Raw genomic sequence first — 72,089 nt, 5'->3', positions numbered from 1 at the left:
TAGGAGGCTGGTTGCTTTAGTGCAATACAGTCCTACAGCCTAGCCATGGCTGTGTTCTGAAGAAACTGTTTCATTATTAATGCTGGAAAGACCGTCCAAACTTCCAACCAAATTTACATTGAACGCGACAGAAAAAGTTCCAAAATGTACAGTGTGTTTCATCAGTCACATAGACTTTTTAGTGTAGCCTGTGAAATTAATCTGGCAAGTTTGTTGGAAAGAGAACTGAAACAAGCTCCACAGCCAATTTATAATATCCTCAGATTGAATCAAACAAAAATAGGACAAGGTTTAACTCTGGATACATGTATTCAACATATGTTTACTTCTCTAATGGACTTTACCACACTTATATGGATCTAGCACAATGTCGTTTACTTGCAAAACATTCCTACTGTAAATGTGCTTCCTTTTATATCTCTCCAATGAAACAACAGTGGGTTATGGTTTTGATAAATAGTTGAGCCAGAAAGAAGTAGGCCTACTTAGGGGAAAAACTGGTTTGTGTTGGAGGCCAAGTGACGACATTGTGATGATCTGTGTTCGGCTCATATAAGAGTGGCCATCCTCCCGGAACGCTCTTCAGAGGAGGCCAGATGGTGGTGATGATAATACATGGGAATGAACACGGAGAAAAAGCACATCTTGACTGAGACCACAAAGCACTGGAGATAAGGTGAGTTAGCCTCAAGGGCAACTGGGATCTTCGTGGAATGAGAAAGGTAAAGGGGGGGGGGGGAATGTTTTGTTGTGATTAACGGCAGGGTTTTATGTTCTTCACGCTTATTGTATGAGGTGCATGCTACATTTGGGCAGGATGGATAAAGTTATTCTAAGGACGTGAAGAGATATAATTCAAAGTAGCTGAATTGGGACGGATCCAAGTAAAAAAGGTTGGATACACATCTCAACATATAATGTAAGGAGCATTTTTATGGTCAGGAAAAGGAATACTGTATAAACATTGTGCACAGATAGACAACACACGCAGAAGCTAAACAGAGGACAAACTGAGCTTTTATTTTTTTTTGACATAGTTTTGAAAATGTGCTATTGCTTCAGTTATGGAATGTACGAACACAAGTCAGGGCACTACTCTTTTTCAGAATGAATCAAGGTCTAGTAATGTTAGCAGACTACTCATATTGCTGAGCAGTAGTCTATTCCCTATTCCCATCAGTGGGATGGTATCTGTTTCTTGTTAGTCATGTACAGTATTTCACATTTTCCACTGTTAAAAGTACAGGTATGACTCAGTACGGGCAGGAAAAACCCATGAATCCTTATGTCACCCCTTATGTGGATTCTGAAATTGTGTCTCCTTTTCCTTAGGATGTTGAAGTTCAATGATTTCAAAAATGTTTGACACTGTGTGAACAAACGTGGAAAAAAGACTAATAGATAAATCGTTATTTTCTTCCAGTTTCCCAATGTTCAGGAACACAACCGAGAGGCTCCTCCCCACTGAGGACCCTCACTCAGAGCTGGATTGGACCGAGTTGGACCCCTATAACTGTACACTACTGTACAACTACACTGCAGCCTGGGACTGGCTCTCCACCTACCATCCAGCCTACCTGGTTCTGCTCAGTGTGGTGGGCGTGTTGGCCAACGGCCTGGTTCTCTATGTCTTTTGCCTGCAGAGAAAGCTATGCACCGTGGCCGATGTCTACCTGGGCAACCTGGCCGCTGCCGACCTGGTCATAGTGTCCTGTCTACCCTTCTGGGCCGCTACCATTGCTAACAGCTACCACTGGGCGTTCGGCGAGCCAATGTGCAAGCTGGTCAACGTGGCCATCTCCATGAACTACTACTGTAGTGTTTTCTTCCTGGTGCTGGTAAGTGTCGACCGCTACCTGGCTCTTGTCCGGCCCATGTGCCAAAGCCGACTGCGGAGGGCGTCCTGGGCCAAGCGCATCTGCCTGGGAATATGGATCATGGGGTTCCTGCTGAGTTTGCCCATCCTGTTCTTCCGTAAGGTGAAATACGTGGCCAAGGCGGGAGTGACAGCCTGCTACTTGGCTTACCCCCATCCGGACTGGGAGATTCAGCGCAATATCACCAATAACGTGGTTGGGTTCCTGCTTCCTGTGATAGTGGTGGCGTACTGCAGTCGCCACATTGTGATCGCTCTGAAAAATGGTCAGATCAGAAAAACTCCTGGTGTGAGGTCAGAGAGGAAGGCCACACAACTGGTCCTGACTGTCCTCACAGTCTTCCTCATCTGCTGGACACCCTACCAGGTGGTGCGCTTCCTGGACACGCTGGATTACTTCCAGGTCACTCCAGGTTGCCTCTGGGGTCACATTTTGGACATTAGCATACAGCTGTCCACATACCTGGCATACGCCAACAGCGCCATTAACCCTTTCCTGTATGTCATTGTGGGGAGACACTTCAGGAAGAGAGCAAAAGAAGTGTTCAGTACAATGTTAAACCGCAGATTGACAGAGAAATCGTTCCTAACGGTCAATTTCACCTCAAGTGGAAAACTGGACACTCAAAGGATACAATGTAAACAACTAGTGAAACAAACTGTGATGATACAATGTGAACAACTTGTGAAACAAACAGTGACGTGACGTCTGTCCGTCCGTCCATCTGAACTGATCCTGACTGAACATTTAATCTTCATCTTTTTTTACTTTTAAATTGTAAATATGTTCTTTCTTCTAATCGGATCGATATCCGTCAGTCGTTTGTGTGAGACCAAATGAGGTGAACAAGTGATCAGGGACTTCCAGATGATTTCTGTCTTTGTTAAACTTGTAATTACCGGAGGACATCTGTTCCGAATCATTAAGACCTTTATTAATACAAATAGTCCATTTATCTGTCTACAATATTCTACCTCGTAAGCAATCGAACTCCTGTTTTAGTTCCTTTGTTGATTTATGGAGAAATTCAGACTACAGACTCCATTCGGGTGCACGACACTGAAGATGTATGCTGTAATATAGGCACTAAATTACGACTGTCCAGTGTAGAAGATTAATCTAAATGTGATCTATGAAGCCTTTTATTGTCATTGAGACCCTTTTCATTTTGATGGAGTGTGCCACTATGAGAAATGATTCTCCCAGAGCAGGACTACGAATGGGACGTATTGCACTGTGAACTAATTTAAATGTAAAAGGTCATATTGTCCTTTAAAAAGCTCATATCATTTTTGCTTCTCGGCCACTAAATCAAAAGAGGGTCTGGTTGAAAGGTCTGTATTTCTTACCAATCCAGTGAAAAAAAAATATTTCGTTATTACATAAAAATAAGTCCACTACCGTGATGATGTAAATAAATCAACGTGGGGTTTGAGTACTAAACAGAGCTCTATTACCCAGTAATCTTTGTGCTCTTTTGACCCAGACTAATACTTGTGTTATGACAACTCCTAACACTGATATACTGTTTGGATCACTTTGCTTGTACCAACAATCAGCTTGTCTCAGACCACACTGTTCTCACAATTATTCTGGCTACTTACAGTAAGTACACCCTCTATGACATCCCTCTAATGATACATTCATCAAGTGTTAGACAACATATTTTATATTTTGTCCCCCTTCATAGTGGATGTTCAGCCAAAAATGAGAGTTTGTATGAGCATAAACTGAAAACATGTGGGACTCAATTTCAGATGCAATCCATGATGCATTCTCTAAACTTAAATGAACATTATTAAGAAACATCCCAATGTACCTGTAGTTGGCTGTAAGCTGTTTAAAGGAGGTCACAGAGTAATTACCAGAAAGGTCTTTCTCCTCTGTTGTCCTGCATGCAGGTTTACTACTGTTTGCCCTCGTTGGTTCCGAGACAGATTGAAATGTTCTGCACAGGCTCAGTAGGACCACTGTAAAATGGGCACACTGGCTCTGCCAATGGCAGCCATCAAATAGCTTTCAAGAGGTCTAATAGAGATTGGCATAGATTACGATGCATGTGTTTAATTCACCTCTAATCAGGGTGAAATACTGTTTAACTCAAACAAGTGTATTTACATTAAAGAAACACACCACCCCATAGACATAGCATGGCACTGCTCCATTGCTCATTGTATTGCATGAGAAAATATGAGCTATAATAATAGCCCATCAATCTGCCTATGATCAGGTTCTTACGATCTTCACATGCTAACCAGGAATAGACTAACCTCCTTCTATGCCCCCTTGGGGTGACATACTGGCCATTATGACATTTTAATGGACAGATAATGATGTTGGAAGAGTCTGCCATGATACTGCCATTAGAGATAATGCGCATCTGGAAATAACAACAACCGTAACATTGGGGCTCACTGTGCTTCACGGCTATTGGATTGATCATTTAGGCTGTTATGGATAGAATACATGAATAAAATGAGCTCCCTCAGGGCAGGTAGTTGTACTGGGTTATAAACTGGGTTTTGTTCAGTCGGGACTAAACGTTTTGAAATGGAGTGAAATGGGGTGGTACTACCTGAACATGTCCAATAAGAATACAGATCTTTGTCTTTCGTGGCTAAATGTTATGCTACAGTGTGCCCCACTGAGCATGACCCTGATGTTAACCCATAGTACATTGATGAGTGTAGATGGACTTGGATCTGACGACCGTTCAGAAGGCAGCCACAAGAGGTCAGTATGTTACCACAGATTGCAATTCATTGAAACGCACTCATAAATTATGTTAAAAAGAATAACAACTATGCTGTAAATGACTATGTTCAGACTACTTACATACATTGCACAAAGGAAAACAAGGTTATATTCCTTATATGCATTTGAAAGCAAGACACACACAGGCACTCGCTGCAGAAATGTACCAAAAATAACAACTCATATCACAAAAGAAATCATAACTACTGCAACTGTTTTTCATGACTTTGCTGTTCAGTCAGGACCCCATAATGGTATACTCATTGTGGTGGTATAATCAATGGTTTGATCATGATCAGGTATTTAAATTATGACTTTAAATATAGACTTCCACAGGGCCTCTCTGTGTTCCCTGGCATACTTAGCTCTGATGTCACATACCACCTAGTTCAGCCAATCGGGCTTTAGCACATCATAAGACATTTACTTCTGTATAATGATCGGCTATGAAAAGCCAACTGACATTTACTCCTGAGGTGCTGACTTGCTGCACCCTCGACAACTACTGTGATTATTATTATTTTACCATGCTGGTCATCTATGAACATTTTAACATATTGGCCATGTTCTGTTATAATCTCCACCCGGCACAGCCAGAAGAGGACTGGCCACCCCTCATAGCCTGGTTCCTCTCTAGGTTTTTTCCTAGGTTTTGGCTTTTTAAGGAGTTTTTCCTAGCCACTGTGCTTCTGCACCTGCATTGCTTGCTGTTTGGGGTTTTTAGGCTGTGTTTCTGTACAGCACTTTGAGACATTAGCTGGTGTATGAAGGGCTACATAAAAACATTTGATTTGATTCGATTTGTATAACCAGTTGCCCCACTGAAAAAAAATGGCCATTTAGACAGCATATGCTGCCCCCTAGTGCTTACAGAGATACCATAGTATTGGCTACATCAGGAAATAGCTTTCAAGTTTAAAGTGTTTGTATTAGTCCTATGTTACAGTATACGCATGGTATACATCATCAGACAAAATGCTGTCTTGCAGGTTCCTTATCAACAGTGCAACAGCAATAAGAACTAGTAAAAAAAATAAGAATATGAACATAAAGTAAATGGCAGCAGAATATATATATTTTTAAAATAAACATAATACACGTGTATTGGGGAAGGGGGAGCAAGTGTATAAATTGAGCGGTATAATACCAGTCTGGTAGCAGCAGTTGTGATGTGTGCTAAGGTGTGGAGAATCAGGGCAGGTGGTCAGATGAAACCACTTACAGTATGTGTGATAGTCATACATTTACTTACTCACTTAAACACTGAGTGTACAAAACATTAAGGACACCTGCCCTTTCCATGACATAGACTGATCAGGTGAATCCAGGTGAAAGTTGGGATCCCTTGTTAAATCCACTTCAATCAGTGTAGACGATGGGGAGGAGACAGGTTAAATGAAGGATTTGTAAGCCTTGAGACAATTGAGACATGGATTGTGTATGTGTGCCGTTCAGAGGGTAAATTGACAAAACAAAAGATTTAAGTGCCTTTGAATGGGGTATGGTAGGAGGTCCTGGGCGCACTGGTTTGAGTGTGTCAAGAACTGCAATGCTGCTGGGTTATTCACGCTCAACAGTTTCCCATGTGTATCAAGAATGGTCCATCACCCAGACGGCATCTAGCCAACTTAACACAACTGTGGGAAGCATTGGAGTCAACATGTGCCAGAATTCCTGTGGAACATTTAGAACACCTTGTAGAGTCCATGCCCCAACCAACTGAGGTTGTTCTGAGGTAAAAAAAAAAAGGGGGTGCAACTCAATATTAGGAAGGTGTTCATAATGTTTTGTTCAATCAGTGTATACTTTTCTTTTAGACATATAGACATGGCTGGACTCATAAGAGACCATTCATTTTATTCCTAAGTATTTCCAATGCAAATGATGCATCTAGTGGTCTAGAGCTCTTGAACTTCACATTATTTCAACAGGTTTGCTATGAAGCTTGTGTATCTAACCACCACCATTCTCTGGAGGCAGTAAGCTGTTGGACACAGATATCGCCACAAAAACACTATGAATGCCAGACGACCAGGCTTCAGTTGCCTTGGTAACAATACACAGACGTCTGGAGTATCATCTTAAACAGATTTCAGAGCTGTGAAAGTTGTCACTGCTCGTTGGCGAATGAACTCTCTGTCTCTACAGCCTTGAGAGTAATATACAGTTTAATCCTTTTCATATATGCTCCCTCTCTTTTCAGATCTTTACTTGCAGATATTCATTAATCTCTATGGACCTATGAATCAACCTATCCAATTTATAACCTATTTCATTGGTGGTTTTGTACTGTACAGTCAGTTTGCTGGAAATTCAGGGGAGTATTTCTTCATACTCTGTTGTGGCCTTTACTTTCTTTTTCGATTATTGACAAGGGACATGAGTCTCTTTACTGACATCAAACAAAAAGTATAGATCTGAAGAGAAATCCTGACTCATACTATAAAGCCCTGTTTAAATCCACTCCTCTGCTCCTCCAGTCCTCGGTGCTGGGGCTCCTGTCCCCTCTCCCTCATTATTACAGTGCAGAGAAAAAACGGGTCTGAATTGGATACGGTTATTAATATGGAAATAGCCACTGTTTCTAGTCTGTTTTTGTCAACAACCAAGAGAGTGAGTCATGATGGGTAATACATTCCGCCTAATCCCTGGCAGAAGAGCCTCAGCTGGAGACAGACAGAAGCAACAGAAGCCTGTGGGATGTGCTCCCCACACAGCCGCAGACCTGTGCTTTAAATAGCATTTGTTTTCTTTCAGCATTTGGTTGAGCCTGCTTGGAGAGCCAGGTGGACGAGGTTTGAGGTTTGCACTGGTTGCTAGTCCATTGGGTTCCACTGTGCCAGACGAGCTCAATCGAGCACAGCTAACGTATTTGGAAGAAAACTAAGCCTATTTGAACCCAGGTCTGTCTCACCGTAACCCAGACGAAGAGAATACTGTCACAAAGCCCACTGCCAGCAAAGCTTCTTAATCCTACTGTGACAAAGGACATGAGCATTGGACCAGGTAGACAATAACTGACCTACTAAAATAGACAGCACACCTTCCAAATCTACAATTGAGTACAAGTGTGACCTGAATTAGACATGACACCAGAGATGTGATTATTTGACCTGCTCAGTCCAGCCTGCTGCATATCTTAGCCAGTTGAATGCATATGACATGCAGGAAGTGGAGAATGACTGAATCAGAGCAAGAAAGGTATTCATGAAATAGAAACAGCATATTCCTCCACTAGCAGCAATGGAAAAGGTGTACGCAGGCAAACAGAGTTTGACTAAATCAAAAAACCAACCTAGCCTTACTCACATTCATCAGTCATCTAGACTAATGCAACATGGTGCATCAAGGATTCTCATTACCCAAACCTAATCCAAGTGATTTGTCCTCTTCACTTATTAGATTATTTATATGAAATATATAGCACAGGCCAGGCTGAGAAAGTCTCCAAAAGCACAGTGCTGGGATGTCTGGTGGGGTGATAATCTACCAGAATCCTCCAATATTGACATAGTCTTGTCTGATTGGCTAAGATCATGTCCATTTAAGTTGTTATTCCATTCCAGATTTGTCACTAATCTCTCGTTGCACTTATAACTGAAAAACAAATGAAAAGCCATGTAAAGTCACACAATTATGGTCCCAGTTCTGACAATGACCTAGGAGTTGGCAAGACAGCACAAACAGGTCTGGAACCAGGGGAGTGAAAGCATACCCAAATACATTTTGGATGCCCACATTCATTAGTTTAGCGCATAAACCATTTGTTAGGGTTTCAGATAATATCAGCTTGTGCTATCCTTCTTTTTGTGTATTCAAAGTTCCAATTTAGAAGTTTGTAGTCGAATGGCAAGAAGTTTGTAGCTGGACGCCATCTTTCATTAATTTGTTTTGCTAATGTTGTACTATCATACTTGTATTTGTGTATTAGCCTAATGTAACCACTACAGGTGCACATGTTTTGGGATTGAGATCGCTATTTCCATATTTACAAATTCTTGGAAACGTAGGCTACCTTTATTGCTCGTAATTTAAGAAGTGAATTGTTTGGTCCTTCCTGCCGTCCTCGGATGGCAAACAGAAGCTAAATCCCAAGTCAGTCCTTCGCCCCTACCAATTCGCTCAGAGGGCCCTCTGTCGTCACGTTGCTGACGAAACACAGGATGACTTCAAGAGTGTGGAGGGGATTATATAAACCAATCAACTTCGGGACACACTCATGACTTGAATGCTGCAATTCAAGTACCACATTTAAATAATCAAACAAGCATGAAATTCAAATGCAAAAATTCTCCCTGTAATTTTACAAGATATAAACCTCAGAAATGTATAAACATTTAATTTGGGAGGTATTTCATATGTTGCATGTGTGAAGCCTCGATATCAGAACAAATAATAATAGGCACGCCTCTCCATTCTTTAGTGTGAAATTGCATTATGGGATACCGCCTGTCTTTTGAAGCCGGCAGCGTAGCTGACTCGGTCAGAGTGGCTATCAGAAGGTCTAATTAGCCCCTACACCCTCCATGATTTGCACTGCCTCAGCTTTTGAATACTTTTGCTTATGGCAAAAGTATGAGTGAATGTGTAAATAGAGGAGCAAGGTGAAGGTGAAAGGGAAGGAGAAGTGGAGGATTTGGGATGCTAGCCAGAGCATAGAGAATGATAGAGGCCTCTAGTGGCCAAAAGTCAGTATTAGTATGGGCAGCGTCACTGAGGGCTTCCACCATGCTTATGCCATTTTAAAGTAGTCAAAGTAGTTAACTGGTTGGCGATTCCTGGGGTTGTAGCCTCAATAGCGCTGCCCATGCTGTCACAGACACTATAATGGCACAGATGTAAAGATGAGTCCTCCATCTATCTCTATGAGCCAGAGCTACTTATTGTTCTTCTTTGAGATTTAATGGCTGACTACAACCTATACCTTGTATTGTATTGCCCCCAACTTCTGTACGGGGTAGTGAACTGGAGAAAAATAAAACGACAACATACAAGAAACTACAATAGATTCATCAAAAACCCATCCCACTCCTTCAGTTACAGTCCAGTCAAGATCACATCCCTCAGGGGCATGGGAGGGGGAACATCTTCTGACAGTATTTACTCTGCATTGTCTCAGCTGTTAGTTCCTGAAGACAGAAAAACCTTTCAGCCGCAGATAGAATTATGTCCATTTTCTTGGACTTCTTGTTCGTTTAGGCAGTACAATTAATCACCTGCGCAATAAATGCCACAAATTCCACCTCCTGTATGATCAGTGTCTCAGTTTCCCTCAACTGGTGAATGACATTCTGAATCTCCATAGGCTGAGGGCATACACTGTCATAGCTTCCTCAGCTCCACTCTCTCCTTCAAATACTTCCTTCTACCTCCCTGTAGGAGACCTGCTTGACAGCCCTGACCCTTGCCACCAGCAGGGCATTCCGGGGATTTGGGAGATCATATGATTCTTCAACAACACGTCCCCTGAACAGTATAGTGGATGGAAAGAGAGAGGAAAGCCTATAGGTTTTATTGATGTTTGATGAGTATCTAACAGATTTTTCTTTCCATTCATTACACGGTTCAGGCAACGTGCATCAACTACTCCTGGCATGTTCATGCTAACTCTGAAGAGTACATTTCCAACGAGACGCCCAAGATGATACCTTTTTACCTGAAATATAAACTCTCATTTTCATTGCAAAACGTTTTCTGTTTGGAGTAAACGGTTTCTGTGAAAATGTTTTGCAACTGTTTGCTACGGTCTTGGTCTGAATGAACACACCCCGGATGAGGGCAATACTGGGAGAACAGGCATGCCTGTCATTCCTCTGCTAGGGAGACTGGCATGATTAATGCCTTGTTATTTTGAGTGCTACTTGTCTGCCTCCTCACTGACACCTCCACCGCCTAGATTGGCACTTCACATACAGTGATATACTGTATATTTACTTGTTAGATCAACCCATGTCTACTTGCTACTATTGGCATGTATTACTAAGGCAATTCGATTAAACTAGCCTTGGTGGTATAGCGTTTTCATTGTGACATATATTTGATGTAAAAGACATGTTGTGTGTTTCTGAATATTGCTCCCTGCTGTCTTGTTAACAGTATGACCAGGCAATGCAGTTTACTGGGCAGTACCCGCTAATCACTTTTGCCCAGTCATATGGTGGTTTATAGCCCTGCCCTTACAAAAAGTCCTACAGGAACCCTGCAGGAATTCAATATTTTGTGAAGGAATTGTGTAGGTATCCTGCAGGAATCGTGTAGGAATGACAAAATCCTGAAGGAAAAGTCCCTGATGCTCCTGTAGGACTCCTACAGAAGTATGACTTACCTGCAGAAATGTTGAAAATCATGCACAAACATGACAATTCCTGCAGGAATTCTGAGGGACTGAAACCTGCAGGATTTTGATATTCCTGCACGATATGGAAATTCCTGCAGGACATGGAAATTCCTGCAGGACCAAGAAATCCCAGCGCGAAACCTGCAGGATTTTGATATACAGTTGAAGTCGGAAGTTTACATGCACTTAGGCTGGTGTCATTAAAACTCATTTTTCAACCACTTCACAAATTTCTTGTTAACAAACTATACTTTTGGCAAGTCGGTTAGGGCATCTACTTTGTGCACGACACAAGTAATTTTTCCAACAATTGTTTACAGACAGATTATTTCACTTATCTTTCACTGTATCACAATTCCAGTTTACATACACTAAATTGACTGTGCCTTTAGCTTGGAAAATTCCAGAAAATGATGTCATGGCTTTAGAAGCTTCTGATAGGCTAATTGACATCATTTGAGTCAATTGGAGGTGTACCTGTGGATGTATTTCAAGACCTACCAAAACTCAGTTCCTCTTTGCTTGACAATCATGGGAAAATCAAAAGAAATCAGCCAAGACGTCAGAGAACAAATTGTAGACTTTCACAAGTCTGGTTCATCTTTGGAAGCAATTTTCAAATGACTGAAGGTACCACGTTCATCTCTACAAACAATAGTACGCAAGTATAAACACCATTGGACCACGCAGCCGTCATACCGCTCAGGAAGGAGGCGTGTTCTGTCTCATAGAGATGAACGTACGTAAAAACGTAAGTAAAAAGTGCAAATCAATCCCAGAACAACAGCAAAGGACCTTGTGAAGATGCTGGTTGAAACAGGTACAAAAGTGTCTATATCCACAGTAAAACGCGTCCTATATCCACATAACCTGAAAGGCCGCTCAGCGAGGGAGAAGCCACTGCTCCAAAACCGCCATAAAAAAGCCAGACTACGGTTTGAAACTGCACATGGGGACGAAGACCGTACTTTTTTGAGAAATGTCCTCTGGTCTGATGTTTGGCCATAATAACCATTGTATTGTTTGGAGGAAAAATGGGGACGTTTGCAAGCTGAAGAACACCATCCAAACTGTGAAGCACAGGGGTGGCAGCATCATGTTGTGGGGGTGTTTTGCTGCAGGAGGGACTGGTGCACATAATTTTGTATATTAGCTAGATAGTATTTGATTTAAAAAGTGTTTTAAACTCTCCTTTACAATTTACAACAAGAAGACGAATAGTCATGTGACATCTTGGTCACAGTGGACAGTTGGCAGTTGAGGAAATGGCTGCAGGCAGTTTAGCTAGCTAGTTGAAGTACTGCTAATATTACTTTTTTTACTGGTAAGGAGTCAGAGAAACATACTAAAACTAGAATAAATGTTTATATGAACATGTTAGGAGATAGTATAGTTATTTTTATGAGTATGTTAGCTAGTTTAGCTAGCATGTTCTTTACCACTGGCTATTAGCTAGCCAGCTAGCTTTGGCAAAATAAATGCATTTAAAACTTACTTCCATGGAAGGTGACATGACGTTTGATATCCTGTTTATGTCTATCCCAGAATGGAAAATGTGAACATGAAGTAACAGAATTGATTTTTTTCAGTACCTGTTAGTGAATTAAGCTGACATCGACCAGAATAATTTTACGCAGGGTCCTCTTCGCAAATTGCTTGGTCTGCTGCTACATCGTTGTGGACATATGACAGGTAAGGTTTCATGCATTGTACAGAGGCTGAAGCAAAAAGTACAAATTTTAAAGAACAGATATTTTGCTTGCCGTTTAAAAATAATAAATAGCCAGAATAGTGGTGTTTCACTGTGAAGCTAATATTGCATTACATTAGTACTGCTTGTGTTTTATTTACAATGAGTAGGTTTGCATTGAGAAATTCATACAACTATAACATCCATGCATATTATTAAATGACACTGCTATTCACGATAGCTTGGTTTTATATACGCCTTACGCATTGATAACTAAATTATAGACGATATGATGCAATACAACTAGATTAGAAGGCCTAGACTAATTAATCCTAATGTAAGATGAATGCATTGGGTACAAAATAAACGCTGGCATATTGTAAAGGACAATGTACAATTTCTTTAAATGAATGCATATCAAACAGGAATATGTATTCAATTAAATGAATACACTATTGTAATATTATTAAATACATTTCTCTCTCCCTGCAGGGGATTATACAGATCTGCAGCCCCCAGATGCCCAAGCCTCAACCAGAACTGTGGGGAGACATCAACACTTGTTATTTTTAAGAAATATTAACCATTTTATGGGTTTTCCTCTTATCTGTGCATGAATGCTTAGAACATCGTCCATTGTACAACAGTTTTATTAGTCCTATGTTGGTAGCACCTTAATTGGAGAGGACAGGCTTGTGGTAATGGCTGGAGTGGAATAGGTGGAATGGGATCAAATACTTAAAACACTAAACACTTACTTGCAGGTTTCTTCTCGACAATGCAACAACAATAATACATAATAAAATATAAGAATACGAACATAAAGTAAATGGCTCAGTAGAATAAAAAACATTTAAAAAATATAGAAGTACAATACAGGAAGGCACAATTTTATTATTCCAATATTTACACATGTTTGGGGGAAGGGGGGATTAGGAGGCAAGTGTTTTTAAATTGTGCAGCATGTAGCAATCATAAGAGTGGTAACAGCAGTTGTGTGCGTATGGGTGAGTGCATGTTTGCTAAGGTGCAGAGAATCAGAGCAGGTGGTCAGTCCAGTTCAAGTGTTTAGCAATCTGATGGCTTGTAGATCGAAACTGTCTCTGAGCCTGTTGGTATCAGACCTCATCCTCTGATATTGTCTGCCCGACGGTATCCGGGCCCACTGTTGGTAAGTAGGGGTATAGCTTTAATACACTAAAGTACATAATGGGTAACGTAGTAGGTTAACATTAGTTTTTGATGCAATTGTTGTGGTGGGGAGATGTAGCCAAACTGTAAGCCACGCTCTTTTTCCTCCATTAGCTCACTTTTTTATTTTGTCATTCAGATTACCTCACATGGTGTACAAGTTTAATAAATGTCAACTATTTCAGTGGAATTCCAGACTAACTCGTCATTAGCAGCGGATAAGATCCACAAAGGTGGGATTTACCCCAGAGCATCCCTACATTGCTCTGCCCCTGGAGCTAGCAAGTGAATGCTCCCCTGAGCCGTCCCGACTACGGTCTGGAGGCAAGGAAGGAAAGGTAACACTGGGAGCTCGTCTGGGATTTTTTCCTGCCTGAATCGGTGAGTTATTCACATTCTACCAGAATATCAAAGAAATCATCCTTTTTAAAAAATTAAAAAATAAGTTAATTATCATTGTCGTAGTGGCTGACATTCTAGCTAAAGTTGTGAAATGGCGGCTACACGCAGGAAATCTGTTATTACGACAAACAATCTGTGCTACTCAAACGCATTCATGTCGCTAACTACAGTGAATGAAGACATGAAATCACAAATCTCAACTGGATGTTTGAATTTGATGTTGTAAATGCTAACCGTAACTGCAATCCATTTATGCCAAGTTCAAATGTAGCTAGTTTGCAGCCAGCCACAGCTAACATGGCTGACTCGTGCCGTGAGTCAAAGATGTCTCAACAGCCAAGGAGAGAAACTTATCCATTCAAGTCTCGTGAAAAAATGGAAATGTTGAGTGACAGTGGAATCGAATCACAACCAAAACTATGCCTGCAGCTGAAATGTTATCTCTGGAAATGTTTCAACCAACTACTGAAATGCTGTATACTCAATGCACTAAACCTTTAAACTCTGCCAAACACAGACTCTATGCAGCGAGTACATCTGTAGATGTTGCTTAGTCCCATTACCCACGCAGGATGCTAGCAGCTCTGCCCTCCACTCCAGCCATGCCTCCTGTGGAAAACCCCTGCTCACAGTCGCAGGACAACCATGGATGTGTCCGGCGTGATGCTCTGCCTACTGAAGGTAATTACATCTGCTGTTATGAAAACTAATAGTCTCGCCCCAGGCGAGCAAGATCCAGTTCACATGGCAGGCAGCCCCAGCGTGTATGTTATGATATCTCATCTGACAGTGAGGACGAAAGGACATTGTCAGTCCAGATGAGATTCTGTTTAGTGGGCGCTCGCAGGGGCTGTGGTCCACAAGAACCCTAGGTCTTCCCGTTGGGACTACTCACGCATAGTGGAGGAAGTGGTCTCGGTATAGGGGCCAGCATCGGAGAAGGCAGCTGCCATTGGCATTGCGTTGAGGCAGAGTGTGCGCAACCAGGTGAATCACTGCATATATTGAGATATTAGATTTATGAGTGTCCATTGTGTATGCAGATACTCTGAGGGAGAACAGGACTCCATCAGTGTGGAGGTTTTCACTAACACCATGGGAGAAGCTGGCATTATGCAGAAGCTTCTGGAGAAGCATCCACATTGGCATGAGCCTACGATGTCGCCCACAGGTACGAAACAGCCAAGCAAGTAGCTAACAGTGTTACTCAACTAACACAGTCTGGTATGCGAACAACAGGGCAGACAGCCAGAGCAGCCGCCCTATGGGAATGCATCAACCACAGCGAAGATGAAGGCGAGAGTTGGACGACACCAGCTGTAGAGAGGAGTCAGAAACCTCATGTCCAGCTTCAAGCCACACAAACCAAATACTGGTGAGAGCAAAAATACAAATTGGAATGAAATCAGATGCCACAACTGCCAAGGCATTGGACACATGAAACGGAGCTGTCCATCACCAATGAAGCCAGCTAAGCCGCGTGTAGTCCCCGACTCACCCAATTCCACCGAAAGACAAAAAACACCTGCTGTTCTGTGTCAAGGGCACAGGTCCCAAAATGTGTATCCACCTACTATGTACAAAATGGAGATATGTGCTCTTTTGGACAGCAGAGCACAGAGAAATGTGCTGAATTGCCGCTGTTACGACACCACTCACCCAGATATTAAACCTCCACTCCAGCTATCGACTGTGCAGTCTCTGCAGTCCATTGCTCCTGTAAATGTCAACGTTTTGGATAAGTTCACCTGCCCATTCAGGGAGTGTTAACTTCATCGTTGCAGACGTCGCGGAGAACACCGAAGCCATCCTCGGTCATCATTTCCTGGAGCAGGCACGGGCACGCCTTGATTTCGTCAGCCAGAGGTTTGTGCTGTTTGGTGAACTTCACCTGGAGAACAGACCGAAGGTGCATGTCGTAAGAATAGCATGCACAGCCGTTCTCGAATCAGGTGTGAGTACATTGTGCCCGGGAACACAAACTTCCGTGAACCTGTCAGAGGCGACGTGGTGCTGAGCCCAATAGAAGGATTCGTTGAGAAGCATCGTCTACTGGTGGCATGGGATTTAATGCCATTCTACAGAAGATCTTAGCCACCACCACAGAATGTTGTCATTGGGACTGGGACCCCCTGATTCCATCCGCTGTGATGGCCTATAGAGCAACAAAGCACAGCTCAACAGGTTTCACTCCGAACATGATGCTCCTTGGAAGAGAAGTAACAGAGCCCCTCGACCTGGTGGCTGGCTTGCCACCCGATCATGAGCACGCCAAGACCCATCCATAGCATGTTGCACAGCTACGAGACAGATTGGAACTTGCTCACCAGATTGCAAGGGAAGCGCTGGGTCAGTCTGTGGAGGGTGCCAAAAAGCAATATGACGAATGTCACGAAGATACACTATAATGTTGGTGACCCATTATGGTACTTCATTAAAGCAATAAAGTGGGTGCGAGACAAAGTTAGGAAGTTCCTACCATCCTATGAGTGTCCTTACTTCATACTGGGACAGCTGGACAACTTGGTTAACCGGATCCAAAAGAGTCTGAGAACAAAGGTGAAGGTTGTTCATCGTGACAAACTCAAGCCGTACAACTCCTGCATGACTAGACAACGGCTGGGTGTTCACACACGCCAAAGCATGGCACCCTGCAGAAGTCTTGTCACTTGTTCTGGATGCAGGTCTCCACGACTCTGATCTGGATCTACCCAACCTGTTAATTGACGATCAAAACCGTGGAAGTAAGAAGGACGCAGAACTTTCTTCTGATACCTCTTTTGTGAGTGGGTCTGCGACACCAGATGGAGTTCAGTCTAGTGGGGGTAGCATAATGCAACAAGACCAAGCATGGACTGTTACTCACCCTGCCTTGTGTCCGACACCCAGTCGGAGGTCCAAGAGGAACAAAATACCACTTAACAGATTAGGTGATTGGGTGGTTCCTTGAAACTGTTCTGAGACGTTGCTGCGTTATTACTGGTGAGCACCCTGAAGTAAATGGGACGGTAAAGTTTTATTTTCTATGCATTGAGTCATGGGCCATTTATGTTTTGAGAACTCTGCTATTTTGTATTGGAAGAAAGACTAGTGTTTTTGTAAACAAAGTAACATTCTTGAAATAGAACAGTTCTTGTTAGTTGCAATCTTTTATCCTTTTCAGGAGAGAAATTGGGATGCTGCATTCACACTGGAATAACAGGGCTCCCGAGTGGCGCAGCAATCTAAGAGGAATCACTACACTCCCTGGTTTGAATCCAGGCTGTATCACATCTGGCTGTGATTGGAAGTCCCATAGGGCAGTGCACAATTAGGGCAGTGCACAATTGGCCCAGTGTCATCCGGGGTTGGCTGTCATCGTAAATAAGAATTTGTACTTAACTGACTTGCTTAGTTTAAATAAAGATTCAATATTTATTTTAAATACATGTGCAAGCCCCTTAATGGACTGTTAGGTACTGGAACCACTGGCTTGCCTTCCTTTCTCTAGGTATCCTCATCTTAAACCAACAGCCTTTGTATTCTGCTACCCACCACTCCATGTGCTTTTGTGAAATTAAGGAACATTAACTGTCTTAACGGACTGCATAGACTGTTTGCGCCGTCAAGTGGAGTTATCACTGAACAGGACAAGTTCAGAAGACTTTAAATCAAATCAAATAAAGTAACATTTTATTGGTTACATACACTTGTTTAGCAGATGTTATAGCGGGTGTTGTGAAATGCTTGTTTCTAACTCCGACAGTGCAGTAATATCTAACAATTTCACAACATATACACACAAATCTAAGTATCAATGAACGGGATTAAGGATATATAAATAATATTTATATATTCTTAATCCCATTCCTTAGATTTATATGGACACGCAATGTCAGAACGGCATAGATTAAGATACAGTAGAATAGTATAGAATACAGTATGTGAGTAATGCAAGATTTGTAAACATTAGTGACTAGTGTTCCATTTGTGATTTCAAGTCTGTATATATTCAGCAGCCCCTAATGTGCTAGTGATGGCTATTTAACAGTCTGTTGGCCTTGAGCTAGAAGCTGTTTTTCAGTCTCTCGGTCCCAGCTTTGATGCACCTGTACTGACCTCACCTTCTGGGTGATAGCGGGGTGAACAGGCAGTAGCTCTTTTGGTTGTTGTCCTTGATGATCTTAATAGCTGAAAAGAAGGGAAAAAAACTTTCAAGAGACCAAAGTGGTCCATGTAACTGAAATGAAAACCATTGTGTGTCGCGCCTTTGAGTGTTGAAGTGGTGTTAGATCTAATCACCATTCAGAGTGCTGAAGTAGGGGTATAGCTCTAAAACACCGAAGTGCATTATGGGTAACATAGTAAGTTCACTTTCATTTTGATGCAATTGTTGTAGTACGATAATGTAGCCAATTTGTGAGCCACACTCTTTTCGCTCCGTTAGCTCACTTTTTTATTTTGTCATTCAGATTACCTCACATGGTGTACAAGTTTAATAAATGTCAACTATTTCAGTGGAATTCCAGACTAACTCGTTATTAGCAGCGGATAAGATCCACAAAGGTGGGATTTACCCCAGAGCATCCCTACATTGCTCTGCCCCTGGAGCTAGCAAGTGAAGGCTCCCCTGAGCCGTCCCGACTACGGTCTGGAGGCGAGGCAGGAAAGAACACCAGTATTCACTCTTGAGAGTTTTTCACAAGTCAGACTCCGAGAACGAAAGCACCTGGTCGTCAGGAGCAATGAGTCTTCCTGGATGGCTCAGTATTGTCTGCCTCGAAGCGAGCATAGCCACTGAGCAGAGACATTAGTTCATCTAGTTTTGATTTACAGTACATTTGGTTGAGTTGTCAACTAATGTGAATTCAATGTGAAATCAACAAAATAAATCAAGAATTTCCCTTAAAGACTAAATGTCCTTATGTTGATTACTTTTTTCAAATCCAATCAGTTTTCCACGTTGATTCAAGGTCATGACATATATTTTGGTGGTTGAAATTGTGTAAACAACTTTGATTCAACCAGCTTGTGCGTAGAATGTGTTAAGCTTGTCTGAGAGACGAGCTGTGGGCACCACACAGCTGGATTTGCCTTTGTAGTCCATTGTAGTCTGTAGTCCTTGATCATTAACATTTCTATTGGGACAAACCCCTGCGCGGCTGTTGCCTCCCATCTTTCCCTACCCAAGGGGTCTGATGAGTGCTTCCTACGCCAAAACGTATACCTGTTTGGTTTGTTTTTCCCGTGAATAAACTCGGACCTATGCAGAAACAGTGCTCCGTTTTCTTTCTTTTCCCGGATGTATTGAAGTATCCCGGGGGAGGGACATTTCCTTGGATCTGGTACTAGGCTAAGACGATATTGCATAATTACAACAAAAAATGTCATTCATGAATGGACTTTGGATGTTAACATTTTCCACAGAAACTCTTTTGGTCACAGCCCAGGAGTGTTCTGCCAAGCTAGATGGACGGATGTACATTTTTGTTCTCCATTCTTTGCCCTTTGTTCTTCTGTGGATCTCTCTCTCGCCCTCCCATTCTCTCCGTCATTGTTCCTATGGTTCTTGGCCCTCTCCCTTATCCTCCCTCTCCCTCACACTTTCATCCCGCTGACGGTGGCTTTTATCCTTTGAAGTTGTTTCCCCGGGAATATCTTTCCAAAGCACTTTCTCTTGTTTTCTTCCCCTGGCTAAATGGCTTAACTACAAAGGACAGCTCCCTTTGTTCAAATACAGATGAGGATTAGCCTCTTCTAGTTTCCATTGATTTACTGTGCAGAGAGGAAGACCTCTTCATCACGTCATACTCACTCCAGCCTCCATACTAACAGCGTAAGGGTGAGCATAGTACACAATACTGTACATGCATTAAGGATGGTTTATCATCAGTATCTGCATCAGTATGTCTGCATCTGTACACTCTAATCAAAATTGTTGTTTGGAATAATCTGATATGACGGTTGAAGTACGATGAGAGTAAACATGGAGAACCTCTGTCATTTCAGGTTTATTGATCCTCTTTGGGAGTGAGGAAAAGGGGAGCGACCCTGGCCCTAAGCTTGTTGTGTTGTTTGTCTCTGTCTGTGCGTCCATCCATCTCTCTCGATCAGCTCATATAGGCCTACCAGCAATGGGGGAGAGGCCCGGATAGACACTTTATTGTTTACAGCAACAGAGAACATCTTGTCCGCTGAGACTCACGTGTGACGAGGCGAGAGCCAGCATCAGTACAGCTATTATATGCAATGCACTATATTGATTTTCTTACATGACGCTTTCGTCTAACAGGCTATTGAGAAGCCTGTTAAAAAAAATGTAAAAACTGTTGCGTAGAAAGTGTGTGCGTGGGTGGATGGTTAGTTTGTAGGCCGATCATGGACATGCAGAAACTCACTCAGCTCAATTACAAGGACGACGGTTTCCATGGCAACCACTCACCGTGCCGCATTACACATTGTGGGATTCGTTTGGCCCATCTTCTCAAGGACTCTTAACCCTGTGTGTCTGCACGTGAGCGAAGTGCATGAGTGTGTGCATGTATTTGTGTATGACAAGCGTGTGTGTATGTCGTCATCCTCTTTAAACTGTACCCCATGTACTCCTCTACTAAATCAAAATAAATTCAAATAGAGTCTATGCATTGTGTCCCTGTTAGAGGGTAACGCTGTAGAACATACACAGTTGTTGAGGTAAGACACAGTTCAAGCTACAGGCTTAAGCGGCAAAGTCAATGTTACTCTCAGCGGACTGATCCTTGAAACATTTTCCCAGTTAGTCACATGACCAATCTTTAACTGCCGCAGTGCTATCATAACACTGTCAGAGTTGGCTACACCCATGACTGGCAAAGGCAATTGTGATTCTATGGCTGTTCCCCTACTGACATATCCTGGAGTTTGATAGAAGGAAAATACCCCAGGCCAAGCTGGTAAAGATCATGACTCATTCATCACTATGAGACTTGGGGCATCAGTGAAGGAGACGGCCTGAGGTGACCATATGGCACTGCAGAATAACACAGCTGGTCTTCAGTCTGCCTGACTGGCACTGGCCAGAGTGACTAAGGGAGACGATATGAAGGGTAAGGGTGCTCAAGTCATCACGGACTGGGGATATCATTTACAGTAGAAGTTTGTGCCAAACCAAAACAGAAGTATAGAAGACTGGCCTGAAAGTTATACCCTGAATAGCTGAGCCTCTATAAATCATTAACACTGAACGGGTTCCCACTGTGCACACACTGGTTGAATCAACATGGTTTCCACGTCATTTCAATGAAATGATGTAGAACTAACTTGAATCGACCTCTGTGCTCAGTGGCTTGGGTCTTTGAGTGTGTTTGTTTGTGTGAATGCGTGTATGTAAATACGTGCGTTGGCGTGTGTGTGTCCCTGTGTGTGTTTAAAGTTCAGTGACATTCCCTCTGTCCTCGGAGACCCTGCATCATTGCCTGTCCTCCTGAGATCACAGTGACAGGTGGGGTGGGAGTTCAGACACACTGCCAAGGCAATATCTCTGTGTGGTACTCAGGGGAACCCAGGAAAACACCCAGGAAGTCACGGTTGTTGACTTGCAGGACATTTATAGTAGTCACAGATAGACTGACACTGTGGCCAGTGAGCCTGCGAGAGGACTGTTTTAGGTAGTGTTTTGAAGTTCGGCAACACTTTCAATCATCCTACTAATGACAAATATTCTATTCGATTTGATTGCCTGTACGGATTTATCCTTAGCAGGCTGGGGATTTTGTGGTTTATTCAACAACACGTCTGCTTTAATAACCTGTGATTTTCCTCCATTTTTCATGTCTGTTGCAGTAAGGTACCCATCTGTGTTCCTGTGGCTGAAGACAAGTTACACCAGCTCTGTCAGAGGGAATGGGCCAAAATTCACCCAACTTATTGTGGGAAGCTTGTGGTAGGCTCCCCGAAACATTTGACCCAAGTTAAACCATTTAAAAGCAATGCTACCAAAGACTAATTGAGTGTATGTAAACTTCTGACCCACTGGGAATGTGATGAAAGAAATAAAAGCTGAAATAAATCAATCTCTCTACAATTGTTCTGACATTTCACATTCTGAAAATAAAGTGGTGATCCTAAGTGACCTAAGACAGCAAATTTTTACCAGGATTAAATGTCAGGAATTGTGAAACACTGAGTGTAAATGTATTTGGCAAAGGTGTATGTAAACTTTTGACTTCAACTGTACATATTTAACAACTCAATAAAATACAGCAGATAAAATACATGAAAGCTTATATCATCACAACCTGTTTTTATTGTTTCTTCCTATTCCTGTGATCATAACCTAGCCAGGTTTACATCAAAATACACATGCACAATTACTGATCATTGATCGTCTCACCCAAGTTCTAGGTTTACAGATTATAGCTAACTCGAGCAAGCATTTACTTCACATGAAAAAAAGCTGAAGTTCAGTAAATGCGAATTATATCAAATCACATTTTATTTGTCACATACACATGGTTAGAAGATGTTAATGCGAGTGTAGCGAAATGCTTGTGCTTCTAGTTCCAACAGCGCAGTAATATCTAACAAGTAATCTAAAAATTCCCCAACAATTACCTAACACACACAAATCTTAAGGGGTGAATAAAAATATGTACATGTAAATATATGGATGAGTGATGGCGAAGGTTCAATAGATGGTATGAAATACAGTATATACATGTGATATGAGTAATGTAAGATATGTAAACATTATTAAAATGGCATTATTTAGAGTGCATTGTATGAAGTGAGTAGTGATCCAGGTATTAAAGTGGCCAGTGATTGGGTCTCAATGTAGGCAGCAGCCTCTCTGAGTTAGTGATTGCTGTTTAGCAGTCTGATGGCCTTGAGATAGAAACTGTTTTTCAGTCTCGGTCCCAGCTTTGATGCACCTGTAACGATCTCGCCTTCTGGATGGTAGCGGTGTGAACAGGCAGTGGTTTGGGTGGTTGATGTCCTTGATGATCTTTTTGGCCTTCCTGTGACATTGGGTGCTATATTTGTCATGGAGGGTAGGTAGTTTGCCTTGCGGTTGAGGGCAGAGCAGTTGCCGTTCCAGGCTGTGATACAGCCCGACAGGATGCTCTAGATTGTGCATCTGTAAAAGTTTGTCTGGTTTTTGGGTGACAAGCCAAAATTCTTCAGCCTCCTGAGGTTGAAGAGGACCTGTTGCACCATCTTCACCGCACTGTCTGTGTGAGTCGACCATTTCAGTTTGTCTATGATGTGAACACCGAGGAACTTAACTTTCCACCTTCTCCCCTACTGTCCCTTCGAAACAGTGTTAGTGTTACCACAGCTCTGTAACTGTTAATTGCGATAGACATAGGAGGATGTGTGTCTTTGAGAATTGCCAGCGTGAGATCTGTCTGAAATGGGTACAAAAACTAACCGCAAGACACCAGTCTCAACGTCAACAGTGAAGAGGCGACTCCGGTTGCTGGCCTTCTAGGCAGAGTTCCTCTGTCCAGTGTCTGTGTTCTTTTGCCCATCTTAATATTTTCTTTTTATTGGCCAGTCTGAAATATGGCTTATTCTTTGCAACTCCTCCCAGAAGGCCAGCATCCCGGAGTCGCCTCTTCACTGTTGACGTTGAGACTGGTGTTTTGCCAGTACTATTCAATGATGCTGCCAGTTGAGGACTTGTGAGGCGTCTGTTTCTCAAACTAGACAGTAATGTACTTGTCCACTTGCTCAGTTGTGCACTGGGGCTTCACACTCCTCTTTCTATTCTGGTAAGAGCCAGTTTGCGCTGTTCTATGAAGGGAGAAGTACACAGCGTTGTACGAGATCTTCAATTTCTTGGAAATTTCTCGCATGAATAGCCTTAATTTATCATGACAAGAATAGACTGACGAGTTTCAGAAGAAAGTTCTTTGTTGCTGGCAATTGTGATCCTGTAATCAAACCCACAAATTCTGATGCTCCAGTTCCTCAACTAGTCTAAATAAGGCCAGTTTTATTGTTTCTTTAATCAGAACAACAGTTTTCAGGTGTGCTAACATAATTGCAAAAGGGTTTTCTAATGATCGATTAGCCTTTTAAAATGATAAACTTGGATTAGCTAACACAATGTGCCATTGGAACACAGGAGTGATGGTTGCTGATAATGGGCCTCTGTAAGCCTATATAGATATTCCATTAAAAATCAGCCATTTTCAGCTACAATGGTCATTTACAACATTAACAATGTCTACACTGTATTTCTGATCAATTTGATATTATTTTAAAGGACAAAAAAATTGCTTTTCTTTCAAAAACAAGGACATTTCTAAGTGACCCCAAACTTTTGAACGGTAGTGTTTACCGATATATTTTTTAAGAATATCACTTTAAAATGCTTCATAATTTGCTCACTCAAGCTGTATATGAGTTGATCTACCTGACCAGAATCAGGCAAGCAACAACAAAAAAACATCTCCATCTTAAGTTCAGTTCATTCAAACTCGAGAACAATGGAGGTCATTGATGTCAATAACACTGACAGGTTCCGGCTCCTGTGAGCTTTCCATGGCTCAATAACACACAGTTGCCAACACTGGCACTAGAACTCTGTCTGTTATGGAGGTGTCCCTGTAGACCCGGCAGAGAAAGACAGCCACGCAGCGCAATCCATCTTACAGTCCATAAGCACTAAGCCTCTTCAATTAACCTGCATGCACTTAGTAGTTTTCTCATTGGCCATTTTGGCCCATGTTCAAAGTGCAACATAGGGAATAAAATGCCAAAGTTCCTGATTCAATCTCCTATCTTTCTCCACAGCTTCTAAACAACTTTAATGTAAGAGAAAGAGTACCCTGTAGTTGCTAAATCATTTAGCTTTCCTCTGATAAATAATTTAGCTATCCTCTGCTTTAAAGGAACTGTCAGGAACCTTTAAAAGTGAATATACTCAAATAATGTTGTTGACTCGTCCTATACTTGTATTAGTGGCCAAAGCATAAGAAACACTTTGAAAAAAACACTTCTAACTTCTTTCTCAAACAGACCATTTAAAAAATGCTTCCCATTTCCTCATAGAGTATTATGTCATACTCCCGAGGAGGATGAGCTGGCCAATCAGTAGTCTAGAGGAGGATGAGCTGGCCAATAAGCGGTCTACTCTTCAAGATGATCATCAAGGACCTCAGCCACCCGAGCAAAGGTCTGTTCACATCACTACCATCTATTTTATTTAAGTTGACTGAGAACACATTCTCATTTACAGCAACAACCTGGGGAATAGTTACAGGGGAGATGGTATGAATGAGTGGTGCAGTGGTCTAAGACACTGCATCTCAGTGAAAGAGGTGTCACTGCAGTACCTGCTTTGAATCCAGGCTGCATCACATCTGGTCGTGATTGGGAATCCCATAAGGCGGCGCACAATTGTGTTGTCAGGGTTGGGCTGGGGTAGGCCGTCATTGTAAATAAGAATTTGTTCTTAACTGACTTGCCTGTTTAAATAAATAAAAAATGTGCCTATTGTAAACTGGGAATGATTAGGTGATCATCCAAAAGATGGCACCCTACACAGGGCAATCACTGCTCTGGGGCATTGGGACCAGAGGAAAGGGTGCCTCCTACTGGCCCTCCAACACCACTTCCAGCAGCATCTGGTCTCCCACTTCAGAAGCAAGCACCAGTGGGATGTAGGGTAGTATGCTGCTGGCTAGAAGGCAAAGACAGAACAGGTGGATCAAAGCTGGGACCGAGAGACTGAAAAACTGCTTCAATCTCCAGGCCATCAGACTGTTACCTGTTAAACAGTCAACACTAGTACTCTGCCCTGAACCTTATACTGTATTCTAGTCATGGCTCAACCTATATAACTTCTGTTTCTATTTTTTGAATTACAGGTGTATTTTTCATTTATGTTTTATTGCTAGATATTACTTAACTGTTGGAGCTAGAAACACAAGTATTTTGCTGATATACCAACTTCAAATCTGTGTGTATGTGATCAATAAACGTTGAATTGATTTTATATGAATTTATAGTTTTAACGATCGTATAGGGCCACACCATTCTGTTGTTAGGAACACGTCCACACCATTCCAACACAGAAAAAAAACATACTTAAAATAATAATAATTGGAAGGAAAACTATTTCACTCATATTGTAAGGAATTATAGGTCACATGTCATATACATCTGGAAACACTGGACAGTTACTTTTAGATATAACATAGTTGCAATTGCGTTCTAGCATCAGCCTAAGCAGAGAGCTCCTGTACATTTTAATTCAATCAACTTTTTTATTTTATCTAAATAAGTATTGATTATATATGTACTGTGCATTTGGAAAGTATTCACAACCCTTGACTTTTTCCACATTTTGTTAAGTTACAGCCTTATTCTAAAAAGGATTGAATAGTGTTTTTCCTCAACAATTTACACACAACACCCCATAATAAACATTTTGCTCGTTTATAAATACAAAAAACTGAAATATCACATTTACATAAGTATTCAGACCATTTACTCAGTACTTTGTTGAAGCACCTTTGGCAGCGATTATAGCCTCGAGTCTTCTTGGGTATGACGCTACAAGCTTGGCACACCTGTATTTGGGAAGTTTCTCACATTGTTCTCTGCAGATCCTCTTAAACTCTGTCAGGTTTGATGGGGAGCATCGCTAAACAGCTATTTTCTGGTCTCTCCAGAGATTTTAGACTAGGTTCAAGACCGGGCTCTGGCTGAGCCACTCAAGGACATTAAGATACTTGTTCCAAAGCCACTCCTGTGTTGTCTTGGCTGTGTGCTTAGGGTCAGTGTCCTGTTAGAAGGTGAACCTTCACCCCAGTCTGAGGTCCTGTGCGCTCTGGAGCAGGTTTTCATCAAGGATCTCTCTGTGCTCCGTTCCTCTTTCCCTCGATCCTGACTAGTCTCAAAGTCTTGCCTCTCATGGTCTGAGAGTCCTTCAGATGCCTTTTGGCAAACTCCAAACAAGCTGTAGTTTGCCTTTTACTGAGGAATGGATTCCGTCCGGCCACTCTACAATGAAGGCCTGATTGGTGGAGTGCTGCAGAGATGGTTGTCCTTCTGGAAGGTTCTCCCATCTCCACAGAGGAAATCTGGAGCTCTGTCAGAGTGAACATCAGGTTCTTGGTCACCTCCCTGACCAAGGCCCTTCTCCCCCGATTGCTCAGTTTGGCCGGGCGACCAGCTCTAGGAAGAGTCTTGGTGGTTGCAAACTGTACATTTAAGAATGATAGAGGCCACTGTTTTCTTGGGGACATTCAATGCTGCAGACAATTTTTGGTACCCTTCCCCTGTGCCTCGACACAATCCTGTCTCTGAGCTCTACGGACAATTCCTTCGGCCTCAGGGCTTGGTTTTTGCCATTCCAAGTCATGTCTAATCAATTGAAGAGGAGGAGGAATGCCGTTAAAGAAACCCCCACTAACAAAGGACCAAGCAGCGTGGTAAAGGGCAGCAGCAGCAGCGGCAAAGAACACAGGACTCCTGGACTTGGGAGGAGATTCTGGACGGCAAAGGACCCTGGGCACAGCCAGGGGAATATCGCCGCCCCAAAGCAGAGCTGGAGGCAGCGAAGGCAGAGAGGCGCTGGTATGAGGAGGCAGCACGGCAGCGCAGCTGCAAGCCCGAGAGGCAGCCCCAAAAATGTATTGGGGGGAGGCACACGGGGAGTGTGGCGAAGCCTGGTAGGAAGCCTGCGCCAACGTCCCGTGCTTACCGGAGAGAGAGAGGGACCGAACAGGCACTGTGTTATGCGGTGGAGCGCACAGTTTCCCCAGTGCGTGTGCTTAACCCGGTGCGGTACATTCCAGCTCCTCATATCGGCCGGACTAGAGTGGGCATCGAGGCAGGTGCCATGAAGCCGGCTCTACGCATCTGGTCTCCAGTGCGTCTCCTCGGGCCGGAAACACGGCACCAGCCTTACACATGGTGTCCCCAGTTCACGAGAACAGCCAGTGTGGGCTATTCCACCTCGCCTCACTGGCCTGGCTACGGGGAGCATTCAACCAGGTAAGGTTGGGCAGGCTCGGTGGTCAAGAGCTCCAGTGCGCCTGCACGGTCCGGTCTTTCCGGTGCCACCTCCAAAACTGTGGTGTAGTGTGGTCCTTGTCCCTCACCAGAGCCACCACCGCGGACAGACACCCACCCAGACCCTCCCCTATAGTTTCATGTTTTGCGGCCGGAGTCCGAACCTTTGGGGGGGGGGTACTGTCACGTTCTGACCTGTATTTCCTTTGTTTTGTATGGTCACTTCTGCTGGTGTTGAACTGTTACTGACGCAGAAGTGACGATTTCCATCACCAATGTGGGTGCTACAGAACGTTTTGGGAGCGGTTTATCACAGAGTCTACAGAGAGCGACAGGGGATGGAATTCCCTGAACAACTGCTCCTGACCTGTCCTCCTGTCTTTCCCCCTGATGGAGGTGACCACCCATCCCCCTGCACAAGCCTGTTCCATCTGTGCCTGCTGACGAGCAGGACTGTGAGGCGGGCGACTGTGCGCTCAGATAGCGAGTCCGAGTCAGATATCATCTGGATTTACACCTCCGTGGAAGATCTTTGTCCATGCAGCCCATAAACTATCAATTTACTTAATTCTTGTTTTAGCTCCTTTAAATAATCTTTGAGATTGTTCTTGTAATTACATTTTATTTTTAGAGCCCCCAATGGAAATAAGTCAGACTTTCTGTTATCCCTGTCATGTTTACAAAATGTATGTGCTGTGTGCATATGTATTTTTGACTGGCAAAATGCAATCTATCAATCAAGAATAATGTAGCCTGATGTTTTATTTTTGCTAGTGCTATTTTTACCTTCAAAGATGCTATTCCACAAGACTCTATCCTCCAGTTTAAGAGGAACAATTGTACCTTCTCACTGGGACCGAAGGTGTTGATCAGTGTAAAAGAGTGTGGATTTTATATTTTAGCGTCTATACAGGATTTTAGAGCAGGAAACAGCCCTGGAGGTGAAACAGTCTCTTGAGACGGACACGGATAAAAATGACTGCAAAAGTGTATAGTTTGTTTCAGCGACAACAAGGTCATTGTCGATGAGAGCGAAAGTGATACACTGCCGAAGACATCCTTTTTCCGGCTTGATGAAAACCTCTAAAGGTAGAGACTGAGAAATAGAGATGTTGGCAACACAATAACTCTGCACTCAGAGGGGAAACAAGAAACTTCCAGTAGCAGTAATATTTATTTCCAAAAGGCACTCACTACATTTAATGTAATGGTGGCACAAGTAATACTGTGAACAACGTCCAAATACTGAGCAGGTGTTGCCCATTCTACCTCAACATGGGCAGTTACAAAACGCTATGCTAAGCATCGTCTTGTGAAGCATGTGGTGGTATACAACTAATACTAAATAGCATGATAATATATTTGGAAAATACCATGCTTTTTAGTTCTATATCTTATTTAAGCTTTAAATGTTGCATTTCTTTGTAGCGTTTCTTTATAACAAACACAGATTGAAAGTTCATAGCTGCATTCACACTAGGCTAATGCTGCGCCCATATCAATGCAAACACAAATAATGGGAAGACTGTGTACATACATAACATTTTTGGTGTGTGTGTGTGTGTGTGAGAGAGAGAGTGTGTGAGAGAGATTGAGAGATGCGTAGAGGTATTGTTATTTAACCCATGCACCTTAAAGGGTTTGTAATGACATTATTGTAATACAATTAGTAGACCACAGTCAAGACGCAGAGTGCATGTTTGGCTCATGCACTTTCTCAGTGTCATCACCTCTCCTCTGTAACATGAACATATAAATGTACTTCACAGACGTTACATGGTACACTTAAATCAAGTATAACAAAGATGTCAGCCAACAGTAACACACTGTATTCAAGCAAATCATTGTATTGATGTATCATACAAGTTTGCGCCAAAAAAACCTCAGTCTCCCAAATTTGACAGTATCCTGTCTAAGCCATTAGGGGCCATGTTTCCTTCCTGCATTATGGCTTACCTTCCGTTCCATTGTCATAAGCTGTCATCTTCAGAAAAGCAATTCTAAGTGCAACCAAAGCGCCTCTAATGCTACAAAGTGTGAATGCAGTATACTTTAGAAACATTTCAACGACAACATTAGGACCACAAGCCCTGAGATTGTGTTAATGAAAGTTCAAGAACTTAATAGCGTAATCACACACCTTCTAGACAGTTTAGCTCAAGGACCATGCACAGACAACATTGTGGTTGTTTTTTATAATTTTTTTCATCAATTTTCAGAGTTTATGTGTCGTGACGGAATGAGAACAAAGTCGTACATTTCACAATAACCAAATCCAGGTGAGTCTCCAGTTGTTGATCTTATTCAATTGTTGCTCTATTCTCAGCAGCTCAGTTCTCTTGTCCTAAAATGACTTCGGATGTGTATTTAGGACCAGCACCGTCTCATCGAAGTCCACTACGTACATAAAAGTCAGACTCATCAAAGCATCTTACTTGCTTTATTATCGACTCTTCTGAATAGCAGCCATCTTGTCTTTCACTCCAAATAAACCATCTTTTTGGTTGTTCTGTACCACAAGAACCTCAAATCTAAAAAATATTTTACCAGGTGATTGTAAGAAACGTATGAGGTTAATGTCTTTCCTTCAGGTTATTAGGGCACAGTGAATATTGAATAACATTACATAGCACACAGGGACACAACAGTTCCCCCAATATCAAGCACACAAAGGCGTGACAGAAATGTAAGGCACATATGGTGGTGACGTTTAAAACATCCTCAGAGGAACAACCAACATTTTTAAGGATCCATCTGGATACGCAGCTCCTTTTCTTCAAGTTGAAGTGTTTCCCCCTCAGTCTTTTTTTCTTTGGTCTGTAGTGGTATGAATGGTACTGTGAAACCATTCTGGGGCTTGCACACTTCCACGAACAGCGGCAGATCGGACATGCTGGTGTTGAACTTTTTGTCTAACCCCTCATCTTCCTCCTCCTCCTCCTCTTCTTCCTTTCTCTTCCCCATCTCCATAGGCGGAGTACTAAAGGGCCTGCATTGTAGCTCATCTGGGATATTCTTCTTCAGCTCGCGGTTCTTGTTTCTCTTGGCCAGCTTGGTGACGGAACCCAGGCGATTAAAGATGTTGTCGTCTGAGGAGGCCACACTTTCGGACCGGCGCGGATCACACTCTGCCCCCCTTAGACGCAGGTTGTTGAGTTTCATGTCGATGCTCTCCTGAGATGAGGTCTTGTAGGGGTTGGTGTCCAGACTGTTGAAGGCGGCACGGCGTTCCGGGGAGAGCATGTCCGTGGAGACGGCCCACTGGTCCAGGCCCAGCTGGCGGCGCTCCATGCTGCGGATGGTGGCGGTCCGCTGGAGCTTGTCGCTGACCTCCACACTCAGGCGTCGCCGCGTCTCCCGGAACTCGGCGCGCACGTTGGCCTTCCACTCGGCCGCGTGGGCCTTGATCTCTCCAACCTAGAGCACGGGAAAATAAATCTAAGGTAATTCCACACCATAAAATACTATAACGCAATTGGATAGTTAATCCAAATTACAGAATTGGTGGCAGTAGCTAGGTAAACAAAACGAAAGCATAGATTGCAGTCTCTCCTTTCAAGGTAAGAAAGCAAACAACAACTATTTCCATGTTTTAACCATTTGAATATCTATTGAGTGTCTTAAGGATTGGACCCTTTTTTTTCAATTTTCGCCTAAAATGACATACCCAACTCTAACTGCCTGTAGCTCAGGCCCTGAAGAAAGGATATGCATTTTCTTGGTACCATTTGAAAGCAAACACTTTGAAGTTTGTGGAAATTTGAAAGAAATGTAGGAGACTATAACACATTAGATCTGGTAAAAGATAATACAAAGAAAAAAACAAATGTTTTTTCGTAATTTTTTTTAACAATCATCTTTGAAATGCAAGAGAAAGGCCATAATGTATTATTCCAGCCCAGGTGCAATTTAGATTTTGGCCACTAGAGAGCAGCAGTGCATATGCACAGTTTTAGACTGAGCCAATGAACCATTGTATTTCTGTTCAAAGTTTTGTGTCAAGACGGCACAAATGTGCCTAATTTGTTTATTAATAACTATTCATGTTCAAAACTGTGCACTCTTCTCAAACAATAGCATGGTATTATTTCACTGTAATAGCTACTGTATATTGGGCACTGCAGTTAGATTAACAATAATTTAAGCTTTCTGCCAATATCAGATGTGTCTATGTTCTGGGAAATGTTCTTGTTACTTACAACCTCCTGCTAATCACATAAGCCTATGTTAGCTCAACCGTCCCGCAGGGGACCCACCAATCCTGAAGAATGAATGTTCTTCTAATGGGACATTTGACAAAATACTAAGCCCATGTAGTGTTCAACTATATCATTACATAGTAGTATGGTCATATAATGTCACATACAAGTAAATTATCTTACCTCCTCTTTTGTCTTCTTGGACAGGACCCTCAGCCAGTCACCAATCATGCTCAGTACAGCAGCAAAATATGCCAACCCCACCAGAATCCAGAACCACACCAGTGGTCTATACCAATTACGATACACGACCCTCCGGTCCCCTCCTATAGGATGTAAACAAACAATGAAACAGTCAGCATGATGAGAGACATGTGTCGTGTTTAGAAGAGTTAACCATAGAAAAACATTTTTAAATGGTAAACAAAAATGTGGGTTTCTTATTGGATAAGTGCAGGTAATCCCTCCCTGTATCAGTCCATTTTCTTCATTTAGGTGACTATTAAACATGACCCTGATAAACACTGATTCTATTGGCCCATTTTCTACCTGAATATCTTAAGCTGATGGGCTAAAATCCAGAGAACAGAAATTAACAAAGCTAATTTTCTCTGACAAGCGCTTGTATGTCAAATAGTGATTGGGAAATAAATCATCTGTGCGGTGTTGCAGCAGCTTGGTCAGTGAGATCAAGCAATGAGAGCCTCCTGATACAACTACCTTCTTTTTTTAAACGTCGATGTCTAAGACAAGAAACAACTGCATGTCTCAAATATCAAAATCCCTATACCAGTCTGCTGTTCCCACATGCTTCAAGAGGGCCACCATTGTTCCTGTTCCCAAGAAAGCTAAGGTAACTGAGCTAAACGACTACCGCCCCGTAGCACTCACATCCGTCATCATGAAGTGCTTTGAGAGACTAGTCAAGGACCATATCACCTCCACCCTACCTGACACCCTAGACCCACTCCAATTTGCTTACCGCCCAAAAAGGTCCACAGACGATGCAATCTCAACCACACTGCACACTGCCCTAACCCATCTGGACAAGAGGAATACCTATGTGAGAATGCTGTTCATCGACTACAGCTCGGCATTCAACACCATAGTACCCTCCAAGCTCGTCATCAAGCTCGAGACCCTGGGTCTCGACCCCGCCCTGTGCAACTGGGTACTGGACTTCCTGACGGGCCGCCCCCAGGTGGTGAGGGTAGGCAACAACATCTCCTCCCCGCTGATCCTCAACACTGGGGCCCCACAAGGGTGCGTTCTGAGCCCTCTCCTGTACTCCCTGTTCACCCACGACTGCGTGGCCACGCACACCTCCAACTCAATCATCAAGTTTGCGGACGACACAACAGTGGTAGGCTTGATTACCAACAACGACGAGACGGCCTACAGGGAGGAGGTGAGGGCCCTCGGAGTGTGGTGTCAGGAAAATAACCTCACACTCAACGTCAACAAAACTAAGGAGATGATTGTGGACTTCAGGAAACAGCAGAGGGAACACCCTCCCATCCACATCGATGGAACAGTAGTGGAGAGGGTAGCAAGTTTTAAGTTCCTCGGCATACACATCACAGACAAACTGAATTGGTCCACTCACACAGACAGCATCGTGAGGAAGGCGCAGCAGCGCCTCTTCAACCTCAGGAGGCTGAAGAAATTCGGCTTGTCACCAAAAGCACTCACAAACTTCTACAGATGCACAATCGAGAGCATCCTGGCGGGCTGTATCACCGCCTGGTATGGCAACTGCACCGCCCTCAACCGTAAGGCTCTCCAGAGGGTAGTGAGGTCTGCACAACGCATCACTGGGGGCAAACTACCTGCCCTCCAGGACACCTACACCACCCGATGCTACAGGAAGGCCATAAAGATCATCAATGACATCAACCACCCGAGCCACTGCCTGTTCACCCCGCTGTCATCCAGAAGGCGAGGTCAGTACAGGTGCATCAAAGCTGGGACCGAGAGACTGAAAAACAGCTTCTATCTCAAGGCCATCAGACTGTTAAACAGCCACCACTAACATTGAGTGGCTACTGCCAACACACTGTCAATGACACTGACTCTACTCCAGCCACTTTAATAATGGGAATTGATGGGAAATGATGTAAATATGTCACTAGCCACTTTAAACAATGCTACCTTATATAATGTTACTTACCCTACATTATTCATCTCATATGCATACGTAGATACTGTACTCTATATCATCGACTGCATCCTTATGTAATACATGTATCACTAGCCACTTTAACTATGCCACTTGGTTTACATACTCATCTCATATGTATATAATGTACTCGATATCATCTACTGTATCTTGCCTATGCTGCTCTGTACCATCACTCATTCATATATCCTTATGTACATATTCTTTATCCCCTTACACTGTGTATAAGACAGTAGTTTTTTGGAATTGTTAGTTAGATTACTTGTTCGTTATTACTGCATTGTCGGAACTAGAAGCACAAGCATTTCGCTACACTCGCATTAACATCTGCTAACCATGTGTATGTGACAAATAAAATTTGATTTGATTTGATTTGATTTGAATATCAGCACCCTCCATTAAGGAGGAATCTTGAGCCCTTGTAATAATGGCACAGCACAAGTTGCAAAGTTGTGTTAGGAAAATGTCTGAAAAGTAGGTCCTCCAACCTGAAATGTCATGACCATAGGGGGCACAGGGCAATTGCCCCCTCAGATTTGTCCTGTTTAAAAAATGTATATACACGTATATCTATTTAAATATTTTGCTGATTTCTCTCTGTAATACTGTTAGCCACCTAGGAATTTTATAAAGTTGGCTTTAGCTAGCCTAGATAGGTTTCCAGGCTACCAAGAAGCCATTTCAAGCTATCAATCAAGTTAACCAACTACTGTAGCTTAGCTGGCATGCCTGCTGGCAAGGTTGATAGACTTTAGAAAAGCAAGCAATAACTAAATGTACTGAATAAGACACATTCTTGTACACAGATTTTAGCAGAGATCCAGAGAAGCATATTTAGTTTATTTATCAAATGAACCACCAGGAGAATGCAGACAGTTCAAGAGGTATGCTTAGATATGCAGAAAAATATATATATATTTTACGTAGAATTAAGAATAATTATTCACGTATGTTGTGCCCCCTAAGATTTTTTGGGTGCAGGACGTCATTGCCTCCAACCATAACCAAGTTTGAAGCAAAATTAATGGCCGCAACAGTTTTGGTAACTGTTTAATTAAAAGGATGTATTAAATCAAATCAAATTTGATTTGTCACAGCGACAAATACAAACCTTACAGTGAAATACTTACTTTCAAGCCCTTATCCAACAATGCAGTTAAGAAAAATAAGTGTTAGGTAAAAAATAGATGTGAAAATAAAAGTAACAAATAAATGAACAGCAGCAGTAAAATAACAATAGCAAGTTGTTATTAGTTGTTATTAGCATGTACTGTATGAGCCTTTATGATGGCTTAGTGTAGAAAACTGACTCAAAATGGCTGTTATTCAAGTAAGAATCTCTTTCAGATAATCATCTCATTATGGCATTACTCACAACAGAAACATGAACTAATAATTCATCTAGCTCTCACCTGCCACATAGTCTCCTATTCCGATAGTTGTCAGAGTGATGACAACAAAGTAGATGGCCTCCAGTCCAGTCCAGCCTTCTATGTGTTTGAAGATGACCGCTGGAATGGTGACAAAGAGGATACAACCCGCCAGGATGAAGAGCAACGTGGAGGCCACTCGGATCTTGGTCTGGCTGATCTGGTTCTGTTTATGCTGGGAGAGGAGAAGAAGACACACATATGCACACACACAAACAAACACAGCGCACACACACACACACACAGAAGAACAGGCACACACAGGCCATAAGGCCAAGGCCATTCTAGAGTGCACCATGTGTTGTCATTCTGTGGTGGAGTCACTACTGCGTTCGCATGTTGAGATTCATGACTCTGACAAGGTGGCATCTACAGTATTTCCACACTCTGACACTGGCTGGTGATAAGCTAAAGATGCATAAGATGCATGATTAGCTCAAACGAGGCGTAATGGTGATTGTGTCTGTGGGCTGTCACAGAGGCACAGCTCACTCAGTACAGCTCTCACACTAGGTGTTCCTGTTCTGAGAAATGTAAACACACTGTAGCACACCACAGGCCAGAACAGAGCGGAGGGTAACTGTTGGGCCAATCAGAATAAAGCACAACAGCCATCACCCTCTGCTCATTAACAACCTATAATGTAGAGCCCACACATCATTAGTAGATGATAACACCTCACTCAGTACTGAACACTTTCACTTTCAACCTGGGGGCATAGGCCCACCCACTCAGATTGAGAAAAAAAAAGTTGTTATTATTATTTATATTTTATGCCCTGTACATAGTGTCAGTGTTCCAAATGCGACATTATGTATTTTTACCTAAACATGCAAACACCATCAGATATAATTCATAGCAAGCAGTGCACTGGATTAGTCAGATTTGATTAAATATAACAGAACAGACGCATTGGAATGCCATTCACTCTCACAGGATGTGTTGCCAAGAAGAAAAAACTGAAAGCCACACCCCAAAAAGCCACGAATATGACTCCATTGAGGCATGTCACTGTGCTTCTATGGCTACACACACCATTCCACTATCCACTTCATTTGTTCATTTAGCGCAACAAAACAGCTCATGATCAAGTGCCTTTATCACAGTCAACACATCTATATATTTTTTACTTTAATGAGCTGTGTTGAATAGCATAAGATCAGCTATAAAACTGCACATGTTTCTCTTTGCCCCAAGGCAACATGTGTAAGGAAGTTAGCTGTTGCAGGCCCACCCACCAACTCATTTCTGGCTACACCACTGCTGTCAATTGGGTAAAAACCCAGGTCTCTACTCTCTAGCCTATCAATATCTCACATTTAAAGTCATTGTGATGGTAGAAACAGTCATTAATAACTGTTTTCATAATTACATTAAAACATCATTATTGTTTCTATTTGTCATGTTGTTGTGGATTACTGTATGCTGTGAACTTACCCTGAACATTTTCTCCACCTTGGCAATGCTTTTCACAAATATGGTCCCTAGCTGGTCCCCCACACCGGCAAGCAGGAACCCAAACAGAGGGATGCCAAATATTGCATATAGGATACAGAAAATCTTCCCGCCCTCAGTGCTGGGAGCAATGTTACCATATCCTGTGAAAGAAACCGAGAAAGAGAAGGTCATGTTTTCTGGATGTGATGAGACTTGAATCTCTTTCTCATCAATGGCAGACACAACCACAGTGGGTTTATGCAATAGCAATTCCATCTCCTTTCCACCATAGACGTATACACATGCTGCTATCTACAAAAGGCTAACATACTGTCTGCTAGCTAAGCTTCTGTCCCTTTCCATTTGGAATCACAGAGGTGCTAGTCGGGTTCTAATATAATCACAAATATGCCAATGAATTGGAAGTAAAATGCCTCCTTCCACCATCCATCAAATTGAAGACATTCAGTAGTCAAGAGTGCTAATGGTTTAGAAGGTTCTGTTGAAGACAATGCTATGATTGATCATGTGATTTCAACACAGTTAACACAAACTATAAGGCCAGTTTCCCGGACACGGATTAATAAAACACATTTCTGGACTAAAAAGCACTTTTAATAGACATTGTCCATTTAGCATGCTTTTTAGTTTGGATCTGGGAAACTGGCTCCTAAAGTCTTGATTGTCTCTAGTCAATGTAAACAGCATTACCTCAGGTGAAATGGCAGAATGTTTCATCAGCCCTTGCACTTGGCTTGAACTACACCTACACTGCCTGGTACAATAACTACCATAGCTGTGGAAAGTAGGGGTGATGAGGTTGCTGCAGCACCCCCTGAAAAAAGTAGTGCACTGGGCCTTTACTAGTCCTGTATTAGCGGACCGATATAGCCGTCTGTAGAGCATCAACAAAACATTCTCAGCACCCCCTTATTCCTAAGAGTGGAGCAACTCACTTCATTTCATCTGACAGATGACTCACACTCACATACCAATCCCATATCTATCTCATATAAGAAACCTTCAAATGCAGTTTGCAGGTATAGACCTGATTCACAGCTGAACGTTCTACCAGCTAACGTGGGTAGCTAATAAACTGTCCCGTCTTTTCAAATCAGGGCAGATGACAATGACAATACTCTAGTAATGTTTTTCTGAGTATCCCAAATCAAATAATATTGTTTTACTGTGTGCAGTGGTTTTAGTCTACAGGTCACACTTAAGAAATAGTTTTTCAATTGGTTTCAACGGAGCACTTCACTTTCTACCCTGCAAAAAACATTGGTCAATGAACAATGGCCGAAGTGTAAATAAGGTGAATTGCCAGGACTATTAGCACTGTTTCAGCGAGAATGATCTGTTGCCTATTCCTGAAAGGACCATTGTAAATAAAGGGTTGAATGGATGGTCAAGAATAACAAGCAACAGTGAGAGTAACCACAGATGTGACAGATCACATAGGCCTCAATGAAGTTTCGATAATACTGACCAATACTGTAACAGGTGTGTGCAGTACTAATCCAACACTAAAACCCATTACCTATGGTTGTGATGACGGTTCCAGCGAAGAAAAAGGCACTGCCCAGGTCCCAGTGACTGGAGTTATAGGATGTGTCTCCTATCGGGCTGACCCCAGCATTCACTGCATCTACAGAGTGCTGGGCACACATACAAAGACATTCATCAGACCATAAAAAATAGACTACATCAAATGGGTAAAGATGATAGCATTACGTTCAGAATTGCAGCAATTTTTGGTGGTATAGAGTCTCTTGAGAGTCTGTCTATTAGTGATCCTATAGTTGCATTTTGAATAGATGAATTCTCAGGGGGGATTCCGCATAAGGATCCATCAAACCTTCCAATGTGATTTCCTAAAGCAGCCAGTTGCGTAACATATGACTGCTGTATAGCTTACCGCTGATGACGCTTCTGCATGGTGAATCATCATGACAGTGCCACAATGAGAGAGAGGTACCATGGGGAGGCGGGGGACATGATGCCCACCATGCCCTGAGCAGCCCTCACACTCTGCGCCAGTCGGCCAGTCTACCCGGCAGGAAGCCGGCACGCCAGATGGAGCTTCGGAGTGGCGAGCAACAGGATGTAGCTCAGGGTGTGAGAGATGGTGGGATAGGTGTGTGGATACAGTTGAAGGACAAATTAACAAGGGCAGAGGAGGAGAGGCCATGACAGTCCAGTGGTAGAGTACAACGGAGGTGGTTTGGCAAACCATGCTTGAGTGTTAACTAACCTTGCCTGAGACCTGAAGACTTGCTCTAACTCTCAGAGCAAATTCCCCGGCTTTAGCTTTGCGGGCTAACACAGGATTGGGATTCACAGGAGACCCGTGTATGAAATCTGGTTGGTTACACATGCAATCAACTCCACTTTCCAAACTGACAGTCTGATATCTGATAGCTAAGATGAGCCGTTACTGCATTGATCTAGTTTCAGCATTGGGGAGTAACGTGTGACATGTAATCCGTTAAATGTAAGGGATTACAAAAAAAACAGTAACTGTAATCCGTTAGGTTACCAGCTAAAATATTGTAATCAGATTACAGATACTTTTGAAAAACTAGACGAGTACTTGACGCATTCAAATCGGCATTGAAAAAAAAAATATTCCACCTGAGCGAGTCTGACCACAAGTCAGAGACCACTATGATGACACACCAAATGTGTTTGATCGATCCCGGGGAAAGCACAGGAATAGGCTTTTGTAGGCTACAGTCCAAGGTATGTCCTCCAATGATGGGACTGGTGTCAGCATCCAAAGATTATGCAACTTGAATAAACACTTGGAGGTAAGGAACACAGCAGTGTTGTAGTCTACGGCTATACGGATATCACTTACTATTGATATCTACATAGTGTATTGATGTGAATCACACTGCTGCTCTCTCATTTAGCTATTTGCGCTTTACGGATTGTGATTGTTGTGGATGGCTGTCAGTCTGTCAAACTTGTCAATCTATTATTGTTCTGAGAAATGAAGGCTATTCCATGTGAGAAATTGCCAAGAAACTGAAGATCTCGACCAACTGTGAAGAGCCGAGTCCGGGATGGCAGACTTCCTCTGTCCAGTGTCTGTGTTCTTTTGTCCATCTTAATTGTTTATTTTTGATGGCCAGTCTGAGATATGGCTTTTTCATTGCAACTCTGCCTAGAAGGCCAGCATCCCAGAGTTGCCACTTCATTGTTGACATTGAGACTGGTGTTTTGCGGGTCTGGTCACGCTGTCTGGTCTAATGTAAATTTCATTAGGAGTCCTTTTATAAACAGTTGGGGAAAAAGGGCATTCCCTCCTCTTGTCATAATGTCTGTGCTCATGTGGACATGGTTATTGACTCGGTAAAATTTTACATGAAAGACAATTCTTATTTAGAAAGCTAAAATCACATTTCATCTTCTCACAAATAGTTTGATATTTAATCATGTAAGTTTCACAACATCTAGATGTAAATCTGATAACTGGGATGTATACATTTGTAGAGTTACTGTTATTTGGTTATACCATCCTTAACCTCTCTAGGGTATGTGGGACGCTAGCATCCCACCTGGCCAACATCCAGTGAGATTGCAGAGCGGCAAATTCAAATACAGAAATACTCATTATAACAATTCAGAAAAGATACAACTATTTTACATAGGTTTAAATATGAACTTCTTGTGAATCCAACCACGGTGTCAGATTTCAAAAATGCTTTACGGCGAAAGCATACCTTACAATTATTTGAGAACATAGCCCAGCAGACAAATCATTACAAACAGTAACCAGCCAAGTAGAAGAGTTACACAAGTCAGAAATAGAGATAAAATTAATCACTTACCTTTGATGATCTTCATATGGTTGCACTCAGAAGACATTAATTTATTCAATAAATGTTCCTTTTGTTCGACCTCAGTTTTGTTCGCGCTTTTTCTTCAGTAATCCACATGCTCAAACGCAGTCACAACAGGCAGAAAAAAAATCCAAATTGTATCTGTAAATTTCATAGGAACATGTCAAACGATGTTTATATTCACACCTCAGGTTGATTTTAGCCTAAATAATCGATAATATTTCCACTGGACAATAACGTCGTCAATATAAAATGTAAACAAGAAAGGCACTCTCTCGGTTGCGCGCATGAAAAAGCTCTGTGACACGGCAGGGTCCACTCATTCAGACTGCTCTTACTCCCTCATTTTCAGAATACAAGCCTGAAACAATTTCTAAAGACTGTTGACATCTAGTGGAAGGCATAGGAACTGCAATTTGAGTCCTAAGTCAATGGATACTGTAATGGCTATGAATAGAAAACTACAACATCAAAAACATCCTACTTGCTGAATGGATTTTTCTCAGGTTTTTGCCTGCCAAATCAGTTTTGTTATACTCACATACACTATTTTAACATTTTCGGAAACTTTAGAGTGTTTTCTATCCAAATCTACCAAATATATGCACATCCTATCTTCTGGGCCTGAGTAGAAGGCAGTTTAATGTGGGCACGCTTTTCATCCAAAATTCCAAATGCTGCCCCCTACCCTAGAGAAGTTAATGATATCACAAAACAACAACTGATCTGAGATAATTGTTCTTTAAGTCCCTCCCGACCAATTCCCACTTTTTTTTGTGTTAGAAATAATGTCTCAATGTCCAACCTTTTTATTTTGCAATACTGCAAAGTCTCTCTCTGTTGTAACAAAGGGATTTTTTACTTCAATTTCTGCAGAGTGGGAGAGAGAGTTCCTGCAAAGTATTTACAACTGTCATAAAACTGCCAAACTTCCCCCACCCTCCCACACCCCTTTTTCACTGGTGGGAGAGAGAGGTGGGGGCTCTCTCTAATCCTCACACAGGAGGGAAAGTCATGACAATGGTTAAAACAATAATTTTGATATCATGGATGGTCAGTCCTCGCATCCATTGCTCTGTCTATTAATCTGAGAGTAGTTACATATATCCAGGCCCATCTCTCAGCTTTTTACCAAAACAGAGGTGGGGTGCCTATTTTTTATTTTTTTTATCAGTGTATTTCCACTTTAAACAGCTGCATATTATAAAGATATCAAAGTGTCACCAACAAAAAGGTAAACAATAGGCCTATAGCAAATGCAGCATATGACATTCATTTTTCACATGTAAATAGACACTTGCCAGTGGCGCTCAAAGCATGCCATTCCATGAGCGCAATATTTATTTTTCAACTCGAATCAATGAGCCCAATAAGCCCTCCATGACAACAAAATCATAAACAACAGAGTAAGGCTGGCTAACAAGTCCTTAGTTCTGGGGGTTACGCTCAGGTAAAACAATTTGGCTAATCTATACTTCCATATTTCCAAGTCCTATTCCTGAAGATCAAGTGGTATAACATTTATTGGAATGACTGGGATTCTGATAGACTTTAGTTTTTAATGTGAAGAAATAATTTAATCGTATTATTATATGTTGTAGAAAGCGATGGGTTAAAAGTAACCTACATAACCAACCCATAAAGTAAAATTTAACATCTATATATGGCCAGCTATGTAAAATTTAACACTGATTTATCCTGCAACAGATGTCGTTCAATTGGTAACATACATTTTTGTCTTCTTCTAATGCCTTTTAAGGGGAGAGTAATCCAAAAGTAACAGAATGTAATCCGATTATATTACTGAGTTCAGGCAATCCAAAAGTTACTGATTACAGTTTTGGACAGGTAACTAGTAAATGTAATGGATTACATTTAGAAAGTAACCTACCCAACACTGTCTACTTTACATCTGTCCCACACTTTGTTTGAATGATCCTTATATAATGCAAGAACTCTGACTCAGATCTTTGGACACGCTAAACTTTGAAGTACAAAATAGCTTATTTTTTTCTGTGATAAGACTTTACTATTCATTGTCTCTCTCCTCTCCCCTACAATGGGTTGTTGCCGTAAATGAGAATGTGTTCTCAGTCAACTTATTTGGTAAAACGATGTTTAAAGCTAGAATCTTTATTTGCCTCATCCATTTTTTGATTTAGGAATTAATGATATATACCCATTGACTCTTGAAGAATATAACGTATAAATTCCTAATGATCTCAGTTCATCTGTCATACCCCCATCAGAACCCAAATTAAAATGTTGTTTTACTCCAATGTTTGTAAATAATGTAAATGTAAACACACACTGTATAGCCTCCAAACATGTTAAAACTATAGTTTTGATATCATGGATGGTCAGTCCTTGCATCCATAGCTCTGTCTGTTAATCTGAGAGTGGTTACATTTCTCCCGGCCCATCCCTCAGCTTTTTACCAAAACAGAGGTAGGGTGTCGCTTTGTTATTTGTTTCTATTAAGGATTCTATCTTTAAATAAAATGTAAATAACAAATGTTGAGCCCCATCCTACATGAAGTGAAGAGGACATTCAGCAAATGGTGATCTCACAAGGCAGGCCAAAACTCCATCCCACCAAAACAGGTTGAAATTTCAGGCGATCTTTTCAAACAGCTCTTACACTTAAAGGGCATTATCATTATCACAATTTCACAGTATTATTCCAACCTCATATTGTGGAAAGATATATAGAACACAGAAAATGAAAATGTTTTACTTCACAGGGACTTTAACAACAAACAAGTATTTGATCAACTTCCACTGATCAACTTCCACTGATCAACTTCCACTGATCAACTTCCATCTTTGCTTCTCAATTCATGCACCTTGGTTGAAGAGCTCCATCCTATTCCCCAGCTCATTATTTACATTTACAGTGTATATGTAAAGTCTTCAGATCCCCTTGACTTTTCCCACATTTTGTTACCTTATTCTAAAATTGATTAAATGTTTGGTTTTTTTGCACATAAATCTACACACAATACCCCCATATAACAAAGAAAAAACAATCCCCCGATTGTTTGTAGGAAGAGTCTTGGTGGTTCCAAAATTCTTCCATTTAAGAATGATGGAGGCCACTGTGATCTGGGACCTTCAATGCTGCTGACATTTTTTGGTACCCTTCCCAAGATCTGTGCCTCGACACAATCTTGTCTCGGAGCTCTACGGACAATTCCTTTCTACCTCAAGGCTTGGTTTTTGCTCTGACATGCACTGTCAAATGTGGGACCTTATATAGACAGGTGTGTGCCTTTCCAAATAATGTCCAACCAATTGAATTTACCACAGGTGGACTCCAATTAAGTTGTAGAAACATCTCAAGGAACAGGATGCACCTGAGCTCAATTTCGAGTCTCATAGCAAAGGGTCTGAATACGTATGTAAATAAGGTATTTCTGTTTTTTATTTTTAATAAATGTACAAAAATGTATAAAAACCTGTTTTCGCTTTGTCATTATGGGGTATTGTGCGTAGATTGAGGATGATATTTATTTAGTCCATTTTAGAATAGGCATCTGAACACTTTCCGAATGCACTGTATATTCCCATATAGGTATGGTTTTAAACATGCTCACACCAATCTTTTTAAATGTATCAGATTACTCAAACTCCTGATGTTAAAGTTTAAACACTCTGAATACTTATGTAAATATGGTATTTCTGTTTTTATTTGTAATACATTTGCAAAAATGTTTAAAAAACTGTTTTCACTCTTTTCACCCACGGTTGCCCGTTTAGTTTTTTCCCTAGCACCACACAGCTGATTCAAATAATCAAAGCTTGATTATGAGCTGGTTATTTGAATCAGCTGTGGAGTGTTAGGCCAAAAAACAAAACGTGCACCCAGGGGAGCCCCCAGGACCAAATTGGGGAATCCCTGGATCAGAGGACTGGGGAAGATTTGGCATTGGGGCAGCGCAGCAGCATTCAAGAAAAATAAAAGGCGTTTAGCATTTCTAGCTGAATGTGGTTTGCTTCAGGACACCCTGAACATGCCCCCCTTTTTAAATGTATCAGATTACTCAAACTCCTGATGTTAAAAAAAAATATATATATATATTAATGTAATCTCCTCAGATGCAGCCAACACCGTATTTCCACTCTGAAATATTAATTTAAAAAGTAGCTTTTTTGGAAGGCTTTCTCAGTAACCAATACATGCTTACTGTCAGGACCTATTGACACCACATGCAGTAACGTATGCAAGCCTGCCAAGCTAACTTGGCAAACAGTTATACTGTCACATTATGTTATTGACACTTGTGCAACGCAGCAAGAGACTAGACATGACTTGATCCTTTAGTGGATGGATACTCAAAGTCACTCCCTAACCCCATAAACAGCTGGAGGAAAAACGATTCTAGAGGTTTCACAGGAGGAGGCTATCACTGTCGCCGGCACAGAACTGACAGAGAATGCTGAGGAGATAGGTACACATCTCCGACCCAGTAGTCTGGCTGAAGCCCTGCCCTGCCCTACCTGTCCAATAGGCTGTACCTCAGGGCTAAGACACTAAAGCAGCAGCCTGGCACATGTCCCAGAACTGCTTATCATCTGCCCTTTTCTCTGCTCTGCCGCAGAATAATCACCTTTCACGTTAAATAGGAGGCCTCATAGTACTTTGTTATTCTTAGATATACTGTATGATTAGAATATGTGCATACGGTATATGTTAGCTGACATTGGGCAGGATCTCTGCACTTTCGCAGAGACTGCATTCACAGTAAAAGCTGCATATGTTGGCTCAATCGGAAATCACCTTAAATTTCAATCGCGCTACAATGCAGATCTTCCACAGATTTAATCTAGCCCTAATCCGAGGACATAGGAAAGTTGAGGTTTCATTATTAAGTATGCAAATGAATGCAGGTCCCAAATTAATATTTAAAGTGGTAATAGTCAAAAGGGAGTATAGACAAAACAGGTCGCAATTACATAATTATTATGTATTTTATGAAGTTATGCCATAACGGTTATGGTCTGGTTGTATATTGGTTAGATAAGGACATTTGTTAATATATTTTTAACAACCAGGGGGAAAAAACATCTTTATTTGGTTGTAATCTGATTATCTGTCTTTCCCATAAAGTATTGATCTTGTCATGAAAATACATTTTTACCCCGTTTTAACAAAGAGCAGTTATAATTGGGTCACATCTTATCAGACAACTAAAGGTCGTGGGACATATTTTGCTGGGTTTGCCCCCCCATGTTAAAGGCCTTTTGCAACTTTCATCACTGTGTCAGCAGAGGGAATGTGTCAGCAGTCGCATGAAAACCCAAGAATAAACATATCCTCAAGCGAGACATGCTGGAGAAGGAGAGGGGGTAGCGGGGGAAGAGGAAGTGAGTAGGTGAGTCAATGCACACTCGCACAGACACACTCCACACCTCTGAATCATGGCCCTGGTGTTGGGTAATTAGTAAAAGCACCATGGTAGGACCTCAGTGGGATGGAGTGACACACCATAACACACCAATCCCTCCCTCTGAGAGTCCCCCAGCCTGCTACAGTCTACACTACAGGCTGCAACCTACCTTATGTTTGACAATGCTGACTCAGTCGCTGAGAACAATATAATCTGGAAATATCCAGTACCCAAACAATGAGTCAGACGAAAAAGACCAAGTAACCCAATGGCTTCAAAAAATATTCAAAAAAAGGTCTATTCCAACGGGGTATTGATCCTCCAGAATCAGTGTGATGGAAAGACCTTGTCGCTAGATTGTTGTGGGTGCTGTAGTACATCAAGCTATGCTTATAACACGATGTGAAACATTACTGGACTTTGAAGGTCTGATGGACAAGGTACTGTAATGAGTGCTCGGTTTAATCCCAAGCAGCATTAATCACACCAGACTAGAGACCCGGAAGAGCAGTCGACATTCCCCAAGCCACACCTCCATCCATTGTGGGTCCTTCAGAACTATAGTCCCTTAATGAATAATTGACTCCCCAGCAGATGCTTTTAAGACTTACGGCTAAATTTAGCCTTCCTGTGCATATATCAGAAGGGATACTGTTGCTTTAACCAACGACAAACACGCCTGGAGATCCTTATCAAACGTAAAGCACTCAGAAGATGATGGTTCAATGAGAAATCCCATGTTAACTGTTAGATTACAAAATAACTTGCATGCTGCAGTATACAAGTCACAAAGATCCACTCATGAAACAAAGTACATCTATGTCTGACACTCCTATTTCAGCTAATGTCAGTGTAGTATTTTTTGGTGGAAATGCATTTGGGATTGCGATGCTCTGAATGCAGATGCTCCCTATGCACTAAAGCATTAAATCTTGGCCAGGTCACAGTTACAAATGAGAACTTGTTCTCAACTAGCTTACCTGGTTAAATAAAGGTGAAATTAAAGTTTAAAAAATTACATTCGGAAGGTATTCAGACCCCTTCACTTTTTCCACATTGTGTTACGTTACAGCCATATTCTAAAATGGATTAAATAAAAACACGTCCTCATCAGTCTATACACAATACCTCATAATGATTATCATCTGCCCTTTTCTCTGCTCTGCCACAGAATATTCACCTTTCACGTTAAATACGAGGCCTCATGATGCTTTGTTATTCTTAGATAATATTCGGAAGGTATTCAGACCACTTCACTTTTTCCACATTTTGTTACGTTACAGCCTTATTCTAAAATTGATTAAATAAAAACATGTCCTCACCAATCTACACACAATAACTCATAATGACAAAGCAAAAACAGGTTTTTAGAAATGTTTGTAAAAAATAAAATAAAAACAGAAATACATTATTTACATAAGAATTCAGACCTTTTGCTATGAGACTCGAAATTGAGCTCAGGTGCATCCTGTTACCATTTATCATCCTTGAGATGTTTCTACAACTTGTTTGGAGTCCACCTGTGGTAAATGCAATTGATTGGACATGATTTGGAAAGGCACACACCTGTCTATATAAGGTCCCACAGTTGACAGTACAAGTCAGGGCAAAAACCAAGCCATGAGGTTGAAAGGAATTGTCCGTAAAGCTCCGAGACAGGATTGTGTCGAGGCACAGATCTGGGGAAGGGTAGCAAAAAATGTCTGCAGCATTGAACATCCCCTAGAACACAGTGGCCTCCATCATTCTTAAATGGAAGAAGTTTGGAACCCCAGAGTTTCTTCCTAGAGCTGGCCGCCGCGTCCAAACTGAGAAATCGGGGTAGAAGGACCTTGGTCAGGGAGATGACCAAGAACCCAATGGTCACTCTGACAGACCTCCAGAGTTTCTCTGTGGAGATGGGAGAATCTTCCTGAAGGACAACCATCTCTGCAGCACTCCAACAATCAGGCCATTATGGTAGATTATCCAGATGGAAGCCATTCCTCAGTAAAAGGCACATGACAACCCGCTTGGAGTTTGCCAAGAGGCACCTAAAGGACTCTCAGACCATGAGAAACAAGATTCTCTGGTCTGATGATACCAAGATTGAACTCTTTGGCCTGAATGCCCAGCATCACATCTGGACAAAACCTGGCACCATCCCTACGATGAAGCATGGTGGTGGCAGCATCATGCTGTGGGGATTTTGGAGACTTGTCTAGATCGAGGGAAAGATGATCGGAGCAAAGTACAGAGAGATCCATTAGGAAAACCTGCTCCAGAGCGCTCAGGTCCTCAGACTGGGGCGAAGGTTCACCTTCCAACAGGACAACGACCCTAAGCACATCACCAAGAGAATGCAGAAGTGGCTTTGGGACAAGTCTCTGAATGATCTTGAGCCTGTACCCAATCGAACATCTCTGGAGAGACCTGAAAATAGCTATGCAGTGACATTCCCTATCCAACCTGACAGAGCTTGAGAGGATCTGCAGAGACAGGGCACTAACTCCTCTAGCTCCACAATGAAATAGGGTGCAGGCCAGGCAGCAGGCTGTTAGCCAGCCTGCCAGCATTGTGGAGTCTGCCACTAGCACAGTCAGTGTAGTCAGCTCAGCTATCCCCATTGAGACTGTGTCTGTGCCTCGACCTAGGTTGGGCAAAACTAAACATGGCGGTGTTCGCCATAGCAATCTCACTAGGATAAAGACCTCCTCCTTTCCTGTCTTTATTGAAAGAGATCATGATACCTCACCTCTCAAAATAGGGCTAAAATAGGGCTATCATAGCACTGAGACTGCACTTGTGAAGGTGGTAAATTACCTTTTAATGGCATCAGACCGAGGCTCTGCATCTGTCCTCGTGCTCCTAGACGTTAGTGCTGCTTTTGATACCATTGATCACCACATTCTTTTGGAGAGATTGGAAACCCAAATAGGTCTGAACGGACAAGTTCTGGCCTGGTTTAGATCTTATCTGTTGGAAAGATATCAGTTTGTCTCTGTGAATGGTTTGTACTCTGACAAATCAACTGTAAATTTCGGTGTTCCTCAAGGTTCCGTTTTAGCACCACTATTGTTTTCACTATATATTTTACCTCTTGGGGATGTCATTCGGAAACATAATGTTAACTTTCACTGCTATGCGGATGACACACAGCTGTACATTCCAACGAAACATGGTGAAGCCCCAAAATTGCCCTCACTAGAAGCATGTGTTTTAGACATAAGGAAGTGGATGGCTGCAAACTATCTACTTTTAAACCCGGACAAAACAGTGATGCTTGTTCTAGGTCCCAAGAAACAAAGAGATCTTCTGTTGAATCTGACAATTAATCTTAATGGTTGTACAGTCGTCTCAAATAAAACTGTGAAGGACCTTGGGGTTACTCTGGACCCTGATCTCTCTTTTGAAGAACATATCAAGACTGTTTCAAGGACAGCTTTTTTCCATCTACGTAACATTGCAAAAATAAGAAACTTTCTGTCCAAAAATGATGCAGAAAAATTAATCCATGCTTTTGTCACTTCTAGGTTAGACTACTGCAATTCTCTACTTTCCGGCTACCCGGATAAAGCACTAAATAAACTTCAGTTAGTGCTAAATACGTCTGCTAGAATCCTGACTAGGACCAAAAAAATGTATCATATTAATCCAGTGCTAGCCTCCCTACACTGGCTTCCTGTCAAGGCAAGGGCTGATTTCAAGGTTTTACTGCTAACCTACAAAGCATTACATGGGCTTGCTCCTACCTATCTCTCTGATTTGGTCCTGCCGTACATACCTACACGTACGCTACGGTCACAAGACGCAGGCCTCCTAATTGTCCCTAGAATTTCTAAGCAAACAGCTTGAGGTAGGGCTTTCTCCTATAGAGCTCCATTTTTATGGAATGGTCTGCCTACCCATGTGAGAGACGCAAACTCAGTCTCAACCTTTAAGTCTTTACTGAAGACTCATCTCTTCAGTGGGTTATATGATTGAGTGTAGTCTGGCCCAGGAGTGTGAAGGTGAACGGAAAGGCTCTGGAGCAACGAACCGCCCTTGCTGTCTCTGCTTTGCCGGTTCCCCTCTTTCCACTGGGATTCTCTGCCTCTAACCATATTACAGGGGCTGAGTCACTGGCTTACTAGGGCTCTTTCATACCGTCCCTAGGAGGGGTGCGTCACTTGAGTGGGTTGAGTCACTGATGTGATCTTCCTGTTTGGGTTGGCGCCCCCCCTTGGGTTGTGCCGTGGCGGAGATCTTTGTGGGCTATACTCGGCTAGGGTCAGTTTGTTATATCTGGAGTACTTCTCCTGTCCTATCCGGTGTCCTGTGTGAATTTAAGTATGCTCTCTCTAATTCTCTCTTTCTCTCTTTCTTTCTTTCTCTCGGAGGACCTAAGCCCTAGGACCATGCCTCAGTACTACCTGACATGATGACTCCTTGCTGTCCCCAGTCCACCTGGCCGTGCTGCTGCTCCAGTTTCAACTGTTCTGCCTGTGATTATTATTATTTGACCATGCTGGTCATTTATGAACATTTCAACATCTTGGCCATGTTCTGTTATAATCTCCACCCGGCACAGCCAGAAGAGGACTGGCCACCCCACATAGCCTTGTTCCTCTCTAGGTTTCTTCCTAGGTTTTGGCCTTTCTAGGGAGTTTTTCCTAGCCACCCTGCTTCTACACCTGCATTGCTTGCTGTTTGGGGTTTTAGGCTGGGTTTCTGTACAGCAATTTGAGACATCAGCTGATGTACGAAGGGCCATATAAATAAATTTGATTTGATTTTTGGTTTGATGCAGAGAAGAATTGAAGAAACTCCCCAAATACCAAGCTTGTGCCAAGCTTGTTTCATCAATCCAAGTAGACTTGAGGCTGTAGATGCTGTAAAAGGTTATTCAACAAAGTATTGAGTAAAGGGTTTGAATACTTATGTAAATGTAATAACTTAAATGTTCTATTTTTAATACATTTGCAAAAGATTCTAAAAAACATTTTCGGTTTTGTCATAATGGGGTATTGTGGGGAGGTGGGGAACTATTTAATTAATTTTAGAATAAGTCTGTAAGGTAATATAATGTGAAAAAAGTCAAGCGGTCTGAATATTTTCCGAATGCACTGTATGTAAGCGAATTAGTGCTGAGTTGCTTATTTTGGCTCGGGTTCTCTGCAGGAAAATATCCATTCTGCATTCCAAGCATTACGGGGCCCCAACAGGACCCTACGAAGGCGGTGAGCATTAGCAACTGCATTGGCATCCCTCTATTCCCCAAAAACGTTTTTTTTCCAGAGAGGAAGTGATCTCATACTTGATTGCCCTCTTGATTGCCCCCTTGGTTGCCCCCATTTCCCTACTACTTCAGAGTTCTACCGTAACTAAGATAAATTACCACCTCTTGTTTCGCAGTTAAAACAGTTCAAAAACAATTACAAACCTTCTCACATCCAATCATTGCCCAAGATCCTTGAGTTATTGTAAACAAAGTGTTTCCAATTCACTCATGATTAAAATTCACACTGGCACCCGTGTGTTTCAATGTATATTGTTGTTGAGCCGGCCAGGAGAAACTTGGCCTGGTGTCCATTATCATCCAGGGTTTTCATGGATGAGGCGTCAATATCTGGCTCATCCAAACACTTGAGTGTCACTCTGGTTGTTTTATGAGGAGCTGGAAGCATTCGGCCCTGAGAACCCTGTCGGCCCTTGCAGAAGTGAGAGTGCTACAGTACAAGTCAAATGCTCAGTTTATGATGTTCCTCCTATCCAGATTAACCTAGTTCCATTTTTTCTTTTTCAGGAGGTGAAACCTTAGATTGTAGCAACTGTTGTTTTCTGGAAGCTGTCTTGAGCTCAGTCCAAGTTTGTCTCAACATAGACTAAAAGGGAGCAGGACTTGAAGAAATGGCAGGCATACCCTTGCAAGTCAAATTGATCAAGGTAACTCTAAATAAGGAAATCTACAGAATTACTTAATGTAAAAGGCATACAATTACAGTGACAGGGTTCCCTGCCAACTTTCCTATAAGCTATCGGCCTGATGAAAGAAAAACAAATTTATATTGGTGCTGACAGTTACATAATGTATTCTTCATTGTATGGGCATTTATCATAGCTATCCCATGGTACAGATGAAGTATTGCCATGCATATGTGACAGACAGGTTTGAAACTAAGTCTGTGTTAGCCTCCTGAGCTAAAGCCTAGGCATTCGCTTGGGGAGATAACACAAATCTTCAAGATCAATCAAGCATGGTTCCATGAACCACCTCTGTTACACATCCACCTAGATATAGGAATTGGCATTTGGCCATTCTGATATCTATTCTCCACTTCTCCTCAGTCGTGTCTCTGAGCCATTGTTATGCCAACCATATTCCCTGTGAGGCGCTAGCAATAACGAGTGTCTTTAGGCATCACAGTTAGGAGCATTTGGTAGTGGCAGCCAAGGCCTGAACGACGTCACATGCTGGCACTCAGACTGCTGGGCATACTGGTCAAAATAACACACTCGTACCCTGTTTATCAATCACAGTGCTGTACACAGACACCCACAACGTGGTGGTCAGTGGTAACTTTCAATTCAGTCTGACACACAGCTAGACTCTATAGTTATGTTGACACACAAGCCTGTTTATTGTGGTTTGTATCCAATTTCAGGATGGCTGCAGTGTTTACTGTATAGTGTAAGTGTGTGTGTGTGTGTGGGGGGGGGGCTTAAATAACATTGGATCGATACAGAGTTCGATACAGAGTTCAAGTTTCAGTTGACCTGAGTCCCCACTAGGGACCTCAGACAGAGCTGAAAGAGACAGGAGAGCTCCAGTATTGACTTCAGACTGACCTAGTGGCTGCTGTTGTCTTTCCTTACCTTGATAAGCACCTCCAGCTCCGCCGGTGAGACACAGGGGTGCTTCTGCAGGAACGCCGCCTTCTCTGCGGTGATGGTCACCTTCTGGTTGCTCTCGAAAGGCTGCTCCAGGGCCCGGAACATCAGACCTCCCCCCACCAGATAGGCAACCACCACCACAAACACCGCCACCACGGTCTTCCACTTCATGACCGTGAAAAGGGGCGAGCCATCCTCGCCCACCGCCTCCATGCTGGCCACCATGCTGGCAGGTCGCGATGGAGAGAGCCGGGGCACGGTGCAGCCCATGGGGTTCTGCATGGTGGCCACACTGGCCTGGACCAGGCTGGCACTCATCATGCCTGGCTGGACCTTCTTGGGGGGGAACAGGTTGGTCTGGACCGCCACTGCAGAGAAAAACATGTCATGTTATTGTTAGGTGCTGCAATATAGGAAAAGTGAATATGGTCATATACTGCACAATCCAGATGTAAGCAAATGGGTGGAATTAAAAGAACCCTACAACCCTACAGTATGTAAATAAGTTTACTATATTGTCTGGGTACGACTTCTACATGGAGCTGGGCTTGATTTTTCTGGGCAGTTTGGGATTAAGAATTTATTTCCGTCTATCAGCCACAGGAGTATGACAGTGAAATATAAATGGAGTTTGTCTTGATGCTTGAGGTTTTGAGCAGCACGGGGTGGCAGAGAGAGAGAGAAAGGGTGAATCCCTAATGTGTTCTGTGGGCTTTCTGAAAACCCATTATTGTTAAAGGGATACTTCACAATTTTGTCAATGTGGCCCTTTATCTGCTTCCCCAGAGTCAGATGACATCGTGGATTCCATTTTTATGTCTCTGCGCGCAGTTTGAAGGAAGTTGCTAACTATCGTTAGCACAATTGCTAACTAGCATTAGCACAATGACTGGAAGTCCATGGGTATCTGCTAGTGTGCTAGAAGAATGCCAAAATCACAAAGTATCCCTTTAAGAGCAGGCATCTCAGAGCAGCGGCATGGAGTGTTCCATCAGCACACTCCCTCAGCCAGTGGATTCACATACTCCGGCCATATATGGCTGGCAGCCCCAAGCACAGGCTGAGAATGTAATTTTTTTTATGGATTACAAGCTGAGGCTTTTATTTTATTTTTTATTTTTACCTTAATTTAACTAGGCAATGCGGCAGGGTAGCCTAGTGGTTAGAGCGTTGTACTAGTAACCGGAAGGTTGCAAGTTCAAACCCCTGAGCTGACAAGGTACAAATCTGTCGTTCTGCCCCTGAACAGGCAGTTAACCCACTGTTCCTAGGCCGTCATTGAAAATAAGAATCTGTTCTTAACTGACTTGCCTAGTTAAATAAAGGTTTACAAAAAAGTCAGTTAAGAACAAATTCTGATTTTCAGAGTTCAGGGGCAGAACAACAGATTTGTACCTTGTCAGCTCGGGGATTTGAACTTGCAACCTTTCAGTTACTAGTCCAACACTCTAACCACTAGGCTACCCTGCTGAACAATTTCCTAATGATGTACTGTCTGAATGATATTTGAAGAAAATCCAGGAGTTTTCTGTTTGTCCCCTTGTGATGCCTTTGTGGTTATGAACATCCACAATTTACAGCCAAAGTATTCAAACATTTTTTTCCAGCCGTGTTGCTTCAATTTCATGCTTACACCTTCAAGATGCTTACTTTCAACATTACATGATGTACTGTTAAGAGTCCTCAAAGTTCTGCCACATCTCATGTGCCTACACACTGTATACTAGGTTTTGATTATGAAAACAATTATAATTAATTAGTGGTGGTGATTCATGTAACCATTCAACCACACTGTGAGAAAAAACATTCACTACACTGGTCCGGCAGGCGAAAATCATTTTGATGAGCAACGCTCAACACATTGCTGGCTGCATGTAGACCATAAAACACGGCTGACATTTCTCCCAAAAGGTCATACCGATGAAAACAGATAGGCACCTGCTGCACTGGTGGCTGGAGATGCGGCTGGGTAAACATTTGATCGTGAGCGAGAATAGGACAGCCGCATTGACGTGCCATACGTGCAGGATTGGCGGGAACTACCCATGCAGAGCTCCAGCTCTACCTAAATCCGATGAGGTAATGTGTTTTTACCCCATCTCTCAATGCATCACAATACTGCACCAGCTGTAACACACCAAGTGCTCCTTTATGACATTATATTACCGACTGACAGTTCACATTAGCCATTTCGTCTTCACCTCAACCGATGTGTTTTAGACTAGAGTCAGGCAATGGTAAATTCCCCTCAAAAACAACATAAACAAGGAATCAGACCTTGATTGGTGGCTAAATTATGTTAACATACATGTATACATAAAATGACAATAGGAAACGTGCTACCAGCATGAGGTAGACTAGCTACAAGGAGTCGTGCCTATCCCTGGACCTAATCTGATGGGAATGTCAATCACCAAAACAGCCGTGCGCTTTCTAAATCAAATTGAATAGATTAAGCTTATTAATGGCAGGTAGCGTTATCCCTCGCCATGTCTCCTACTTTATCTATCTGGACAATGTGTGCTGCTTTGGCGCGTTGCAGGCAGACAGTTTCCCCTAGGCACATCAGTGCCCACCAAATGTAGTATCTACATCAACAATAAATGTATTATATTCTTTAGGGGTGGGATCAGAGCCATAGCCAACATGTGGCTCTAGGTGTTATTAAAGGTAGGCTTTATTCATAATAAGGAAAACAGCTGTGGTATGCGCCATTCCTCGTTGGACATTGGTCATGCAATGCATGATCATGTTTGTCGTGCACTCAATCACTGCAGTTATAAATTGACTTAGTCTATGTCAATAACACCAATGTATGTGTATCAATACATTTCCAACTTCACCTATAGTCTAATGATACAAATGTTACTTTAAGTGTGTACAATTAAACGAAATAACCTATATGGACTCAATTTTGGAAGCATTTAACTCAATCGATCTGCTTTCATTGATTACCGACAAAACGTTCCAAACGTTGAAATACAAACCTGGCGTAGGGTTGGGATTCCCTGGTTTTCTTGGGTTCTCCGTGGGAAATTTCATCTTGATTTTCGGTTTGCCACAATGGACCAAACCCTTGCCGAAAACAACTGACTGGAAAGAAAAAAGCCTTGTCTTTATGTAAAATCTTTCAACGCTCTTTCTATTGAATCCTTTGTTTTTAACCGAGAGAGAATGGAGAACGGTAGGGAGTAAAAACACATCATCCGTGTCTTCTTTTGCTCTTGTCAGTGAGAGCGAGGTGCACACCCGGGTAAAAAGGTCATTATGAGCTCCTCTCTCCCCGCAACAGACTCTAGTAGGAACAAGAGCAAGGCGCACACCCACTATTGCTCGTTGCACCACAGTCCACGCCTGTCCTTTTTTTTTATTGTAAACAACGACAAAACGCAGGAGGAGTCGGAGCTCCAACAGCGTTGACGAACTTGACGATTACATGTTCAATAATTGCTCTCTTGACCGCTGCAGCAAAGACTTCAGCAGGGCTGTGCAAGCCTATTGTATCCAACGGTCGCGCTGCGCGTGCGTCTCTAACGCTCTTTTTCTTGGTAGTGCGAGCTGGCGTATTCTTATGACAACACTCCAAATCGATGAGGCATATGCCAGCCAAAGTTCATCATGAAGAAGTCGGGATTACTAGCATTTTTGACGGGCAAGGTATTGTCTAATACACCTTGTCATGTGTGCCGTCCTACAAAAAAACCTGACACTTGGATGAGGCTCACGGAATAAAGCTTCTTTATAAGGGAGGCTGAATGCGGGAGCCCCCATGTAACTGGCAGATAGTGGTCCCTGCGGCAAAGCTTTATCATAATAACCTGTGCTTCGGGACACGTCATTACATCATCCAAACATGCAGAAGAAATCAATCACATATGGATATCCTTGTCCACCTCTTCCACTTCTCATTGTTTAAGTTGTACTGTTACGTTAACATTGTGGGCGTAAAACGTATGTGTTGGTGCGTCAGACAATGCATTGCCATGAGGATTCATATTACCGTGTTGCAAATAATTGGAAGTCAATTGAAAAGGATGATGTTGTGATCCGAAAATACTGGATTGATTTTCCATGTGCCTAAAACCACGTTTTGTCTTGTTGATGTGTAGTGGTCACAAGCATAACAAATGTTAGAGCCTTTTGTTGAATTATTGGCCTATTGCATATATTATATTTGTCATTGATTATACCCACAATGTTAATAAATTCATGACTTGAAAGCGTATTTTATGTTGTAACTACATTTAATATACATTAAATATACATGATTGTATATTGACATGCGTCAAGTAGAACACCGAATATGAGCACTCTGAAATGGACATGCCGCCGCATTATTTCAGCACCATGGACAGCTCCTCCGTGCGTTGGGCGAATGGTGCGCTGATGTGGAACCTTTATACTGTAGTTCATACCTCTCTCGCTCTCTCATAATATCTCCCCCTCTCTCTCTACACACACACGCACTACACAGAACCATGGGCTTTTCATTAAATATTCTTTGTAGTCTTTAAATAGCTTAAAAGACTTCAGAGTACTTCACATGCAAATGTCCTGCGAGACAAGTGTGCATGAAAATTGGCAAGTACAGCAACCTGGTCTCAGACAAGATGTAACATAGTACACATAAATCCAGGAGACTTAAATAAGTATCATATGTTACGTTTGTAATGGTCACATAACACAGATGGTACCATAAGGCAAAAACTAAAGTAGGGTGGATATAACGCTAACTTCTAGCAACCCAAAGGTATGGAGTTTGAATGTCATCACGGATAACTTTTTAGCTAATTAGCAACTGTACAACTACTTACTACTTTTTAGCGACTTTGCAACTACTTAGGATGTTAGCTAACCCTTCTCCTAACCCTAACTCCTACTAGCTAGAATTCGTAAAATATCATATGTTTTGAAAATTCTTAACATATTGTACATTATGCAATTCGTAACTTATATGAATTGTAATTCGGGGTCTGGGATTTACATACAGAATAATACGACATGCTCTGAGACCAGGTTGAGCACAGTGGAGAGAGTGATCCTAATGACTACTCAGTGCTATAATGTGGGGTGGCATGTAGCCTAGTGGTTAGAGCGTTGGGCCAGTAACCGAAAGGTTGCTGGATTGACTCCCCGAGCTGACAAGGTAAAAATCTGTCGTTCTGCCCCTGAACAAGGCAGTTAACCCACTGTTCCCCGGTAGGCCATCATTGTAAATAAGAATTTGTTCTTAAAACAAATTGCAAATGAATCTGTGGTGATAAAAAAAATACCTCTTTGAATTTCAGACAAAGCTATTGAAAGATAATTGGAATCTGTGTGGGTAGCTGGACAGGTAGGATGACTGACAATAGTGAAGGTGAACAGGTGATAGAGGAATGACTGAGGCAGGAATTCCTTTAACTGCAACAAAGTGGTATATTTACTGGGTAGTTTGTCTGCATAACAAATGAAACAGAATAATTTGTTTCCATGCAAATTCATAATCACAAAAGTCAAATCATAACAATCACTCATTATTAACATAATTAGGTTCAATAAGAATTCAACAGGAATTGTGATTGAGTCATTTAGGCTCATAACTGTTCATCATAATCATGAGAATAATAATACAAATAAATCAATCACTTATCAAATCTACAATCTCAATCAATGATACAAGGATTTATCAATTCAGCAAATCATTACATTACATACTTCATCCTTCCAGGTTAGTCTTCATATGTACATGTCATTTCATTACATTTCAACCATATGTCAATGGCATAATTGGCCTGTAATGATCTATAGGGCCGTGATCATTGTCCATTTTATATTTTTTATTTTACCTTTATTTAACTAGGCAAGTCAGTTAAGAACAAATTCTTATTTTCAATGACGGCCTAGGAACAGTGGGTTAACTGCCTGTTCAGGGGCAGAATGATAGATTTGTACCTTGTCAGCTTGGGGATTTGAACGTGCAACCTTTCAGTTACTAGTCCAACGCTCTAACCACTAGGCTACCCTCAAAGGTAAGGGAATATTTATAATGTGATTTCTGATTTCTGTTGACTCCAACATGGCGGATAATTGTATTTCTTTTCTTACCGCCATCTCAGATTATTGCATGGTTTGCTTTTTCCGTAAAGTTTTTTTGAAATCTGACACAGCGGTTGCATTAAGGAGAGGAATATGTATATTTCCATGTCTAACAATTGTATTTATCGACATTTTATTTTTAACCACTAGGCTACCCTGCCACCCATTGACATAACACAACAGGTTTGAAGCGTGCGCTCCAAGCCGCGCTCCGCGGTAAAAACTATAAATAATGGTGGCCGATGGCCCGCTCTCTTTATCGCAACAGATAGTTCAGACGAAAGGTACGTTGATTCATGGATGCACAGAATGTCTGGATTGGATGGAGTTGACGAAGAGAAAGCAGCGAGGTCGGGCGATGGCGATTTCATCCTTTTAATGGGTTGAGATCTGTTGGACATTTCCACCTCACCTATTTAAAGCGCCCCTGGACCAGCTGAGCAAGTGTCCATGAATTAAAGGTCGATTCCACCAAATCCATGGGCCTTTCTACAGCTACACTGTTTTCTGCTCAATCTACAGTCGAAGTAGGCCTCCGGGCATGTGCCTGGGGGGGGGATCACTTCCAGTACTTGGGGGTGGGAGGGATGGGTGGGACAGCTAGGAGAGGTCTTACTATCTGCCTGGCGGGTGGGAAATGGGGAGGGTGGGGATTGTGGGAGGAGGGAGGGAAAGGGGTTCTTATGGTCAATCACACACTGCCATGTCCTAATTCTACCATTCAGCAACTGATAATGTAATAACTGACTAAATCCAATCAAAGTTTATTTGTTGTGCACACTTCCATCATTCTTAAATGGAAGAAGTTTGGAACCACAAAGAATCTTCCTAGAGCTGGCCGCCCGGCCAAACTGAGCAATCGGGAGAGAAGGGTTTTGGTCAGGAAGGTGACCAAGAACCCGATGGTCACTCTGACAGAGCTCTAGTATTCCTCTGTGGAGATAGGAGAACGTTCCAGGAGGACAACCATCTCTGCAGCACTCCACCAATCAGGCTTTTATGGTAGAGTGACCAGAAGGATGCCACACCTCAGTAAAAGGCACATGACAGCCCGCTTGGAGTTTGCAAAGGGCATCTAAAGACTCTCAGACCATGATAAATAAGATTCTCTGGTCTGATGAAAACATGGTTGAACTCTTTGGCCTGAAAGCCAAGCATCATGTCTGGAGGAAAACTGGCACCATCCCTACGGTGAAGCATGGTGGTGGCAGCATCATGCTGTGGGGATATTTTTCAGCGGCAGGGACTGGGAGACTAGTCAGAATCAAGGCAAAGATAAACGGAGCAAAATACAGAGAGGTCCTTGATGAAAACCTGCTCCAGAATGCTCAGGATCTCAGACTGGGGTGAAGGTTCACCTTCCAACAGGACAATGACCCTAAGCATACAGCCACGACAACACAGGAGTGGCTTCGGGACAAGTCTCAATGTCCTTGAGTGGCCCAGGCAGAGCCTGTACTTGAACCCGATCGAACAGCTCTGGAGAGACCTGAAAATAGCTGTGCAGTAACGCTCCCCATCTAACCTGACAGAGCTTGAGAGGATCTGAAGAGAAGAATGGGAGAAACTCCCCAAATGCAGGTGTGCCAAGCTTGTAGCATCATACCCAAGAAGACTCAAGGCTGTAATCGCTGTCAAAGGTCCTTCTACAAAGAACTGAATAAATGGTCTGAATACCTATGTAAATGTGATATTTCAGTTTTTATAAGTTAGCAAAAATGTCTACAAACCTGTTTTTGCTTTGTCATTATGGAGTATTGTGTGTAGATTGATGAGGAACAAAAACAATGTAATACATTTTAGAATAAGGCTGTAACGTAACAAAATGTGGAATGAGTCAAGTGGTCTGAAAACTGTCCGAAAGAACTGTTTGTTAAGTGTTACACACTTGAGGAACACTTTGCATTTGCATCCATTGCCACAACAAAGTTGCAAGGTGGGGGTTTGTTAGTAGTGCACTTTCAGTCAGACCTAGAAAACATCCAGTCTCGTCAGAGAAGGAAAAGAAACACTCCTCAATTTGAAGACACTCCTTGAAGTCATGTGATTAGCCAAATTCTAATGATCACAAAAATATTCAACAGTAGTTTCCCTCCTCCTTATTCCAAATCTGTTGTTTTCACTACATTAATTTATCTTCCTCTACTGTCCTCTTATGAGCCTCACATATGGAAGTGGTACACCTTTTCTTCTTCAGGTCAACCAGTACAAGAAGCATTTTAATAAAAAGTTGGCTCCATTTTACATATGTTATGGTCTTCTGTAGATATGACAAACATTTGGGACTCTGTATTATTTGTAATGTAATAATATTTGTAGTGTCAGAATTCAAATGCCACAATCTCCCTGTCACACCCTGATCTGTTTCACCTGTCTTTGTGATTGTCTCCACCCACCTCCATGTGTCGCCCATCACCCCCATTATCCCCTGTGTATTTATACTAGTGTTCTCTGTTTGTCTGTTGCCAGTTTGTTTTGTCCAATCATACCTACCAGCGTTTCCCCCCTTGCTCCTGTCCTGTCTATAGTGCCTGTTTTCTTTTTTTTTACCTTTCTGCCTGCCCTGACCCTGAGCCTACCTAACGTCACGTACCTTTGCCCCACTACTCTGGATTACCGACCTCTGACTCTGAGCCTGCCTTCCTTCCTGTACCTTTGACTGCCCATGTTTCGATTAATTAAACTTTTGTTACTTCGACATTGTCTGCACCTGGGTCTTACCTTCAAACGTGTTAGTACGAACTGGCCATGTCTGACCCAGCAGACCCGGGCCAGCTGCGCAACGTCATCTCCTCCCAAGGAGTTACCATCGGGAGGCACGAGGAACTGCTTCGTGGCCTTATGGGGGGGGGTGTCCAAACGTTAGCTGAATGCCATGACCCGGGCATTGGACATTTTGCTGGAGCAATTCCATGGGTTGACTGAGAGGCAGCCTACCACAGTGGTAACCCCACAGCTCCTCAGTAACCCAGCTGCTAGCAGCGCCATCTCATCGGTCACTCCACCTTCTCAGGAGCCCTGCTTACGCAGGATCAATCCAAGATAGCCTATCTCATCACGCTGATGTTTCGGGAAGGCTCTCACCTGGGCTACTGCTGTATGGGAACAACAGCCGGTCATATGCGTTAGTCTGGAGGGGTTCGTGGGAAAGGTGAGGAAGGTTTTTTTCGCCCAGTTCTCCGAGAGAGAAGCTGACCGGAAGCTAATCCATTTTAGGCAGGACTCCCACAGTGTGGCAGACTATGCGGTGGATTTCCACACATTGGCAGCCTAGAGTGATTGGAACCAGGAAGCACTGTTCGATATGTTCTTGCATGGCATCTTGGAGGAGGTCAAGGACAAGCTTGCCGCTTGGAAGTTACCTACGGACCTCGATTCCCTCATTGCTTTGAATATCTGAATGGGCGACTACGGGAATGACAGAGGGAAAGGAAAGACTCTTGGTCCTTTTGTGCCCTCTTGTCCTTTAAAAAGACCAGGCTCACTGGTAGGAGTGAGTATTCTGGTGGGACATATGGAGAACTTTCCTGCTTCCCTTGCTCACACTCCTTTTCATGCCATTCTGCTGTGGGGAAACCAGTCAAAATCTCTCCGGGTCCTCATTGACTCTGGGGCCGTTGAGAGCTTTTTGGACTATACACTGGCTTCCGAGTTGAAAATCCCCACTCAGCCCCTCTCCACTCCCATAGATGTTAGAACCCTGGACTGTTGCTCTATAAGCCGGGCCACTCATAATACCACTCCCATCAACCTACGGCTGTCAGGGAATCACAGCAAGACCATTCAATTCCTGCTCATCAAGTCTCCTCAGATTCCCGTGGTTTTGGGATTCTCAATATATATGCATTATAAGGTTTAATATTGTTCCACAGTTATTTTCTAGTCTCTGCTTATTATATGAAACGGTCTGAGAGATGTGTGAGTAATTACAGTCAAAACAGGGTGTCTGTGAGAAAGCGCCTCAAGGCTAAAAGACATACATAGACACAGAACCCTGCAGGGGAGTAAATAGATAAGAGACAAGTCAGACATACCACTGTAAGCCACACGGAAGTGGAGTCCTTAGAAAACACTGGAACTATTGTTCTCTCCTGCAATTTTGTAAACTGTATTTGCATGGGTTTGTTCTCATGAGTAGAAGGTGTTGAAGTAGGCAGTTACATCACTAGGGGTTGACTGCAAGCATATTAAAGCAACTAGGACCTTTTTTATTTTGCAGAACTTACTCAGAAACATGCGTGCTATGTTCCTGTTGTCAACTTCTGTCTGCAATTGCATTAATAAAGGTTTGATTGATTTACTTAAATATATTGTCTGATTGCTGATTTCACCAATAAGAAAATGATTGACAAGGAACAAGAAATTTACCCCAACACCATCATGGGCTAGAGTCCATTCTGCTACTCCCATTGTCTGACGTCTTCCTGGGGGCTCAGAAGGTGCCCCGGATCTCTCCGCCATTCCTGGCAGAGTACCAGGACCTTCGGGAGGTGTTCAACTAGGCCCGGGAACTTTGCTTCCGCCGCACCGACCATATGACTGCGGGATTGACTTTCTCCCTACCACCACTCTGCCCCGGGGATGACTGTACTCGCTGTCCGGACCGGAGACCAAGGCTATGAACGCCTACATTGCAGACTCCCTAGCTGCAGGATTGATACATCCTTCTACCTCTCCCGCCGGCAAAGGGTTCTTCTTTGTGGAGAAAACGGACAAGGCCCTGCACCCGTGAATCGACTACCGGGGACTCAATGACATAATGGTGAAGAACCGCTACCCGCTAACACTCATCTCCTCGGCCTTCGAGCTGCTGCAGGAGGCCACGTGTTTTCCAAGCAAGATCTACGAAATGCCTACCACCTGGTGCGGATACGGGAGGGGATGAGTGGAAGACCGCCTTCAACGAAACCAGTGGCCACAATGGGTATTTGGTCATGCCATTTGGCCTCACCAACTCCCCTGCTGTGTTCCAGGCTCTGGTAAATGATGTTCTACGTACATGTTGAACCGGTTCATCTTCGTCTACATTGATGACATCCTTGTCTTCTCCCGCTCCCCCCAAGAACATATGCTCCACGTCCGACAGGTTCTTCAACAAACCAGCTGTTTGTTAAGACAGAGAAGTGCTAGTTCCATCACTCCACCATCCTCTTTCTGGGATACATCATCTCCGCTGGAAGTGTCCAAACGAATCCCCGGAAGATGAAAGCGGTGGTGGATTGGCCCCAGCCGTTGTCCAGGGTACAGCTGCAATGTTGCCTGGTGTTCGCCAACTTCTATCGCCACTTCATCCGGGGTTACAGAAGCCAGGCTTCCCCCTGTCAAAACTCACCTCTTCCAAGGTTCCGTTCATGTGGTCCCCTGCTGCTGAGCGGGCGTTCCGGGATCTTAATAAACACTGCTTCCATCCTGGTTCATACTGACAGTTCCCGTCAGTTGGTGGAAGAGGCCGATGCGTCTGATGTAGGTGTGGGGCGTTCTGCCCTGGACATGAAGCTACATCCCTGTGCCTTCTTCTCCCATCGCCTCAACGCCATGGAGAAAAACTACGATGTGGGAAATCGTGAGCTTCTCGCAGTGAAGATGGCGTTGGAGGAATGGAGGAACCGGCTGGAAGGGGCGGAACACCCATTCATCGTATGGACCAACCACAAAAAACTGGAGTATCGCAGCACCGCCAAACACCTCAATTCCAGGCAAGCTAGATGGGCCCTGCTGTTCACACAGTTCATCTTCTCCCTCTCATATCAGCCGGGATCCAAGAATGTCAATCCGCATGCACTGTTCACCGTAATAGCCCCATGGATATTACCCCGGAGCCCGAGACCATCCTTCCCACCTTGTGCCTGGCGATGGCACTCAGCTGGGGTATAGGTAAACAGGTTCAAGAGGCGCAGCGTTCCCAGCCGAACCCCAGGGGGGGTCCAGATAACCGGATGTTCGTACCTGACAAGGTACAAAACACTCCACAGGATGAGCCCTGGTCCCACATCTCCCTGGACTTTGTCACGGGTCTTCTCCAATCTGGTGGAAACACCACCATCCTGACTGTGGTGGATCGGTTTTTCAAAGCCGCCCACTTCATTCCTCTCCCCAAACTACCCTCTGCCAAGGAGATGGCCCAGCTCATGGTGCAGCACGTCTTCTGGATCCATGGACTACCGGTCGACATGGTCTCTGACCGGGTCCCTCAGTTCTCGTCTCAGTTCTGGAAGGCGTTCTGCACCCACATTGGGTCGCCGGCCAGTCTCTCCTCAGGATTCCACCCCCGGAGCGAGCCAACCAGGATCTGGAGACTTCTCTGCTCTGCCTGGTCTCCGCCAACCTCACCACCTGGAGCCAGCAGCTGGTGTGGGTCAAATACGCCCGCAACACCCTTCCCTTTTCTGCCTCCGGCCTATCTTCTTTTGAGTGTTCACTGGGGTATCAGCCCCCGCTCTTCCCTGAGCAGGAAGCGGAGGTCGGCATACCTTCTGCCCAGATGTTTGTCCTCCGCTGTTGTCATACCTGGAGGAGAGCCTGGTGGCCCTCCTCAAGACCACCTCCAGGTATCGACGACAAGCAGGCCGCCACCGAACCCCGGCTCCCCAGTATCTTCTCGAGCAGACGGTATGGCTGTCCACTCGGGATCTGGCACTCCGGGTGGAATCCCGCAAACTCTCCCCCTGATTTATCGGCCCGTTTCCCATCTCCAAAATCATTAGCCCCCCTGCGGTTCGTCTTCTATTGCCTCGGACCCTTTGTACACATCCTACCTTTCATGTGTCCAGAGGTAAACCCATGTCTCACAGCCCTTTGTCTCCTGTTTGAGAAACCCTGAGATAATGCAAATCCAACTACGCAATGATGCCTGGTACTAAGTTGGAGGAAAGCAAGCAGAATAATGTACAGCTGTATACACTTTGTCCTGGGGGGAAATTAATTAAATGAGCTCAACCCATATACATTGAGCTGATATCCTAAAATGGATTCTATAATCCTTGGAGAGGCACAGAAATGCCAGAGGAAGAAAAATAGCCTGCAGTTGTCATTCTGGTAAAGTGTATTTTGAAGGTAGGCGCAAGGCTTCTTTATTGTCCTCTGCTGGCTGGTGTGAGTGAATGACCAGAAAACCTAACCTCAAATATCCACATGCTCATCAGAGTCACACTGAAACTACACTGATGCCGTGACGAGGTTCACCGTCATATCTCTGTCAACAAGGTTTTCAGGGGGCGACACTGGGACCATGATAAGAATGTAGAATTTCATGGCATATGCCAACGTAATTGTCACGAAAATCCATAATAGGCCTAATCAGCCCTGTACATGTTCATCTTAATCTTTAGTCTATTTAGCATAAGGAAGATCATGACAATTCCTCCAGTTCCTTTTCTGCAAACGACCCACTTGATCTGTAGACCAGATTTGATCAATTTGAAGCACTATCGTGGACTTTGTTAGAGCAATCAATTACATCTGCTTTTAAACTACAACAGTGACAGCCTACTGTTAAGAAATGACATTGAGAACATGATATAAATTCCCGAAACGCATCACCGTTCATCATAAGCTGTAGCCTGTGCATAATTGGCAAAAAAAAAAGAATAAGATGCCATGTAAAATACATTGTGTCCACATATCATAATGTGAGGTTATTCTTGCAACGTCAGCAACAATTTGCATGTTTGTTGTAATTAAAATGATTTCAATTACACTGTTAAAGTAGTAAGACTCAAAACACCATCATTGTGTAGTAAAACCATGAAAAGTTGTGCCCCTAAAGCTGAGATCTGGTGTTTGGAGGGTGTCTGAATCTTAACCCAATGTAAGTTTTATGATACACTGAATGTATTTCGAAACAGAATGGAAGTACTCTAAAATATCCAAAGTGGTTCTTCAATCTGAATAATTGTGTTTATAAGAGAGCGTTGTGAATACACTTGTTGGTGTTTCAGTGCATGTAAAAGGCAGCATCACATCACAAAAACAGTGTTTCGGCAGACTGTGTCTCTCATACAATCAAATGGTTTTAAATTGCAAATGGTTTATAGCATAAATATTGTTTGATGATGATTTTCAGTCCATATTTTGATTAACATTTTAAGGAAGACATTGGGAATTAAATACTTTTCCTAGGGAAGCCTATGGCACTAATTATAGGCTACAGTTGCCAGGCCCATTGTAATATTATAAATAATGTTACAATCAAAATGTTTAGGGCTATAAATTATAGCAGAGGTAACCTGAAAAGTAGACCTTCATCACTGGTATTCATGTTAGAAGGTGGAAGTAAACCCAGGTCTTCTGCTTGTCAAAAGACTGCCTTAGCCCACTCATCCAGTCTTCCGGAATAAACTGTTGTGCTGAACCACCCTTGTTACACTGAGCATGTTTAGACAGATTAGAAACAGAGAAGGAGGGAAAGTTGGAATTGAACTCTCAAAAAAAGCATGCCATTGAAAGGAGTGATTAACGGGGTAGGGGTAAATGTGAAAGTTGACCAACTGAGGAAGAAGATTTCCGGTGTTAGTGATGCTCGTCGTTTGGCACGACTCAGACTGTTCTTTTGAGTTTTGATGTTGAGTCTTTGCCTGACGCCAGAATCCAAGCTGGCTTCCCTTGACACTTTTTTTTGTGAGCCAAGATCTTTCACAGTTGAGCTCACTCAGCTTAGCTCAATGCTGATTGGCACATTTTTTATACTTTACTTTGGGGAGAGTAGTGGCATGTGTTAATTGTGGGCTTCCTATGGAGCTGTGGATCAGAAATGTCCGTTGCAAGACAGGCAGGTTGAGGTCTCCAGGGTTACAGTAGTGCAGAAGTTGTCGTATGCTGAGGCTGTGAAGAAAGTAGAGGAAGATGGGTCAATGGGGAGAGATCCTGAGAGGAGTGGTGTGAGTAGTAGATCTGTACCAGTACAGAAGGATAGGCCAACAAGTGAAATGTGCTTCAGTAAGATGGGATTTTTTGCATTTAAAGCAATGGTTATCAACTTTACTGCAAGGACGGAAAGTAAGTCACAGAAAATTGACATTGTGGTGGCAGCTGCAGAGAGGTATTTGGGTGTACGATACTTTACATCAGAAGAATTACAGGGTGTGTTGAATGGTGGTGTCCTGTCCTTTCAGGCTGTTGGCCTGAGGTAGGACTAGATATATTTAAATAGTGGAGTAGGGTGGTGGGTTTTTAGTGAGTGTAGGCTTAGATGGTAGATTCATGAGCTGTATCTATTGTTATATGCTACACTAAATAGCCACTGCCAATTTAGCCTACTGTAGCTTTGGCGTACCACACTATATGTTATTGCATCCCACTTTTAACATTGATATTGTTATTGTGATGCTATATTTGGCTGGCTTAATCACATATGCTTATTGCTATTGATATGTTTAATAATTGTATTTTCACATTGCCACTATGAGTATTTGGTCATGCCATTTGTGATGTTCGGATGTACCGATCCTGTGCAGGTGTTGTTACACGTGGTCTGCCACTGCCAGGATGATCAGCTGTCTCTCCTGTCTCCCTGTAGCGCTGTCTCATGCGTCTCACAGTATGGACATTGCAATTTATTGCCCTGGCCACATCTGCAGTCATCATGCCTCCTTGCAGCATGCCTAAGGCACGTTCACGCCAATGAGCAGGGACCCTGGGCATCTTTCTTTTGGTGTTTTTCAGAGTCAGTAGAAAGGCCTACTTAGTGTCCTAAATTTTCATTACTGTGGCCTTAATTGCCTACCGTATGTAAGCTGTTAGTGTCTTAATGACTATTCCACAGGTGCATGTTCATTAATTGTTTATGGTTCATTGAACAAGCATGTGAAACAGTATTTAAGCCCTTTACAATGAAGATATGTGAAGTTGTACGAATTATCTTTGAAAGACAGGGTCCTGAAAAAGGGATGTTTCTTTTTTAGATGAGTTTATAAATCATACATATTATTTCACAATAGTACACTTTATTACCCAATAAGTGTTTATATGTGTAAATATGTTTTGGGGAAAGACTGTTTTTTAAATGTATTTGTCTTAGAAAGAACGCCTTGGGATCTGTGTCTCTCTCTCTCTCTCTCTGTGTATAACTTAACAACATGCCTCTCACAGACATAGGGCCATAGGAAGAGCTGTCATTCAATCAATGTAAATGACATTTTCTTTTAAAATCTTTAGTACCGAAATGCATACATATTACACATTACTATTGAACAATACTACATTATACATGTTTATATTTATATATTTTTAAATTCCTTTCTTAAAGAAAAAGGCCTTGGGAATGGTCTATTGTAAACCAACACCCCCACCAGTCTCTAAATCCCCATCGTCAAGCTGTGAGCTCGTCAGACAATGTCCCTTCCATGACGGATCTCCAGGGCCTTCCAGGTTTCGTATGTTTTCTTTTTCATTATATATCAACCTTCTTGCCTTTAAGCCCAAGTTATGTCTTGAGGACAGAATTGCCCATCTTCGGAAATGTTCACAATGTTGGAAAAGTTTTTCCACTTGTTTCATCACATCAAGCACTTTAAAATAATCTCCCCACCTAAAGCTAAAGACAGGCACAAAACAGTTGACCTCTGTGCATGCTTTTGAAAATACATACGAACTAACAGATTTGGTTGCATTTGAGCTATTGAATTCGGCACAGCCTAAAATGGTCCCTTTGGAGTCTGGACTATATGCCACTGAAGAGATTCTTATGGCTTTCAAATCATCTTTCCCACAGACTTCCTCTTCCAATGCGTACCCAGGCAGGGATGTTCCACTCAGGGCCTGTTCCGTCAGACATAGAGCAAGTCTTATCTTAAGCCATTCTCTCAAGCGAAACGCAGGAGAACATGGCTGAAGATGGTTTTGTCATTGTGTCCCAGACATGAAGGACACAATACACCTAGAATTGGTCCAAGAGACATGTCTTCTGTAGTTTATCTGTGTTAGACATGGCACAGGACAAGTCTACCACTTACTTATACTCAGGCAGACCTTCCCCGGGAATTACTTTTTCATTCTACAAGGTGTCACAAGATACACAGCAGCTCCATAAGTTCACAACAGAATTTCCCAACTGTTTCACACTTTCTTTCAGTTCAACATGGTCACTACACATCAATCACCAGGACATTGTTATTGCAAACACTTGCTTTACCCAAAACAGATGCACTATCATGTTACATAAGCACTAGTGTGAGAACATAGCGTGAGAACATCCGGACAGGATGTCCACAAAAGGGCATAAACACAGGACACCAAAAATAGATCATCAGTCACTTTTGACACATGCTGTCTACTGTATTCTCTCTCTAGCATTAAAGCCATTAATGCTAATAGTCCAAGTCAAAGAGCCATTTTGATTCACTAATCGGTTTTCTTGATGCTACATGTAGTTGTTAATTGACACGTCATTGTTTGCATCTTTCGTGCACTTGTTTTTTTTATTCAAATGAAGGCCTGGTTTTTAGTTAATACTGTTCGAAAGCCTACTAGATTCATGAGCTGTATCTATTGTTATATGCTACACTAAATAGCCACTGCCAATTTAGCCTACTGTAGCTTTGGCCTACCACACTATATGTTATTGCATCCCACTTTTAACATTTATATTGTTATTGTGTTGCTATATTTGGCTGGCTTAATCACGTATGCTTATTGCTATTGATATGTTTAATAATTGTATTTTCACATTGCAATTGATTAATATTATAGCATTTGATAACCTAGTGATGGGTGCATGTGCTATCATTATTGCTCATTATTTGCTATTTCTTTCTCACTGCAGAAAAACATACATACATACATTCACACACACACACATACATACATACATACATACATACTGTACATACATGCATACATACAGTACATACTACTCTACCCACCAGTTGGTCAATCCTAAAGCCAATCAAGACAAGAATTATAGACTAATGCCAACTAAACTGTCAACTGTCAATCATATGATCTAACTCAACTGTACTGTGATTTAATTAATCTGAACAACCTTCCATGCCATGTATCATCATCGAAACATAAAGACTCAGGTCTGGACATTAGTGTAATTGATGACTGGTGGATCGCTTTGAATGCTGGGCTGACGTTTTATACAAGTGCTCCTGCTAACATTATCAGTCATTATCTGCATTTGTTTCCATTAATGTGAAGAGATTTTGAAGAGTATTTATCTGGTAAATACCTTCCCTTATCAAAAAATCCCTAGTCCAATGCTATAGGATTGTGTCACCTCTATCAGAATCCTAATGGACTTCTTTTTTCCTACTGGAAACAAAAAGTAATCCTATTGGATCCAATGTGATTCTCACAATCCTATAGGATGTTGTATCACCTCTACTCGAATCCTATTGGAAATCAAAAACAATCCGATTGGATCCTATAGGATTTTGATAAATCTTGTTGAATTCGGTCTCCCCAATCAGAATCCTTTTAGAACTTTTTTCTTAATTGA

General features: G+C 42.5%; 2 protein-coding genes and 1 long non-coding RNA gene across 4 annotated transcripts; 2 read left to right on the top strand and 1 right to left on the bottom strand.

Annotated features, from left to right (window-relative positions):
• Positions 1-587: 587 nt before the first annotated feature.
• On the top strand, positions 588-3,330 carry LOC112250496 (B2 bradykinin receptor-like). Its single transcript, XM_024420691.1, has 2 exons — positions 588-676; positions 1,424-3,330. Exon 2 carries the CDS (start codon positions 1,431-1,433, stop codon positions 2,580-2,582), a length of 1,152 nt encoding a protein of 383 aa, XP_024276459.1. The 5' UTR covers positions 588-676; positions 1,424-1,430; the 3' UTR covers positions 2,583-3,330.
• Positions 3,331-13,574: 10,244 nt separating this feature from the next.
• On the top strand, positions 13,575-22,158 carry LOC112250495. 2 transcript variants are annotated; one of them, XR_002953530.1, is made up of 4 exons: positions 13,575-13,829; positions 14,035-14,230; positions 14,769-14,932; positions 22,052-22,158. It is a non-coding gene; the product is annotated as an uncharacterized LOC112250495 (long non-coding RNA). The 2 variants fall into 2 exon arrangements; XR_002953531.1 differs by lacking the exon at positions 22,052-22,158 and adding an exon at positions 17,415-17,561.
• Positions 22,159-29,399: 7,241 nt separating this feature from the next.
• LOC112250494 (potassium channel subfamily K member 10-like) lies at positions 29,400-57,401 on the bottom strand. The gene is made up of 7 exons (XM_024420690.2): positions 56,560-57,401; positions 53,555-53,940; positions 39,023-39,140; positions 37,483-37,643; positions 36,028-36,220; positions 32,620-32,762; positions 29,400-31,654 (listed from the first exon to the last, which is right to left on the bottom strand). Exons 1-7 carry the CDS (start codon positions 56,612-56,614, stop codon positions 30,980-30,982), a joined length of 1,731 nt encoding a protein of 576 aa, XP_024276458.1. The 5' UTR covers positions 56,615-57,401; the 3' UTR covers positions 29,400-30,979.
• Positions 57,402-72,089: the final 14,688 nt, after the last annotated feature.

The sequence above is a fragment of the Oncorhynchus tshawytscha genome, linkage group LG05, assembly GCF_018296145.1.
Source record: "Oncorhynchus tshawytscha isolate Ot180627B linkage group LG05, Otsh_v2.0, whole genome shotgun sequence".
NCBI lineage: Eukaryota > Metazoa > Chordata > Actinopteri > Salmoniformes > Salmonidae > Oncorhynchus > Oncorhynchus tshawytscha.
This window is presented reverse-complemented; position numbering and strand designations above follow the sequence as displayed.

Coding starts and splice junctions, on each gene's coding strand:
- LOC112250496 (XM_024420691.1), top strand. CDS start 1,431: ATGTTCAGGAACACAACCGAGAGGCTCCTCCCCACTGAGGACCCTCAC.
- LOC112250494 (XM_024420690.2), bottom strand. CDS start 56,614: ATGAAATTTCCCACGGAGAACCCAAGAAAACCAGGGAATCCCAACCCT. Junction 53,941..56,559: donor GAATCCCAACCCTACGCCAG/GTTTGTATTTCA, acceptor TTTTCTCTGCAG/TGGCGGTCCAGACCAACCTG. Junction 31,655..32,619: donor CCAAGAAGACAAAAGAGGAG/GTAAGATAATTT, acceptor CCCGTGCTCTAG/GTTGGAGAGATCAAGGCCCA.